This window comes from Lactuca virosa, chromosome 3 (assembly GCF_052849685.1).
Source record: "Lactuca virosa cultivar CGN04683 chromosome 3, Lactuca_virosa_CGN04683_v6, whole genome shotgun sequence".
Classification (NCBI taxonomy): Eukaryota; Viridiplantae; Streptophyta; class Magnoliopsida; order Asterales; family Asteraceae; genus Lactuca; species Lactuca virosa.
This window is the reverse complement of record NC_136428.1, coordinates 381,340,687-381,412,775: the sequence shown is the minus strand read 5'-3', so window position 1 is coordinate 381,412,775 and position 72,089 is coordinate 381,340,687. Positions and strand designations below refer to the sequence as shown.

The 72,089-nt window shown below is 39.1% G+C and overlaps 4 protein-coding genes across 4 annotated transcripts; 3 read left to right on the top strand and 1 right to left on the bottom strand.

Annotated features, from left to right (window-relative positions):
* Positions 1–35,879: 35,879 nt before the first annotated feature.
* On the top strand, positions 35,880–41,788 carry LOC145167687 (protein CHROMATIN REMODELING 24-like). The gene is made up of 24 exons (XM_079086924.1): positions 35,880–36,024; positions 36,179–36,253; positions 36,396–36,530; positions 36,791–36,919; positions 37,014–37,753; positions 37,838–37,968; positions 38,053–38,107; positions 38,210–38,329; positions 38,413–38,520; positions 38,627–38,682; positions 38,760–38,850; positions 38,967–39,104; positions 39,199–39,276; positions 39,417–39,626; positions 39,748–39,819; positions 39,926–40,006; positions 40,084–40,202; positions 40,290–40,401; positions 40,512–40,580; positions 40,673–40,767; positions 40,875–41,000; positions 41,079–41,144; positions 41,242–41,377; positions 41,473–41,788. The coding sequence occupies exons 1-24, from the start codon at positions 35,892–35,894 to the stop codon at positions 41,626–41,628; spliced, it is 3,231 nt and encodes a 1,076-aa protein (XP_078943050.1). The 5' UTR covers positions 35,880–35,891; the 3' UTR covers positions 41,629–41,788.
* Positions 41,789–43,245: 1,457 nt separating this feature from the next.
* Positions 43,246–50,323, top strand: LOC145167690 (beta-1,3-galactosyltransferase 7-like). The gene is made up of 12 exons (XM_079086927.1): positions 43,246–43,342; positions 47,592–47,778; positions 47,966–48,056; positions 48,155–48,201; positions 48,387–48,598; positions 48,738–48,801; positions 49,097–49,169; positions 49,260–49,380; positions 49,463–49,550; positions 49,648–49,773; positions 49,969–50,078; positions 50,169–50,323. The coding sequence occupies exons 2-12, from the start codon at positions 47,681–47,683 to the stop codon at positions 50,321–50,323; spliced, it is 1,185 nt and encodes a 394-aa protein (XP_078943053.1). The 5' UTR covers positions 43,246–43,342; positions 47,592–47,680.
* Positions 43,259–45,488, top strand: LOC145167689 (pentatricopeptide repeat-containing protein At2g13420, mitochondrial-like). The gene has a single exon (XM_079086926.1). It carries the CDS (start codon positions 43,669–43,671, stop codon positions 45,271–45,273), a length of 1,605 nt encoding a protein of 534 aa, XP_078943052.1. The 5' UTR covers positions 43,259–43,668; the 3' UTR covers positions 45,274–45,488.
* Positions 50,324–50,404: 81 nt separating the features above from the next.
* Positions 50,405–58,966, bottom strand: BGAL10 (beta-galactosidase 10). Its single transcript, XM_079086925.1, has 19 exons — positions 58,665–58,966; positions 57,899–57,994; positions 57,328–57,440; positions 57,160–57,226; positions 56,875–56,967; positions 56,466–56,609; positions 55,895–55,983; positions 55,687–55,792; positions 55,497–55,584; positions 54,999–55,117; positions 54,350–54,514; positions 53,992–54,200; positions 53,804–53,913; positions 53,601–53,710; positions 53,015–53,122; positions 52,329–52,439; positions 51,852–52,060; positions 51,084–51,399; positions 50,405–50,673 (listed from the first exon to the last, which is right to left on the bottom strand). Exons 1-19 carry the CDS (start codon positions 58,845–58,847, stop codon positions 50,563–50,565), a joined length of 2,547 nt encoding a protein of 848 aa, XP_078943051.1. The 5' UTR covers positions 58,848–58,966; the 3' UTR covers positions 50,405–50,562.
* Positions 58,967–72,089: the final 13,123 nt, after the last annotated feature.

Below are 72,089 nucleotides of genomic sequence, written 5' to 3'. Positions count from 1 at the left end.
TCGTTAGCCGAACGGGTAGGATAGGACACAACCTTCCATTATAAGTATAATGAAAAACGAAGTAACTAAACACTTTTATAAATTCCCAAATCTTAGTTACTTTAGGAAAAATGTGGAATTGGTGCTAATCCATGAAATTTCACATTGCACCCTTATTGGTCGATTAGTGGAGCGTGTGTGGTTAACCGGCACACTAATATGGAACCAATGAAGGATGGAAATGGGTAGCTTGATGTTTATCATAGATCAATGGAGCGTGTGTGGTTAACCGACACATTGATTAGGTGATTCGTAACATCGAGAGTACCGAGCTAATTTGCATGGTTATCTACACCTTGTTTGTGATCCTCGGCATCCCAGTCACAAATGAAGGGCACAATCGAGATTTAAACATGCCATTGAAAAGTTCAATGAATCTCAAAAGATCTAGGAGTTTCAATTCATTTAAAACTTAAATTTCCTTTTCGTTTTTCATGGTGGAAATTGGTAAATCGTCATTTACATACCTTCAAATGTTCTGCAATTTGGATTACGGCATCCCTCTTCCAAATTGTAGAACATTGTGTTGGATCCTACCCTTAATATCTCATTTGGGTGTTTTATTAAGGACTCAATCAACTAAACTTGAATTTTCTCCCGTTTTGTAGATGTCTGATTCTAACTATGGTCTTCCCAAATCCCGTGGAACAAGCTTTCCGCATGAAGATGATATTCCGAGATTCGATCGAGGAACACGAGATCATTCTTCACTTCCTCCACCTCCTCCTATTGTTCTCCCTGACCCACAAGTTCGAAGGCTTGAAAAGTTCAAGCTCACTCAAGCCCTTTTGGCAAGTAAACACGAAGAAGGAAAGTCAGTGTGTGCACACCTCTTAAAGATGAAGTCGCACATTGATAAGTTAAGAATGTTGGGAGTCGTTGTCTGTGAGAAGTTGGTTGTTGACTGGGTTCTTCAATCGCTTCCTGACTCATATAGTGAGTTCGTAAGAGAGTACTATATGATGGACCACGACGTGACCCTCATCGATCTCACCTATTTGCTTGTTGCTACTGAATTAGAAATGATTTGGCGCACTGGATAAGCAAAGTTGATTGGTAGATCTGCCTTCCAAACCTCCATGGACATAGGCAATGGCAACGAAAGGCATGTCATGGTCAAAAAGTTTGACCATAAGAGAAAGGCAAAGTCTGAGGTAGTTCCGTGTGCTATTCCAAAAGAGTCAATTTGCTTTTATTGCCAAGAGAAGGGGCATAGGAGACGAAGCTGCCATGTCTAGCTGAGAGATCTAAGATATGGGAGAGTCAATACATATGACTCTACTTCAGGTAAAATCCATTAACTAACTCTGTAAGTTCCTATTTTTTGATTCTTAATACATTATGTGATAAGATTACATTTTTTTGATGTTTTGTATAATCGAAGAAAAGAGAGGAAGCTTAAAGGAAGAAGTAAGCTGAGTCTGATCGCAAAGAAATGGATTTCGATCGCAAGATTCGATGATCGGATTTTTGGAGCTGCTACTTTTAGAGTCATGATAGATTGCTTAGGAATATGTAATAGCGTAGTTTTTCATTTGAATTGCATTGTAAGGACAAGTTTTTCCGAACCTTATATAAATAAAATAAATTTTGTTTTTGTCTTATTTATTTATTTCCTTGCAATGGCATGTACGAAAAATTGACGTTTGTGTATTTCTATTTTTAGCAATGTTGAAATGGATGTGATTCTTAGTTATGTTATTTGTGGAAATGTCGAGAATTTACCAAATAAGGAAAGATTTTTGTCGCCCGAGTTTCAATTGGACAGAAACTTGGAATCATAGGAGTTGTATTGTATGATGAATGAGAACCTTCATATTTGGAAAATTAAGACTAATTCCTTGACAAAGAGTCAAGTAAAGGACTAGGAGAACTGGTACACAATGTTGTGCACTAGTCAAGTCCACCACAAAGAACAATAAGATTATTCGTCGTGATTTACTAAAAGCCTAGTAAATGTGGTTATGCTTACAAGATTAAGTGTAATTCTGAATCATTGAAAAGTTTCAATGTATGGCATAACGAATAAGAAGAATCAATTAGGCAGAAAGATAAAAGTTTCTCCAATCTAAGAAGAAGGGAGAGTACTTTTGTATCGTGTTTTATGATCGTCTTGTTGATTATGAAACCATATCACAATTAATCTTCTAAGGACATCTTAGTGCACTAGTATGACTAAGAAGAGGAATCAGAAATTGTTGAAATGGTTAAATCAAAAGGATGAGTCATACTTCGTTCCAAAATCAAGTCTTAGAGTCATACTCCAAGATTGTGAATTGAGTGACACATCTTAAGAAGTTCTAACACACTCTTGAAATGTGAAGTAGAAAATTGTTTTTCTTACTCTTGCACGTTTCAAATTGGTAAATTGTGATGTCTTGGATAAGACAAAGACCAACTAATACCAATTGTGTGTAGTGTTTGTCTTGATAAGAATCCACACTAACTATTGAATATTTGTTTGTCAAGAAATGTTTCTTGACAGGAGAATCTTATATGTCAAGAGGTCAGTGGGAGTCTAAATGATCTTGAAAAGTTTCAAGAACTAATCAAGAGTAGACCTATTATTAAACACTAGCGCACGACTTGAGGTTTGTAACCTATCGTGTTGACATATCCTTGTTTATGTGCCATTCCAGTTTAGTAAACTATGCATATGAGTTATACGGGTTCTCAATAGACTGCATAAAGGCAAGCACCTTGTTCAATGAAAGAACATTGACAAGTATAGTTGAACTGCTAAATAACATGGAAGCAATGGTGGGACCCTTGATGGCAATAAATCAAGTATGAACAAGTTCTGTCCATATGAGTTTGGATTTGTCACGAACATTATCTTACGATGATGGTTATGACAAATTCACATGGATAGGAACACATACACCAAAAAATCTAAGTGTCATAAGGTTTCTCTCCTTCATGAAAATGATTGTGAGGAAACGCTTTCACTAAGATAGATTTTAAGGAGATATTGATTATGTAAATTGCATTCTCAAATTCGATTATGATTACGGCATCCCTCTTCATAGTTCGAATTGTGAGATTTGGCGATTAGTCTGAACGTTTGGGACTTAGTAATATAAGTTCTGAATTAGTTTAGACACACATGTGAGGTATCTAAGGAAAGGTGTATGAGTTTGAGAAGCTTAGATAAAGGCTTATCGAAGCATATCGTATTAGAAAAGATGAACTTTGGAAGTCAATAAGTATTGTTTTCTAGAAGTTTAACTGATTTCTGAATACGTGTCAAAGCTAGTGGGAGCATAAATGCTATGCTGGAATGGATATAAACATCATGATAGTGGGAGCATGATTATTGTTTTAAGTGTTGCAGGTTGGCAATATTAATTATAGAAAACAAAAGTTTCACTTTGCAAAGTTGTAGGGGTTGAAAAGTTGTTTTGCTATAATTAAGGGAGAGAATGTTATACTTCGTTTCAAATCTAAAAGCTTAATCAAATTTAGTCAAGGATATATTGACTGCATTCTCAAAATTCGATTATGAATACGGCATCCCTCTTCATAGTTTGAATTGTGAGAACGTGGAAAATAGAAATATTATGGCAAATGGCTGATAAAGTATCATGCTTTTATGTAAGACATTATGAATCGTGTCCCATACGCTTTTCGTATAGGATTGATTGCATATGCTGTAATATTTGACTGTTCTAAAATTTTCCAAATGCCTAGGGCATTAAGAGTGAAAAAGGGACTAGAACCGGATTTGACTAAAATAATTAAATAACTGTCAAGGACAATCTAAGGTTCGCCAAGGATTGGTCGCGTGTGAGCAGTTGGAAGTATACTAATGGATGGACCATATTGACATTATTATGAATAGACAAGATTCTATTTAGAATGAGTTGGCATATGGAAAATATGGAAATGTTTCCATATTGGGAGTTGAACGTTAAGAATTTATGTCTAGATTAGAAACTTTTATGCAAGAAGGATGTTCAAAGGAATGTACTTTGAATGTGAGACTTCACATCTATGGGTGTAACGTTGTGAAAATTCAAATCAATTTTTCATTTTTAATTCATAAAAACATATATCAATAGTGTTCAACACCAATTATTCATTTAACAAAGTTTTCAAAATCATCACATAAAATCCAGGATCCACAGTAGCTCTTCCCAAAACATAGTGTGTGTGTGTACAATCATGCCGGTGCCTTCCCGCGGTCCTTTGAAGTACCTGAAACACATCACATAAACGGTAAGCACGCATGCTTAGTGATTTCCCCAAAATACTACATACAGCACATAAGCCACTCGAGGCTATAGCTCTACTAGACCTTCCGGTCAATGTGTCTCAGGGGCCTTCCGGTCCCATAATCTGAGTAGACCTTCTGGTCCTACTCTGTCGACCTTCCGGTCCGTACCATATTGACCTTCCGGTCCATACACTGCTGACCTTCCGGTCCATACCCTGTTGACCTTCTGGTCCATATCATGTTGACCTTCCGGTCCATACCTTGTTGACCTTCCAGTCCATATCATACTGACCTTCCGGTCCATACCATGCTACTCATAACATACATAACATATACATAGAAACATAGAAACATATATCACATACTCGTCATAGCACATAAGACCTTCCGGTCACACATAATTACCACTCTAGGTAAGGTATAGTGAGAAGACTCACCTCGGGTAACTCGAATGATCTCGAACTCGAAACACTAATCTAGCCTCCGCCTAATCACATACAGAAAATATCTCTACTCAATAAAGGCTCTCAAAGGCTAGACTAATCCCTTCATATGCTCTCTCAGAAGGGTAAAAGACCATTCTACCCCTCCAATGGTCCAAAAGTCCATTTGTTGACTAAACCCTAAAAGTCAACAAAACTCAACCCTAAGGAGTACGCGGCGCGTACCAGATCCCTACGTTGGGCGTACTCGACCGCTACGCTGATATCGGGCTGCTTGAACCCTACGCCCCGCGTACTAGGATTTACGCTCAGCGTACGTCCCAGTTTCACTATCATCTCACTTATGGTCTTAATCAGTTAAGACCTTGGCTCAAAACACAGATCTGGACCCCCTACAGCCTCCTAATCCATAAAGTCGAAGACTTTACACCCTTGCATGGCTGTAAAGGTCATCATCATCCAAAACACACCACTCCTTTCACTAAAGAGCTCATATCTCATGTATGGCTCACTCCTAACGTCCAATGTTGGATTTTTATGGATTTATAGCACCTTATACACTGAATATGGACAGATCAAGGTCTATGGAGCTTCTTTACTCATAAAGTCTCCACCTTTGGGACAAAAACCCTAGAAATGGTCCATAATGCACAAATCAAAAAAGATTGAGAAAGTTCCAAGCTTTTTACCTTCAAATGATGTTCCAACCTCAGAAATTTCAGATCCAAAGCTTGCCCTCCAACTCTAGCTCCTTCAATGGCACCTCCTTCTCTTCATAAACACACAAGAACACTTTCAAGCTCAACCACACTCACACAAGCTCTAGAACTAGGGTTAAGGCACACTTAGGGTTTTGCTCTCTGGAAATGGTGGCTAAAAGTGAGGCTATAATGTTTCTTATATAGGGCTCACCCCCACAATTAGGGTTTCAATCTGAGCCTAGTACGCTCAGCGTACACTATGGTACGCCCAGCGTACTGGGTAGTCTCCGCTTCAAGAATACGCTCATGAGTACGCGCATCGTACTCTCCTTTTCGCCCAGCGTACTCAAAAGCCAAACATTATTTTCAAGAACCAACTTTGATAACTTGAGGAAAGAAAAGGATCAAAGAGATATACCTGAATTCCGGGGTGTTACAATTCTACCCCACTTGAATTAGATTTCGCCCTCGAAATCGCTCCTCAGCCACATAGATAGAAACCAAACACTCGAAAAGCACCACTGAAAGGATCTCATACCAAAACGATATCTTACTCCATGGGTACCTGAACCCAAACAGGAACTCCTAAATTCGGGACAAAACCGACCCCTTTGCCGCTAAGATAACCCTTCTGACTTTCCAGAATCTGGAAACTCTAGTGGCCTGTACCACAGCCAGACCCCCTTCTCAAGATATCACCATGCTATTCGCTCCTCGAATAACAACCCTGACAACTCACTGCCCCTCTGATTCCCTTGTTGCGACTGATAAAACAAGTCAATGCCCAAAAATTGACTACCGATCACTCAAACTAGGCATGATAAACAACTCAGATCATACTTCAAAGAATGAAAGGGTCACATCACACCATGGACCCATCCACTGTACTGCAATCAAACTCCAGCTCCCTTCTCCAATATCCCTTTCAACACTGAGCACCAGGTCATCTCCCGACCTAGCAGTTGAACCTCTAAGGGTTACCCATTGCATACCTCAACATGTCTCACTGACTTCCTTCCTACACTAGCTATCTCGACCCAGTGTGACATACAAGTCACGAAGTTCGCTTTACCTCAAGCGAATACGGAATTCGTTTCACCCTCGACCTCTGTCGTCTACTACTCATTAGTTCCATGCGTTTCGCGGTTTTCTCATTTTAAACCTCTCAAATCACAAGTGTATCAAATGTTATCACGGTAAAACACATCCCAGAATCTCAAATACATAATCCTCTTATCAGTATGCTACGTGCCCCGCCCGTAAACGGCACCCAAATCCGACCGTGAAAGGTCATAAGCCCTCGGCTATCAGTAACAAACTCGGACACCTGTCCAATCACCCGCTCTCTCTTGCGGTTCTCCGGTCTCACAGCCTCTGCATGGGCCTCTCTGATGGTATCTAATACCGGAGTCATCATCGTCATCCTCATGCATATATCTCTAATCGGGGCACTCTCCGCCCTGCGACTCAGGGCATCGGCTACAGCATTAGCCTTGCCCGGATGGTACAAGATCTCACAGTCGTAATCCTTTACCACATCCAACCATCTCCTCTGGCTCATATTCAGGTTGGGCTGATCCATCAGGTACTTCAAACTCTTGTGGTCCGTGTATATGGTACACCGAACCCCATACAAATAATGGCGCCATATCTTGAAGGCGAACACCACTGCCCCCAACTCCAAATCGTGGGTGTGATACCTCGTCTCATGAGGCTTCAGCTGCCTCGATGCGTATGCTATCACGTGCCCCCTCTGAATAAGCACCACACCCAACCCTTATATAGACGCATCACAGTAAACCACAAAATCCTCCATTCCCTCCGGAAGGGCTAACACCGGGGCTTCGCATAATCTCTGGCGAAGCGTCTCGAACGAGGTCTGTTGCTCTGGACCCCAAGTAAAAGCAACGCCCTTCCGGGTCAATCTGGTGAGGGGAACGACAATCTTGGAGAAATCCCTGATAAATCTCCGATAATAGCCGGCCAACCCCAGAAAACTCCTGATCTCGGTGGGGGATCTCGGCACCTCCCAACTCATCACAACCTCAATCTTGGCCGGATCGACCAATATCCCATTCTGATTAACGATATGTCCCAAGAACTAGACCTCTCGTAACCAGAAATCACACTTGGAGAATTTGGCATAAAGCCTCTCCGGTCTCAATACTCCAAGGATCTCCCTCAGGTGCTCCTCATGCTGCTCTCTGGACCTCGAATACACTAGAATGTCGTCGATGAACACGATCACCGATCGATCCAACATCGGCCTGCATACTCGGTTCATGAGATCCATGAACGCTGCTGGTGCATTGGTGAGCCCAAAAGGCATCACCACGAACTCGTAATGCCCATAACGAGTCCTAAACGCCGTCTTCTGGATATCCTCATCACGCACCCTCAAATGATGATATCCAGACCTCAAGTCTATCTTGGAGAACCAAGACGCTCCCTGCAACTGATCGAACAGATCATCGATCCTCGGTAGTGGATAACGGTTCTTGACCGTCAACTTGTTCAACTCCCGGTAATCAATGCACATCCGGTGTGAACCATCCTTTTTCTTGACAAAAAGGATCGGCGCTCCCCATGGCGAGCTACTCGGTCGGATAAATCCCTTCCCCAACAGCTCCTGAAGCTGCGAGGATAACTCCTACATCTCTGGTGGCGCAAGGCGATAGGGTGCCTTGGCGATAGGCGCTGCCCCCGGTACCAAATCAATGCGGAACTCCACCTGCCTCTCAGGAGGCACACCCAACAACTCCTCGGGGAAAACATCCGGGAACTCGCGCACTATCGGAACATCATCGATAGAACTCGGCCTCCCTGCGGCCACTCGTGTATCCATCATATATGCTACAAACCCTTTACAGCCCTGCTGTAAACTCTGTCTCGCTCTGGCAGCCGAGCAAAATGCTGACCCACATCGGGTACCCTCGCCATATACCGTCAGCACTCCCCCACTAGGGTCTCGTATCGTCACCATCTGACGCTCGCAGTCTATAACAGCTCCAACTCGGCTCAACCAATCCATGCCCGCAATGACACAAACATCCCCCATCGCAATCGAGACCAGATCTATCGGGAACTCAACACCGAAGATCTCGAGTACACATCCTCGAATCACCTCAGTAGCATACACCGCTCGCTCGTCGGCTATAGAAACTCGCAGGGGCCGACTCAACGCCTCCCGTCGAATGCTGATATGGTGGCTAAATGCTAATGACACAAACGAACGACTCGCACTCGAGTCAAATAACACCAAAGCAGGTACATAATTCACAAGAAAAGTACCTACGCATATCATACTATAAGCACATATACCTCAAATACAGCATAAGCATAAGAATACATACCACCCACAACATCAGGTGCTGTGCGGACCTCCTCCGATGTCATCTGGAAGGCTCTCCCTCATGCCTTCGGTGCCTCGGCCTTCGCTGGCCGACCCTCGGTAGCTCGTGCAGCAGCAGGGGCAGATCCCTGTAACAGCTGCGGACACTCGGCCCTCCGGTGGCCAGTCTGGTTGCAATGAAAGCAAACCATGAATCCCTTGGGGCAATCCTTGGCTATATGCCCCTCCTTGCCACATTTGTAGCAAGCACCTGCTCGACAAACTCCATCATGTCCCTTACTGTGACATCCCCAAATTTCTCGGCCAGAAAAGACCGATTTAATTTATGCTTTTAAAATAAAATCAGAGTAATCCTTTTAAAAGATGTTGCGGAATTTGTTCCCAAAAACAAAACATGATAAAAATTTATCAAAACCTTTCTTTAAGAAATATATGTTTTCATTTTATATCAAAACTTCGGGATGTCATGTTCCGATACAGATCAAAAGCATAAACAAGACATTATAAGCCTTACAACAGTTATTTACAACTACTGGCCTATAATCCATAAATCACTCATCATCATCCGACTATGCTCGGGGTCCACTACCTGTAATATAAAAAGCTGAGTGGGTTAGGCTTGGGAGCCTGGTGAGCATATAGGGTTTTCAACCCACAATATATAAATTTATTATGCTTAAACATCAAACAATCAACCAAATTACCCCAGCCCCATTATCTTATTTATTTCTTAAGGATTTACCATAAGAATCAACTATCACTCATTCCTAAGGATTCATCCTAAGGAATAGGCACGAAGTCACATCGTCGCCGGGGTTTATACAACAGGCACTAAGTCCATAGCTGCCAGGGTTTATACAACATGTGCTAAGTCCATAGCTCTTATTTATCGACAGTATTATTCACAGGAATCTCCCTGCAATACATGTCAATGGGTTTTTAGAGTACGACTGATGAACATATAGTTCACACACTTACAGGTTGCGAGCCTGCTAGTGTTCCACAGATCATCTAGAATAGTCCATGGTTGTCATCCATAATATGCTGAATGACGGGGGCCAACGTTTGGGTAAGTGCTTTTCTCATATTTTCACCACTCACCCTCATCTCATGATCTATATCACCGATCATTTCATCTATCCAACTCATCTTTCATCACATACCAACTATTTCATCTACCCATGTTTTACCCAACATTTTTGTAGATAAAAAAATTACATATACAGTTTAAATTATTTAAAAACCTGTATAAATCATTCCTTCAACATCCATCTCAATTAAACAAACAATATATATTCACATATCACATATTTTATATAAAATACTTCATATCTATGTGTAAGATGAAAGTGACTATACACTCACATGATTTAATGATAATCGGGCAGCACTTCGTTTCCTAAAACGATCGTTTCTAATAAAACCGGGAGTTTTATTGAGAAATCGGGCTCTGCGAGGGTCGGGCTTCAAAACCGAAAAGATAAATTTCTCGCGCTTCTCGGGCACTTCGGGGCGTATTTCGGGTGTTTGGTATAATACCGGGGCTTTGGGGGAAGTTGGAATGAAAGAAATATGGGTTTAGGGGTGTAAAATGACAGGTTTCCAAAATATACCCGGGAGATCTCGCACCCTTCTATTTATAGGTGCGAGGCTTCTAATCGGACGGCTGAGAGGAATCCACGCGGCAGCAGATGCGAAGAGAGGGCAGGTGCCCCGCACGTGCGAGGGGTGAGCTGTTGGCCTCTGATTGGACCGAGGTCTAGGTCCGAGGGGTGCAAGGTGGCGCGCCATGCAAAGCTCGGACACGCAAAAAAGGGCACACGTCGGACCCCCATTGGACCGCACTTCGGATGCGAGGGAAGGCGACACGCCTCGCCAGCTGGCCTCGGTGACTCAGCAGTTTCGGACACGTGGCGCGCATGGAGCGAAGATGACGTGGCCGAAGTATGACTATGCGAATTTTCTCAGATTTAGCATTTTTTTCTCGATTTTTGTGCAAAAACTTCTAAAATCCATAACTTTCGCATACGAGCTCTGTTTTTGACGTTCTTTATATGCACGCGTAGGTAAAATTACGCTCTACAACTTTCATTTAGACTTCGTCGGCTAACTTTTACTTTAATTTTTATATTATTATTTTTAACAGACCGGGACAGGAAATCCGTTAAAAATTCATAACTTCTTCATCCGACGTCCGTTTTCGTCTGTCTTTTTACCGTTGTACTACTATTGACGAGACCTTCGATTCTCGTTTAGGTCATGTCGGCTAAAAATCACTCGATCTAAAATTCGAGTTTTTAGCTGTCTACTGCTAAGCTGAAACTTAGAAAAATCATAACTTCCTCATACGAAGTCAGATTTGGACGTTCTTTTTATACATACTCTCGGTTTAACGAACACTACGACTTTCGTTTAGATCACTAAGGCTAAAAAGTAGTTTATCAAAAACTCACTTTTTACGTCATTTGGCACCGTGCCGGTTTTGTCGTGAAACTTCGACAGGTCATAACTTCTTCGCTATAACTTGGATTTCGGTATTCTTTATATATCTGTAATCCTTGTCACGACCACTACAACTTTATTAATAGATATCGGCTTTATCTAATATTTATTTTCGATGCTCATTTTTATTCTTAATTAATTAAACCCTAATAATTAAGCATAAAACACATAATTCACATAATATTCACATAATTCCTTTTCATTTCTTCAAAATGAGTTACAAAGGTTAACCTAGACTATTACGTCAACATTAATGCCTAGCCTAGAAACACGGGCGTTACACTTACCGCACGTCCCACAAGTGCGGCCCTTCTAGCCTCCAGATCTCGTATCGGCGGGCTTTGCCCGCTTGGCTGCCGGCTGAGACTACACCGGCCGCCTGTCCCTCCTCTGAGACTCGGCCTCCTCCCTGGCCTGAGTCTCTAGCTCAATCTCCCTCTTCCGAGCATTTGCTTGGAGCTCGGCAAATGTTCGGTACGTCGAGTTCGCTACGAACTCACGAATGTCTCTCCTCAGTGTGCTCAAATATCGACTCATGCGTGCCTGCTCAGTAGACACATGCTCAGGGCAGAACAACGCCCTCTCATGAAACATCCGTGTGATCACCGTCACAGACTCCGTCCCCTGCTTGAGGGACAAGAACTCCTGGGCCAAACGTTCCCTCTCCACCGGGGGAACATACTCGTCTCTGAACATAGTGGTGAACCTCTCCCAAGTCACCGCGGTAAGCTCTACAGGAGTAAAATCTACCGTCACAAACTTCCACCAGTCCTTCGCTCCCAAGCGAAGCTGGTTCAGCGCGAACCACACTCTCAAATGTTCCGGACAGGAACAAGTGTAGAAACATCCCTCAATGTCAGAGATCCACCTCATCGCGGCTATCGGATCCTATGTCCCATCAAACTCTGGTGGCTTCGTGATGCTGAACTCTCGGTACAGCAACGAGTCACCCCCTGTGGCCTAGCAGCTGCGACAGTTGCGATGACTGCAGCAGCAGCAGCCTCCGTAACAGCAGCGTATCGCTCATCGAACGTCTCAATCAACATGGTCTTAATAGACCCAAACATCTCTGTTATGACCTCTCATATAGCTGCGGCCACCTCATCATGAATCATCCTACGAATCTCGTCATCGCTGACTCCGTTGCTCTCTGGTGTGTGACGTGTACCCACCATGATGTCTCACAACATAAAAGGAATCAGAGACTCGTTCGAGTATACTCGCACTCGATCACCCAATCCTACTTGTTCCTTAGTATCCAAAGGATTCTTACTTGGACTGCTCACTGATCTAGTGTTTCCAGTTGTACGGGCCCTATACTACCTTCCACACCACATCAGTATTCACCCCAAGTCCTCCTCTGTAACGCCCAGGTTTCGGGGCTAAGCATTATCAGATGATGTAATAGTCTAGGTCAACTATTGTAACTCTTTTGAGATAATAAAGATGACATATTTGAGTATTATGTGAATTATGTGCCTTTATATGCTTATTATTTATTTATAATGGTATAATAAATAAAGGATAAAAATAAGCGTAAAAAATAAAGTGTTAGATAAACCCAATATCGATGAATAAAGTTGTAGTGGTTGTGACAAGGATTCCGGAAATATAAAGAACGCCGAAATCCGAGTTATAACGAATAAGTTATGACCTGTCGAAGTTTCACGACAAAGCCGGCACGACGATGTGTGATGTAAATAGTGAATTTACGATAGAGGACTTTTTGGCCTTAGTAATCTAAACCAAAGTTGTAGTATACGTTAAACCAAGAGCGTGCATAAAAAGAACGCCCAAATCTGACTTCATATGAGGAAGTTATGAATTTTCTAAGATTTGGCTTAGCAGTGCACAGCCCGAAACTCGAATTTTAGATCGAGCATTTTTTAGCCTACGCGACCTAAATGATAATTGAAGATCTCATTAATAGGAACTCAACGGTAAAAATACAAACGAAAACGGAGTCCGTATGTAGAAGTTATGAATTTTACGCGGACATTTAACAGTATAATCTCCTCGTACTGTTAAATTTAAGATCGGTCAAGAATTAGCCGACGGAGTAAAAATGAAAGTTGTAGATCTTATTTTTACCTACGCGTGAATATAAATAACGTCAAAACCGAAGCTCGTATGTGAAAGTTACGGATTTTAGAAGTCGGAAGTGTGCTGTGCGAAAATGGGTGACGTGGCAGAATCTTGGTCATTGCTTTCTCCCCAAGTCTTGCCACCAGATGGTGACATGTGGCACCAAGTTCAGCCATATTTCACCCTATAAATAGAACCTCTCCCACCCTCATTTTCTTCACACCTTTCCCATTCTTTCTTTCTCTCACTAGTTTCTCTCTCTAAGCCCCCCTAACCCTCCCTAAAGTCTAGGTAAACCCCCTAGCACCCGAAGGAAGCCCCGAGGCTCCTGGAGTCCCAAGAAAAAGGGTCTTTCAGTTTGGAAACGCTGCTCCAAGCGAAGCCCGGTTTTCGAGAAAACCCGCTGTAAGTGAGCTACGCCTACGCTATTTTTAATATAGCTTTTATTTAATTATAGTAACATTATTAGGAACTTAAAATAATTATTTGGGCTATTATTATGAGTTATATAGAGTGTTGTTTAACGCTTATATAACAATAATAATAGCTAGACTATTAATTAGTCGCGGTTAACGTTAGACTAAACCCTAGTGGTATTGATACTAGGTTTTGTCAAGGGAAAATTGTTTTGAGATAACGAAGTGCTGTCCGAGTACCGAGTCACCACCTAATCAGGTGAGTGCATAGTCACTTTCATCATACACATAGATATGAAGTATTTAATATAAATTACGTGTTATGTGTGCATATTGTCTGAATACATGTTGTCTATGCTGATGAAAGATTTTTATACATGTTTTAAATGATTTAAACTGTATATGTATTTTATATCTACAAAATGTTGGGGTAAAACATGGGTAGATGTAATAGACGATGTGTGATAAAATGATGAGAGGCCTCGATGTTGTTGTTGTTGATTATGTCATCTAGCGGAGTATGGATGACAACCACGGACTCTTCTAGACAGTCCAATGGAACGATAGCAGGCTCGCAACCTGTAGGTGTTTGTGAACGATGTGTTCACCCGTGTACTCCATCCCCCTCATGGTTGCCTTTAGGACATTTATTGCTGAGGAACCCCCTTAGCAGTAGTGTTCATCCCGATGATGATCCTTAGGCTAGGTCCCTTATGATAGGAGTTTAGGGACGTAGAGTGAGGATAACGGGAACGGGTAATCGGGTTATTGTTGGTTGATGAAATTAATAAACTTATTTATTGTGGGTTGAAAACCCTATGTGCTCACCAGGCTCCCAAGCCTGACCCACTCAGTTTCTTGTATTACAGGTAGTGGTGCACGAGCATAGATATGATGTTTGGGATGAGAGATTACGGATATAGGCCTGTAGATATGAATAAATATAGTAAGGCTTATATTGTACTGTTTATGCTTTTGATTTGTATCGAACATGACATCCCGAGGTTTTTAATGAAATACATTTCTACGGAAATGATTTGATAAATCTTTATCATATTTTATTTTGGGAACAAATTCCGCAACACTTTTATTTAAAATGTTACTCTGATTTTTAAACAAAGCATAAACAAAATCGATCTTTTATGGCCGTGAAAATGAGGATGTCACATCCTCCTAGGATTCCAGATCACAAGTACTCTACATCTTATCACACACAGGCCACTTTCCAGTAGACCTCTCGTAAGCTCCTCCCTGCTACCTACTCACTCTCGTAGTAACTCATAGTAGCAGTAACTCCTAGGCTAAGGCATCACCAATCAGGCCACTCTAGTCCTAGATATGAATACCTAGCCTACTCTCTAGCATGCATAACATATCACATAATATCTCATAACATATAACGTACGGGTATTTTGGGAAATCACCGTTCGGGCGCTGGCTGATTGTACACACTGCTCTTCTCCGCTTTCTTGAAAATCTTTTACTTATCTTAGAAAATTGTTTCTTTTGAAAACTTTTCTCAAATCCTCAGTTTGAGTTCAGATATTCCCGAAGGTGTATCCGAATCCCTCAAACCAAGGCTCTGATACCAACTTGTAACGTCGTGAAAATTCAAATCAATTTTTCATTTTTAATTCATAAAAACATATATCATATTGTTCAACACCAATTATTCATTTAACAAAGTTTTCAAAATCATCACATAAAATCCAGGATCCACAGTAGCTCTTCCCAAAACATAGCGTGTGTGTACAATCATGCGGTGCCTTCCCGCGGTCCTCTGAAGTACCTGAAACACATATCACATAAACGGTAAGCACGCATGCTTACTGAGTTCCCCAAAATACTACATACAACACATAAGCCACTCGAGGCTATAGCTCTACTAGACCTTCCGGTCAATGTATCTCAGGGGCCTTCTGGTCCCATAATCTGAGTAGACCTTCCGGTCCTACTCTGTCGACCTTCCGGTCCGTACCATATTGACCTTCCGGTCCATACACTGCTGACCTTCCGGTCCATACCCTGTTGACCTTCTGGTCCATATCATGTTGACCTTCCGGTCCATATTGTTGACCTTCCGGTCCATATCATACTGACCTTCCGGTCCATACCATGCTACTCATAACATACATAACATATACATAGAAACATAGAAACATATATCACATACTCGTCATAGCACATAAGACCTTCCGGTCACACATAATCACCACTCTAGGTAAGGTATAGTGAGAAGACTCACATCGGGTAACTCGAATGATCTCGAACTCGAAACACTGATCTAGCCTCCGCCTAATCACATACAGAAAATATCTCTACTCAATAAAGGCTCTCAAAGGCTAGACTAATCCCTTCATATGCTCTCTCAGAAGGGTAAAAGACCATTCTACCCCTCCAATGGTCCAAAAGTCCATTTGTTGACTAAACCCTAAAAGTCAACAAAAGTCAACCCTAAGGAGTACGCGGCGCGTACCAGATCCCTACGTTGAGCGTACTCGACCGCTACACTGATATCGGGCTACTTGAACCCTATGCCCCGCGTACTGGGATTTACACTTAGCGTACGTCCCAGTTTCACTATCATCTCACTTATGGTCTTAATCTTAACTTGGCTCAAAATACAGATCTGGACCCCCTACAGCCTCCTAATCCATAAAGTCGAAGACTTTACGCCATTTGAAGGGTCCAGTTAATGGTTTGGTCTAGGATTTCATTGTAATAGTTCATTATGAGTCTTTAGTGTGTTTTGGGAGTTGTTTAGCAGTTTACGGCCAAGAGTGAGTTTACGGCCGTAAACCTGTTTACGGCCGTAAACCTGTTTACGGCCGTAAACCCAGTTTGCGGCTCAAGTCTAGTATAAATAGAGGAGTTGTAGGTCTTTGTCTAGTTGTTAATGCCATAGAGTTCATGGTCCATTCTGTCGAGTTGTACCAGACGTTTTATGCAATAAACGTGTGCAAGCTTGATTTCTTTTCTTCTTCTCCTTCTATTGTGATTGCTATTGATTGTTTGTTGCTTGATCATTGGTAAAGATCCGTTTTCAGGACCTTACAATTGGTATCAGAGCAAGACCGGTGTCAAAGCTTCATTCAATCGAGTTTTCGGCTGTTTAGACTGACATTCTTTACTGTTCGAGATTGGTTTTGGGTGTTTTCGTGGTTGAAGGGATTGAACCTACTCCAAAAATCGCGTTTTCGAAGAACTTCTGGGAGTTTACTGCCGACCGTAAACTCAGTTTACGGCTGTAAATTCAAGAACATTAATCAACCGTAAACTGTGTTCTTGGACTGTAAACAGGGTATCTTCATTAACCGTAAACTAAGCTTCAATAACTGTAAACACTTAAACTGTAAACATCCAAACCATAAACGCATCAACCGTAAACGCGGTTTACGGTCGTAAACTCATCAACCGTAAACGCAGTTTACGATCGTAATCACATCAACCGTAAACTCCTTTCTGACATTATTTTGCTTTAATTTCTAATCTCAAAGTCAAACCCACTTTCACGAACTTGATACTGTCATGTGCACAACTACGCGTATTCCAAGACTGATGTCTGCAGATGGTTTTCCTGAGTGGAAATACAGGATTGAAAAATACATTAAAATGAAAGACTTTAAAGTCTGGAGAAGCATCATCAAAGGTCCTGTTAGAATCACTATGACGGTTGGAGGACAAGTGATTGACAAAGCTGTTGAAAAGTACACAGATGAAAAGTTTGAAAAGGTGGAAGAACAGGAAAGGGCTTTAGCCACTCTAACCATGGCATTATCTCCTGATATTGCTCAAGGTTTCCGAGAGTATACTTCAGCTAAAGATTTGTGGGAAGCCCTAATTGATGTATATGAAGGCAATGAAGATATGAAGGAGAGTCGCCAGGACATGTTGCGACAAAAGTTCAATATGTTCAACTACATTCCCGGAGAGACTCTTGAGGCGCAGCTGCAGCGGTTCACAACTCTCACCACTGACATGAATATATCTGGGATTTTCTTGACCAAGTCAGAGATTAACAAGAAGCTTCTGAATGCTCTTCCTAGGTCATGGGACATGAATGTTGCTGTGATTAAGAAGACCAAGGATCTGAATCGCCTCACTCTTGCTGAAATCATGGCGATCATCAAAGCTTGTGATATTGATGACAAACAGAGAGAGATTAACCATGTGAACTCGTACTCAACTGCAAATCTTGGAATCTCATCCAACAATGCTCTCTCATCAATCATGTCTTCCTTGGGTCAAGTATTTGCTGCTCAACAACCTCAGATTCAGACCTTTGCTGCTGCATCATCCATTCCTCATTCTCAAAGCCAGCCATTTGTCACTCCACAAGCTGTTCCCCCTCCAAATGTGCCAGTTGTAGCCTCTTCCTCAAACACGAAAGACACTGATGAAAATCTGGCTCTAGCCACTGGGCTTGTTAACTGCTACAATGCTTTTGTAGCTGGAGAGCTTCCACCTCAGCTGTCATTTGCTGATCTGGATCAGATTCATCCAGAAGACGTGGAAGAGATGGACATTACATGGCAGATTGCTATGGTTGTTTTCAGGGCCAAGCAGTTTGCTAAAAAGACAGGGAAGAACAACTGGGGCATGAATGCTGACAAGAAGGTCGGATTCAACAAGGGCATGCTGTGATGTTTCAACTGCCACGAGCCGGGTCACTTTGCTCGTGAGTGTCCAAAACCAGATCGTAGGACGAATAACAACAGGACAATGGTTGCAGTGGGAAACAATCGTGCAGGTGCTGCGGTTAATGGTGAGACTGCTATGGTCGCTCAATCCTTTGACTGGGAGGACCAGATTCAGGCTTTGAATATTTCAGGGCCAGAAAACGCTCACCTAACTCAAATTGATGATGCTCCCCTGAAGAATGATGCAGCTGATCCTGAAGCAGAAATGATGGAGCTGCAGTTTGCTCTGATGGTGTCTTCTACTTCCGAGCCCAGGAAGAGTGAGGTAAATCTACCTTCTTGTTCTCAGGCATGTAATGAATATGTTAAACTTCTTCATGTTGAAATTCAATTATTACGTAGAGAAGTAGAGGACCTTAGATATGAGGGCTATCAACTCAGGAAAGGACAAAAAACCCCTTAAGGCCCAGTTAGAAACAAAAATAAAAGATTTTAAAAGAATTCAGACAGAATACAGTGAAAAATGTGAACTTTATGATTATGTTAAGAGACAAAATGATGAGTTAATTACTGAGCTTGATACATTAAAGAGACAATTTGAAACTGCAAATTTTGATTTTAGAAAATTTGATGGATCAAGCGAGGTACTTGCCAACATGATTGATCACTGCATGCAGTTCAAACGAAACCAACAAAATGGTTTAGGATACGATAGTGTACCTCCTCCTTATAATCATACATATCAGTATCAACCCCTATCCAAAGATGAGATTGCCAACGAACCATTCATGGTTTACGACAAACCATCTGGTTTCGTTTCAGGAGGATTTATTAATATTGAAAGTACTAACGTTTCTACTTCCCCTGCAGATCAATCCTTAGATCAGGCAAAGCGTGAAGTTGGAGAATATGTTTCTGTTTCTATTTCTGATTCTGATATTTTTGTTTCTGATATTAAAACGGAGAATGTTTCGTGTGATGCTTCCACATCTGCTACTGTTGAATTTAATTTCTTTGATATGTTTGATGAACTGTTTGGTAATTCTGATGCTTGTGATTCTCATGAAAACTCATCAATTCCACAAGTCACACCATCTGAGGCACCCTCACTTATCTCACAACCTATTTCTCATGCATGTTCTTCTGAGAAGAGTAAGATTGTCTGTCAAGAAAATAAATCTGAGAAATGCAGTACAAGTTCAAATAATAAACAGATTTGTTTTAATTGTGGTGTTGGTGGTCATATAGCTAGGAATTGTCAAAATAGGATCTTTGTGAACTATATGTTTCCAAGAGGAGAGAACGAATCTAGAGGAAGGTCTTTAATTAGAAAGTCCTCAAGAACTCGTTCTCGAAATGATGATTGGAAAGATGATCGAAGCAGAAAAAGGGCTGTTTTTCAAAAGGATAAAAAGGTTTTTAAGAACAAAGTCCCAAACAGTTTGCCAAAACCGAACAAGGCTCCGCCAAGATCGGTTTCGTCAAAGAGTACTTTTGGATCTTCTATCTCTTCTGATAAAACATCCAGATGCTCAGTGCAAACTGATAAGAAACGCATTTCACCAGTGACTGTTAGAAAACCAAACTACCAATGGATGCCCAAATCAACTTCCAATCAATCATCAGCATCCTCTGAAATGATTAGATATGAGGATCCTAAATTGAAAACTTTAAAAGATAAATCAGAGAAAGCGAAAAGGAAACCCAGGACAGTGATGACCTGGGCTCCTAAATCTAAATAATCCCGCTCATTTTGCAGGGACAGTTGCGGAGGAATGTCGTCAGACCTTGGTACGTCGACAGCGGCTGCTCCCGGCATATGACAGGAGACATCTCCCAATTGAGCGACATTCAATATTTTAATGGGGGGTATGTTTCCTTCGCGGGCGGAGATGGTGGCAAGATCACTCAGAGAGGAACCGTTACAAATGGAGTGCTAAGCTTTGAAAATGTCAACTTTGCTCCCGAGTTAAAGCATAGCTTGTTGAGTGTTTCCCAAATTTGCGACAAAGGCTATTCTACCCATTTTACCGATAAAGAGTGCATGATTCTCAAGCCAGGCATTGTCATCCCGGAAGAGTGGATTCTCGTCAAATCTAAGCGGGATGGGAATGCTTACATTATTGACATGAACAGTAACATACCTGAACAAGTCACTTGCCTATTTTCAAAAGTCTCCGAACAAAACGCAATGTTGTGGCACCGACGACTCGGTCATGCTAACGCGAAAACCTAAATCGCCTTGCTAAGAATGAGATGGTCCGAGGCTTACCTGTCAGAGACTTTATTACATTTGAGAAGTGTGTGTCCTGTGCCCAAGGAAAACATCATAGAAAACCACACCTGCCAAAGCAAGTCAACTCAATCAGTCAGGTGCTCCAATTATTGCATATGGACTTATTTGGTCCGGTCAACGTCCTGAGCATCAACAGAAGTTCGTACTGTCTAGTTGTGATTGATGATTTCTCTCGTTTTATGTGGGTCTTCTTCTTATCCAACAAAGCTGGGGTTGCTGATCTGATAAAGAAGTTCATTGTGATGATTGAGAATCAAACCAACAACCAGGTGAAGGCGCTTCGTACTGACAATGGAACTGAGTTCAAGAATGCGGTTCTTGACCATTTTTGCGCAGAAAAGGGGATCGTACGTCAATACAGCTCTGCTCACACGCCTCAACAAAACGGTGTTGCTGAAAGGAGAAATAGAACTTTAAAAGACGCTGCAAGGACAATGCTTTGTGATTCTAAATTACCTGTTTTCTTTTGGGCCGAGGCGATTAACACGGCTTGCTACGTGCAGAATCGCGTTTTAATCAACAAAGCTCAGATGAAGACACCGTACGAGATTCTATACGGTCACAAGCCTTCAGTCAGTCATTTCCGTGTATTTGGCTGCCCTTGCACCCTTCTTCACCTGGAATCCAACCCTAAATTCAATGCCAAAGCCGATGATTGTTATTTCATAGGATATGCTGCACGCACCGCGTATAGGGTTTACAACAAGAAGACCAAGCAGATTGTCGAATCCTATGATGTGCGCTGGTTGGAGGAGAATGAAACGAACGCTCGAGTGGGTCCCGATTGGTTATTTGACTACACATCGCTTTTCAAATCCCTCAATGTGTCTTCAAATGGTTCATGTGGGTCCTCCTCTGATTCGAAGATTGTTTCTGAAGACGAAGAAGTTGTTTACAGACCTCCAACAGTACCGCTTGAGGGGGAGTCCTCTGCTCCATTTGAGGGGGAGTCCTCTGCTCCATCTGAGGGGGAGTCCTCTGCTCCACCTGATGGGGAGTCATCTGTTCGACTTGATAGTCCAGAGTCTAAAGTTCAAAAGGAAACTCCTAATGCTGACGCTACACCTCTTACCCCTATTGAAAGAGAGTTCATGTCTAGAGATGCTTCCGCTGTCACTCCAACTTTTATGGAACTACTATTTCCTGAGGCAATTGTTAATGAGTTTGTAGCAGATTCATCCGATTCATCAGATTCATCTCATATGGATCAATCAGCAAATGATGGAGGTTTCAACATTCACACTCTTCCCGTTTCATTCAATGATATCGACCAAGAGATACCCTCGAGAATTCAACGCGATCATCCTATCGAAAACGTCATTGGTCAGCTGGGTGATGGAGTTAAAACCAGAAGTCTGAGTGGAGATGTCAATGCATGTCTCTATTCTTGCTTTATATCTCAAATAGAGCCCAAGAACGTTGAAATGGATTTGAATGAGCCCAGCTGGGTAGATGTTATGCATGAAGAGCTAAATCAATTCGAAAAGCTCGGGGTTTGGAAATTGGTTGAGTTACCAAAGGGCAAAAGGTCTCTCGACACGCGTTGGGTCTATCGTAACAAGCAGGACGATTCTGGTGTAATAGTGCGCAATAAAGCAAGGTTGGTGGTTCGCGGGTTTCGACAAGTTGAGGGTCTTGATTATACTGAGGTTTATGCACCGGTTGCTCGATTGGAGGCTATTCGTATCTTTCTCGCATATGCTTCCTACATGAACTTCACGGTCTACCAAATGGATGTCAAGACAGCCTTCTTGTATGGCAAGGTGAAGGAAGAAATCTACGTTGATCAACCCCCTGGGTTCGTCAACTCAAAGTTTCCTAATCATGTCTACAAGTTGGACAAGGCGTTGTATGGGTTGCATCAAGCTCCTTGAGCATGGTATGCGACACTAACAAAACACTTGCTCGAGCATGGATACTCTCGCGGCACCATTGATCAAACTCTGTTTATCAAGCACGTTGATAATGATCAGATTCTAGTACAGATCTACGTTGACGACATTATCTTTGGGTCTACCAGTCCACAGCTATGCAGAGAGTTTGAAGGCGTGATGAAAAAGCGGTTTGAGATGAGTTCACTGGGCGAAATGACCATGTTTCTGGCTTCAGGTCAAACAAAATTCAACCGGAATCCTGCTACATCAAGCTAAGTATGTGGAGGATATTCTTGAGAAATTCGGGTTTCAAGACACAAAATACAGTCTCTACCTCAACAGCAGAAGCGGAATACGTTGCTGCATCTGCTTGCTGTTCTCAAGTTATCTGGATCCAACATCAGCTGTTGGGTTACGGTTTGAACTATCTAGAAACCCCAATCTTCTTTGATAATGAGGCAGCCATTCAAATTGCTAAAAATCATGTCCAACATTCCAAAACCAAGCACATTGACATCAAAATTCACTTTATCAGAGACTGTTATGAGCGCTCGCTCATCCGGCTGGAACAGGTTCCCACTGCTAATAATGTGGCGGATCTGTTCACCAAGCCTTTAACAAAGCTCGATTCGATGTGCTTGTGAGATTTTTAAAAATGATTCGTTTTGAGGATTAAAAATGATTAGTTTTAAATTTGCGCATTTTAGTGATTTCATTCTCACCCATGCACAAATTTAGGGGGAGAAATAAAAAAAATCCAAAAATATTTTATTTCTGTTTTATTTTTTTCAGAAAATATGAAAAACCCAAAAATATTGTGCTTCTGTTTTATTTTTTTCAGAAAACCTTAAAAAATCCAAAAACATTATAAAACAAATAAAAAAAATCAAAAATATGTTTATGTCAGTCTTGCTTGTGGATGTTGTACATGGAAGTGATATTATCAAGTGATAACAGGCAATATGAGTCTGCGTAAAGTACCAAAACTTAATTGTTTATGCTCTGGGTTTGATGCGCTGGTAGACACGAAAGAAACTAGATGGACTTGACTAGGGAGATCTGAACTTAAGGAATTCATAGACTTGACAAATCTTGACCCAGTTAGATCCGTTTAGCCTGAAAATACGACGCTCGGATAGGTTGAGCAGGGCGATAAACACGGGAATCTACTGGTTACACTAAAGAACTCGTATCTGGAACTGTGGATTAACTTTTCCTCGATGTGCGGATTATATCCCTAATCCCGGTATTGATGGGGTGACTGGTGAATTCCGGTAAGTTAGGTCTGTAGAAGGTTATATTCTTTCTTTCTATCTGTTAGTCATATGTTGTCTCCTCTGCGTGATCGAAAGATCCGACCTGGAATGCAGCATATGCAACTCTATCTATTTGCATCTTCTATCTATGCAATTCTTTCTGTCTGTTAGTCATATGCTGTCTCCTTTGCGTGATTGAAATACATCCGACCTGGTACACAACATATGCACCATTCTACTTCTCAATCCCTCTAAATCTGGTTAGTCATATGTTTCACCCTCTGCGAGAGTGGAAGAGATCCGACCTGGGTGTATATCATATGCATTCTAAATCTATCTTCTCTCTTAATAACTGTCTGCTCACCCGATGTAAGGAGTATTCTGGAAGTCCTTGATTACTGGAGCATATCAGGAAGCGGGAAACATGTTCTGGTACAACTAAAACTGAATATTTACAGATTGTATGTAGATCTCGCTGCTCAATTTAGGGGGACAACAATATCCCTGGTCGTCGTTAGCTAAATGGTCCCTAAGAAATTTTATTAAGAATTAAGGATCGAAATGTCTTGTCCTATTTAGACTGTCCAAATTTATTATAAAACTTTCGTGTTTAAGTGGACCACAATACCGGCGATCGACCAGACAAAGACATGAAGATAAAGGTACTGACAAGTGGATTAAGGCTGTCTAACAACTTTGATCCCTGTGTCACAGAGATTATTTTCAGTGATTTTTGAGATAAATTTTAGTCTGTATTTATTTTATCTCATTTTTATTTTTATTTTTAATTTTATTTTAATTTTAAAATCCTCAAAAGGCTTTATTTTAAAAAAAAATAATTGGGATTTGGACTGTGCCTTATAATGTGTGGGAGACAGGTAAAATTCAAAAGGGGCATAAAAGGTGGAGTTTACTGTTGGAAACCCTTTCCACCCTATTTTTCATCCTTCCGGCCGCAAACCCTCTCCACTCTCTCTCATCTCGAAATTTTTTTTGTGTGTTTTTGCAAAATTGTTTAGTCCACATCAAAGGTATGCTAAAACCGACTGAGGAAATGTTGTTTGTTCATCGATTCGACTGATACTGGGGGATTAATCGAGGTTTTTCAGTTCGTCGGCGTTTACGGTTTAGGAAGAGCTTACGACCGTAAACGGTCTGAGCTTACGGCCTAGAAGCTTACGACCGTAAACTCCTTTTGGAGCTTACGACCGTAAACTCTGTTTACGGTCAGGAGATTATTGCAATGGGTTTACGGCCGTAAACCCAATCTGGACCGTAAACCCTATTTTGACTATTTTTGACCGTAAACCCAATCTGGACCGTAAACCCTATTTTGACCATTTTTTACCGTAAACCCAATCTGGACCGTAAACCCTATTTTGACCATGCTTGACCGTAAACTCAAAATTTTTGATCAAAATGTGTCTTTTTAAGGCCAAAATGAAATTGATTAATTAAGAAAACATAAAGCTTTAACTGCTCAATTTTTTTTTGTTTTCTTACTTGGCCTGGTTTAGTGCAGATCAATGGCAAGTTTGAAGTTTGCTGACATGCATAACTTGGCTATTGTACTGGATGATCCTCCTGTTGCTCATGGAGATTTCAGGTCGATGATCTACAGGCTGAGAGAATGCTGCCTAGCCTCTGCCATTACTGTGAACCCAGTCATCTATCAGAGAATTGTCAGGGAGTTCTGGCAGACTGCTAAGATGACAAGAGACAATGGAGCAGTTACCGTTGAAGCTGTTGTGAAAGGATGCAATATTATGATCACTGAGCAGTACATCAGAGAAACATTGTTGATTAATGATCAACCTGATTTTCCTACTGAAATCGGGATTGAAGATGTGCAAAAGATTCTCAAGAAGATGGGGTATGAAGGCATCTATCCTCCCACTGTGAAAAAGCTTCTGCCACCCTACTGGAGATTCTTGGCTCATGTATTTGTGAGCTGTATCTCGGGCAGAAGATCAGGTGCTGATGAAATCTCGCTAAGGAACACAGGGGCAATTGTTTCACTAGCTGCAGGAATCGACTTCAACTTCTCAAAGTTCATATTGGATGAGTTCATAGTAAACATCAATGCTATAAATCGGGAGACCAGAGATTCTTTCTTGCTGTATCCTAGGTTTATTCAGCTGTTCATTGACACCCAATTTCCGGAGATGGTCAAAGAGGGAGACACACTAGATATGAAGTCGTTAGGCCCCCACACTGTTGGTCTCATTAAGCAGAATCGCAAGGGCAAGGTCGTCTTCCAAGGATTACATCCTCTTGTGAAATTCGGAAAATTTGCTGAGATAAATGAATCCTCCGAATCTCATGGAACGTCAGACAAAATGTCATCTGAGCCTACTTCTTATGAGAGAGTCATTTCGGAAGATGATGTTATTACAGTGTCGGATCGTGCTGAAGAAGAAGAAACTCCAGCTCCTAATGCACAAGTAACTGAGGAACATGAACTGACATCTGTTCAGGTCCAAAGTGATTATAATGAGGGGTCTTCAAAAAGCGGAACGGAGACTGATTTGTATGAAGACCTCGATCTCATTGGGTTTGATAAGGATGAAATTCCTTTAAATTTTGGTAGTAATGAAGACTTCATGACCGGTGAAAACCTCAACACGCTACTTGACAATATCGATGAAGTTGCTCATCCAGCAACAGAGATAAGGGAAAATGAAGACGTTCTCGAAGCCACGCCTCCTCTTACCAATCCAATGGCGGAAATAGAAATTCCTATGGTGACAGTGTCAGGGATTCCTCCCCTTGATGTTGTTTCACCTACATCTGAGCCATTGGAGAGTGATCGCACAACTACGCAGGCCTCTCAACCTCCGATAAAGAGAAGAAGACTTGACCCTAGACAGGGAATCCTCGATTCGGGTGTATTTCAAGGATTTTCAACTGCATCAACAACCACTCCCGCTATCGTCTCATCTGAACCTGTCAGTGAAGGTCCTAGTACCTTCTATGAAGCTGGTGGCTCTTCCTTCCCCACAAATTTCTCTCCTCCCAGGCCAGATCATGACGCTGCTTCTGTGAGGCTATCCATGCATTTGGCTGAAGAACAATTCACAATGCCTCCCTCACGTGGTGAAGGAATATCTATTGGGGATGGCAGATCTGGAGAAGAGAATCCTATAATCCTTGGACTTCAGAAGGAGATCGGTGTGCTGAATCAGAAAAATATCGAGCTTGATATCAAGGTTACAGATCTTCAAACTGAGAATACCAAGCTCAGTATTCAAGTTGCTGATCTTCTTGAAGATAAGGCTCTGAAGACAAAGCATATCACTGATCTTCAGACGCATTTTGGTTTGTTGACCGCCAGCTACTACGATCTAAAGAAGAAGCTGGAAGAAGATTTTGGCGACAAATTCAAGTCATCTGTCGATGAGCCAAAGATCTATCTTCCCAATCAAGATGCTCCCATAGTTCCACCACCTACAAGAACAACCACCGTTGTTGATCGTTTTGACAAGGAACCGGCGCAGGCTCCGAATGTAGTGGCATTAAAACGTGCTAAATTGGCCAAGTCAGCTGAAAAGGGTCAATTTTTATTCAAAAGGAGCTCAGATCAGCATGCTCCCTGGGGTCAACCAAAGATCACCTTTACGGATCTGGGAGAAAATCGTTTCAGAGACGTTTATGGTGATAGTTCAGGGATTATTTCGTGGGGATTCCATGACACTATGAACATGTGGATCGTGAGAAGAAAGAGTGGCAATACTGAACTGTACAAAGATGCTCACGATTTTCACTCTTTGACTAGGGTTGATCTTACGGAGTTGTCTAATGCTCCTTTCTCAAATCCATCAAATGAACCCAAGGAGACTCAGTTCAAGGCATTTTTGGAAGATCAAGTGGCTAAAGGATTTCCCTCAATGAAGACTGCAGAGTCTATCATCAAGATTTACCCGAGTGTCATTGATCCCAAAACAAATCAGCCTCTTCGATCAGTGATGTAGCCCGCTACTGCTCAAGTAAAGCAGATTCCCATCCTTCAGAATCATCCAGATGGATCTCTCAAATCCATGCAATACTGGGTGTTTGATGAAACTACAGCTTCTGTTGTCATCAAACTTGAACATGGATGTATTCGGTTATATGACAAGAGGGATCTACTTCGGTTTGGGAGGTGGGATATACATCAGCTCTCTCATCATCAGATAAAGGTGGCTGAAGATCTTTTTGAGTCTGCTGCTAAGGAGTACACTGCAATGGTTGCTGATATCATTCAAAAGGAAATGTGGAATGGAGCTATGGGAATATCTGACGTGCTGGTGGTTGATAAAAACTGAGTCCAAGCTAGCACCAAACCAAGGGGGAGATTGAAGGGTCCAGTTAATGGTTTGGTCTAGGCTTTCATTGTAATAGTTCATTATGAGTCTTTAGTGTGTTTTGGGAGTTGTTTAGCAGTTTACGGCCAAGAGTGAGTTTACGGCCGTAAACCCAGTTTGCGGCCCAAGTCTAGTATAAATAGAGGAGTTGTAGGTCTTTGTCTAGTTGTTGATGCCATAGATTTCACGGTCCATTCTGTCGAGTTGTACCAGACGTTTTATGCAATAAATGTGTGCAAGCTTGATTTCTTTTCTTCTTCTCCTTCTATTGTGATTGCTATTGATTGTTTGTTGCTTGATCATTGGTAAAGATCCGTTTTCAGGACCTTACACCCTTGCATGGCTGTAAAGGTCATCATCATCCAAAACACACCACTCCTTTCACTAAAGAGCTCATATCTCATGTATGGCTCACTCCTAACATCCAATGTTGGATTTTTATGGATTTATAGCACCTTATACACTGAATATGGTCAGATCAAGGTCTATGGAGCTTCTTTACTCATAAAGTCTCCACCTTTGGGACAAAAACCCTAGAAATGGTCCATAATGCACAAATCAAAAAAGATTGAGAAAGCTCCAAGCTTTTTACCTTCAAATGATGTTCCAACCTCAGAAAGTTCAGATCCAAAGCTTGCCCTCCAACTCTAGCTCCTTCAATGACACCTCCTTCTCTTCATAAGCACACAAGAACACTTTCAAGCTCAACCACACTCACACAAGCTCTAGAACTAGGGTTAAGGCACACTTAGGGTTTTGCTCTCTGGAAATGGTGGCTAAAAGTGAGGCTATAATGTTCCTTATATAGGGCTCACCCCCACAATTAGGGTTTCAATTTGAGCCTAGTACGCCCAGAGTACACTATGGTACGCCCAGCGTACACTATGGTACGCCCAGCGTACTGGGTAGTCTCCGCGTCAAGAATACGCTCATGAGTACGCGCAATGTACTCTCCCTTACGCCCAACGTACTCAAAATCCAAACATTCTTTTCAAGGACCAACTTTGACAACTTGAGGAAAGAAAATGATCAAAGAGATATACCTGAATTTCGGGGTGTTACAATGGGATTTTCGTGTAACAATCTCCAATATAGCACTTTGTAATTTCATTGGCCGAGTCTTGGTGACTTTTGTGCCGTGACATTACGAAAGGACTGTTGCATAAAATGTTAGAATCTATCATATTCTAGTAGTGGCGAGAATTTTGTATTCTTACACTAATGATTAGGATTAGGAATTATGAAATGAGCATCATTGGAAATGTGTTCATTTGATCTATTTCACGAAGTAAGGACCATATGTAAACATAGTGTGCATGCTTGGTGCATGGGACAACTGTTATTATAATTCAAGTAAGAAGTTGATTACCCGAAACAACAAATAATGAGTAATCAATATGGTGATTAAATAAAAAATGTTTTATTTATACCCAAATGTTTGGGGCCATATAGGATTAGTATTATTCTTGTGTTTCACTTTGCATGTTTTGACTTCCCGAATAATAAGATTATTCAAAATCCTCCACAGTCGCTCATACTTTGGAAGTAGGTATGAATGAAGACTGTCATGAATCCGTCTGTAGATTGTCTAAAGTGTTTAGACATAGCACAAATTTACTGCAGAGTTCATGAGTGTTGCTATAAGATTAGAGTATTGGATTAAACCCACGCTCACTTGGATCGCTTCATGGATTTTATCACGAGTGATTGGTGAGACGATAATATCTTATATTCTTAAAATCGAGACGTGTGAGTTGTATTCTGCAAGTCGGTTGCATATTGATAATATGTAAACGCACCAGTAACTTGGTGTTATAAAACATATTGTTGTGTGTGATTTGATGAGTAGATACAAGCGAGCATTGGAGTCGAAGTTTATCCGTTCCTTTTACCCAAAGTGGATAAAAGCGATATCTGTGGGCCCCTCGATGATTTAGTGATGACACCCTAAGCGCTTGGCCAAGCCGACACTAAGTTGATGTGTTCAATTGTAGTATGTTGTCAGTCGTCATAAATCGGAAATCGGGAAACAACACATAGACAGAGAGAATGATTAAAATCCATGTCTCAGTCTATACGATATCTAGAATGGAGGAATATATGATCCCTTATCTTAAGGACACGTCACAGATAAGATCAGAGTTCGACAGCGGCTTTTGGTAGCTAAAATTTGCTAGTCAATTTTGAAGTTATACTTACAACTATAGTTATTAGACTTATCCAAGTGGGAGACTGTTGGATTAGGTGTCTAAGCCCATAACTATAATTGGTATGTACTTGAATTGATAGTAGCAAATGTCCTTTTGGGTTGCCTTCAAACCTGGCAATTGAATAAGATTATTGTTGGAGAGAGAAGAATGATTTATTAATTTATTACTTGGTTAATAAAATAATTTATTAATGTATTATGGATATAATATATTAATTAGAAATCATATTGTTTAATTAATATTTAATCAGAAATTAATTTGGAATTAATTTTAGGATTAAAAGAATTAATTGAAACTGCAGGGACTAAAGGTGACAATGTTCAAAAGTTGAGCATTGAGCATTCTAGAACCTCCCTTATAGGTATGGAACGAAATCTAGAGTGTCATAGGGTTTCATTGGGCTCTAAGGGTGCCTTGGAAGCCTTAGGGAGGAAGTTAAGGGATTAGGGTTATCTAAGATACACCAGTCTTATCTTAAACCTTCCTTATCACCTATATAAACCCCTATAGGGTTGGATTTCGTCCAAGGGCACTCTAAGAGAGGCTAGGGCCGAATTTTCCACTTCCCTTCTCTCTCCATAGTAATCCTTGGTTGCTAGGTTTGTTTGTGAGCCATTAGAGGCGCGACACTTGTGGCGCTTGCTTCCAAAGTTCAAGATCTTCAAGGATTTGATTGTTATTACAATATAACAATAAAGGTATGTATCCTAACCCTAATTATATTTTAATTTCGAAAATTACATGTGCCTCCTAGGGTTTCTAGTTTTTGTGTTCAATGCTTGTATGTCTAATAGTGAAAACATAGATCCTCAAATTAGGGTTGCATGCACACATAGGATTGTTTGTTTTGTATAAAACCCATTAGGTAGTATTGGTCCCGTACCACTGAAAGCACAGGACATGTACCCGAAACAAGGACAAACTTGAGAACTCTGAAGAATCTGGCGAGAAAGAATCCCTTTCGAATTTCTTACTAAATATTTTGTTGTATTTTCAGTTGAGGATGGTGATGACTACATGAGGGGGATCAGGTTCAGGATCAAGGTTTGGTTCGGGTTCGGGTTCCGGTGCGGACCCAAATGATGAGAGGTTACGCTAGCTCATCATAGCCGAGGTTATGCACGACATCCTTGACGCTACCCCGATGATTTTTGGTACCGTCAAGGAAGGGATCATGGAAATTATGGAGGAGTGGCTCAGGTCTTTCCGAGTCGAAATTGTTGTGGGTCAGATTGGGACTCGAACTCCCTCATTCTGGGAGTTCAAGGCGTGTGGAGTGCCCAAGTTCTTTGGGGTTAAGGACCCCATAGCTAGCCGCCGCTGGATCGCTGACATGGAGAATGCTCAGCGCACGAGCTTTTGTCCCGATGTGGAAAAAGTAGGATTCACATCCTGCATGCTGAGGGACCGAGCTTGGGATTGGTGGGAGGAGGTGACCCGTGAGGTGAGGATAGATGGAGTGATGGTGATGACTTGGGAGGAGTTCGTTCATAGGTTTGATCGGGAGTTTGCACCTTCTGTTGAGGTGCAACAGTTGGTAAGGGAGTTCCAGGACCTTCACCAGACCACGGAGACGGTAGCGGAGATCAGCGCCGAGTTCAAAGAGAGGGCACTATTGGTACCGCAGTATGCTGCGGACGAGGAGATGAAGAAGACGAGATATCATGCCATGCCGAGGGATGATATTCGGGAGTTTGTGAGCTTTTCAGGGTGCAAAAACCTGAATGACATGGTTGAGAAGGCCCGAGAATGGGAAATTGAGTTGGAGCTCCAGACTAAGCGGAAGCCCGAGCAGGTTCAGTCAACAGTAGGCCAGGCCAAGAAGCCTAAGACCTCCGACACTGCCAGCAGAGGCCAGTAGGGTCGACGCCGTTGTGCCAAGTGCGGCAAGCCACACAGTGGGGCTTGTCGGATAGCAAGCTCGGTATGTTATGCTTGTGGCTGACCCGACCACATGAGCAGGGAGTGCCCAAAGAAGGGCTTGATTTTCTTTCACTGCAACTAGACCGACCATAAAAAGGCCGACTGTCCGAGATTGTTTGGTGGGGCAGTGGTTAGGGACGGCAAAAGAAACCGAGCCCGATGGTGAAAACCGAAAATCGACATATTAGGGTCGGGTTTGGGGTAGGTTAATCGGGGACGGGATCGGGTTTGGTATACTCTTAGAAAATTTTCGCAGGTTCGGTTTCGGGGATGGTAAACATAATACCCGTCCTGATTACCAGAAACGGAAACGGAAACAGAAACTGAAACCAGTTACTTGAAACCGTTCATATGATTATATATATATATATATATATATATATATATATATATATATATATTAACTTCATTGAGTTATCTTCTTTGTTGTGAACGATTTGAAGATAATTTCTTGAGATAACTTCCTGTTTTATTTGTGATGCTAGTGTTTTGTCATTTTTTATTCATAGTAGTTAGAGTAATACTGATATTATGATTTATGAATGCTAGTGTTTTTATTGTTTTTTGCCACTAGTAACCACTTATGTATCATAACAAGTACGTCTACTCTTAATGGTTTTGTACATTATCAAAATTATTACGGATATGAATTTATTCTTGCATCACTAAGTTTAAGGTTTTGTATTCTCATTGCATCAAAGTTATTCTTAAATTGAACGTTGAATGGGGTTCTTTGTTACCCCGTTGGGATACCCGCAAACCCGATAGTGCTTTGTAAACGGGTACCCGTTGGGGATCGGGCCAAGGATGGGATCAGTTTTCACATTCGAGGACGAGGTCAGGATTACTAAAATCTGTCCCAAACCCGACCCGTTGCCATCCCTAGCAGTGGTGGCACCTGCGCCAACCACCTTGAGGATTGCTGGCGGCCGCCAGGACAAGGCGGAGGCTCTTGCAGTGAAGAGCAGAGCATTTCAGTTCCCTTTGGTAATGCAAGAATCGGGGCCTCACACAATTTCAATCTTAAAGTCTCGAAGGCCAACTTCTGATCCGGACCCCACCGAAAGGTCACATTCTTCTTGGTTAGACGAGTCAACGACACCACAATCTTGGAGAAGTATTGAATAAACCTTTGATAATACCCCGTAAGGCCCAAGAAACTCTAGATCTCATATGCATTCTTTGGGATCTCCCAACGCATCACGACCTATGACGCGACCTTGACTCCGACCACTTGCTCTTAGATTACTTGCAGTCGTCGGGAGGCTCTGCAAAGTCACAGCAAATAAGGCCGTCAGCCGTTTCCCGAGAGAAGGTCCCGGTAAGACACTCCGACGGTCAAGTCAGTAAGAGGTATATGGCTAAGAGTGATGAGAATTGAGGGATATTGCTTTCCTTCGAGGGTAGGGCGAAAGCCCCTTTTATACTGGGGATCCTTGTCATTCCGTACGGGGAATAGAAGACTGCAGTTCCGACAGGATCCGTTCCTCTGATTGGTTAATCGTGTCCCCTGCTGTGTTGGGGCCAACGATTGGTTCAGGTGTTAGTGCTCTGGGCATACTCTTTGTCGCTTGGAGCCATTGTGTTTGTCCTGTAGCAGGGACGCCTTTAGCAAGGCCGAACTTCTTGCGCGGGCGCTCCACCCTGAGGGAGCGCCCGAGCGCCAGAGCCCTCACCGAGACATCCACGCCGGGCCTGCCTGAGCTGGTTGGGGGATCCTTTGGCCTGGGGATCCACTTCTGGCTCGCGCTAGGGCCGCACCATCAAGTCCTCTAGTCCAGTAGTCATAACATTTGCTAGCTAGCTATGATGTTCTAGACTTAATGGCTATGTACACGTGTTGAGGGGTCGTTCGCTCGTCGCTTCAATTTCGGCGATATGACCACCCATCCCTTCTGGCAGTTACATCATTTGTCAGGCTTTTGAAAAGTACCGCCTTCTACCCTCCTACTTATGTATGGGAAGAGCTTTTTCATCTTCCCCTTTTTCTTTCTGCATCTTTCATCATTCTCCTTCTTTTCCAGTGGTTTCTCGTTATGGCGACTCCGACTGGTCTTGTTCCTAGCGCTTCTGAGTTTGACAAACTGCAGGAGACATATGGCTTGTCTTCGGCCGACGGAGTGGAGTTTCCTATTTTCCGGCGCCGTGATCACTTCCCCTCCGACCGGGAAAGCCGACGTTTACTTGAAAACACTCGATGTCGGCCTTCGTCTGCCTTTTACCGATTTCTAGGAGGAGATCCTCCGTCGTAACGGTTGCGGTGTCCAAATGTTGACTCCTAATGCAGTTCATAAAATGGTGGCCTTTGAAATGATATGTCGAACCATCGACATCATTCCATATTTCTTTGTATTCAAATACTTTTTCCAGTTCGGGGCTACTGGCGACAAGTACACCTTTTATGCTCGTCGCGGGGGGCACAATCTTGTTTTGGACAGTAAAATACCCAAGAACTGGCAGGAGAAATGGTTATGGGTAAACCGGGAGTTGCTTGGCCAAGAATCTTGTCGAGCGAACAACTTTTTCGACGTCATTCCGAAATTGTTCCCCCACAACCAAACCACTGTTGATTTCTTGAAAACCCTTCAAGTGGATGCCGACGGGTTATCGGACGTTCTGCTTGTTGGGGTCGGGATGAGCCCTAGCTGGCGTGCCCGTGGCGAGATACTAGTCTTCTTCACTGTATCTAACGGTAATGTTGTCATTCTCCTGCTCCTGACCCGGTGTATAAGTCTTACATTGCAGACGTATTGGCTCATTCAATTCATTTCTTGCACACATACATTCTTTGATAGAACCTCTCTCTCTCTCTCTCTCTCTCTCGCTAGAATTAAGGTTTCCTATATCTGTCAGGGTTTAGTCTTCCATTAAGACTAATATCTTGTTATGTCTTGTTCTTGTACATAAGAGTGTGAATGATTTTTTATAATGATGTTTCCTATTGTATTTGTTTGATGTAAGCCATCTGTTTCATAATGAATGAAATGATAATGTTCGGAAGATCTTGAATTTTTTTTTTACACAATATTGCTTTCATGTTTGGATCAATCCACAAAAGGATTGGAAAGTATAAACATGTCATAAAAAATACGTATGCTGAGTAGAAAACCTACCAAATGTAACGACTTCCATGTCACTTTATAAATAAATGAAATATCTACATTAAGTTCATTTCGTAAACAATAGAATGCAGATCCAACCCCCGCAAAGCGAGGACACTTTCCTAATTTTTATACTAATTTCTTCATTTTCATTCGTTAAAATATAAAAACTTGTAGAACATTGAGAACATTGTGTAAAAGTTAAACGAAAAGCTTTCTAATATATAGAAAACAATACCGCAAAAAATCACTTTGAATTAAAAGTTAGAAACACAAAAAAGGACTATATATCATACACAACAAAATCACTTTACCAAAAAATTATACTATCGACATTTAATTTTCATAATTTTTCTCTGTCCCTTAATCGTTCATCAATTTTATAAAATGTTTTTTAATTCGTGATAAATTTTAGTATTTTAGAATGGTAAAATTCAAAAACCTAAGCGGGAAAAAGAGTATTTAAACAATCAAAGGATCTCCTTCCTAAACTCATGAAGCAACACACAGAGAAGAGAGAGATGGCTGATGCATCCTCCAAGAAGAAACCCATGGGTTTGAATCAGCTTCACAATCGCTTCCTCACCCCTTCTCATTCCAAAGCTTCTCCTTACGATTTCCTATCTGGTATGTATATGTAATATGTATATCTTCTTTTCTTTCATAACCATCATCTTAAACCCTTGATTTTGACGTCTTCATGGCACTTTCTATGTGGGTTTATATTGCGAATAAGATTACTAGTTCTATTATTTACTCTTTGAGTTCGATGTTGCTACAGAAATGAAGAATCGTGAGCGGCAGGAGGAATTCGATGCCCCTTCTTTTAATATCACCGACTTCGATTCTCCTTCTGGTAAGACTATTTATGCCTCTTGAATCCATCTGATAAGCTGTATATCTAGATGATTTTTCAGTAGGAATTTGAAAATCCCTAAACCCTAATTTTACATCTAATTGCTTATCTGGGCTTCTTACTTTCTGAAATGCATCAACAGACACCCCACCAAAGGTCATGAACGATGATGAAAATTCGTATGTGGAACAAGCGGATGATGGTAAAAATAGCGCCTTCCATGATGAATCCCTTAACCCTAAACTTGACATCACAGGGTCTGGTTCGTCTTCTTCTGGTACTTCTCTATCTCTTGAATTCCACCCATCTATTTCATTATCTTTTATGTATTTAGTTATTGTAGTGTTTCTCCGAACAGTTTACAGTGCTTGAAACATCTTAGAATACTTATTGGCTTATTGAGTTATTTCACTTTGCTTGCTGGATGTGTTCTAGCAAAAGATATGAATTACATGATTTGAGAAGAACAACTGTATAATTCTACATGAGTTCTTTAGAAATACATTCAATCTTTTAATGTCTTATACTATCTTGTAGCTGTTTCAAGTGGGGCAGAGAAAATATCTATAAATGAAGATGAATTCCCAACTTCCAAACAATGTGAAAATAATGTCTCTCTTGATGAACCTGATAGTTCCCTTGTGGATGACCTTACTTCTGAACATGGTAATCCGTTGTCTTTCTAGTTTCTATACCTTGTAATTCATGAAACATGAACATTTTGTTTTTAGGTCTTTTAGTGTGTTTTTTGTAATAACAGATTCAGGAAAACATCAAAAAGTTAAAATCCAAGGACGTAGGAGGCTCTGCAAAGTTGTGGTGAAAGATGATGAAGAAGAAGATGAGAAATATCATGATGTTGAATCAGACTTTTCAGCTGCACTTTCTGAATTTGATTCACCTGTTCCTGTAAAGAACACTGAAAACAAACATGATAGTGGTGATGAAATTAGAGATATTTTAAGCAATCTAAGCTCAAGGTTTGAGATTCTATCAATTGAAAAAGGAAGACGCCCCACTAAACACCTTCAAAGCTCCTCTAGTTTTGTAAAAAATGAAAAAATTAATCAACAGAAGCCTGCTGAAATCTCTAGTGCCACTTCAAATGATATTAGTAAAAAAACTAACTTTCCACCATCTATCAGAAAAGATTATCACATTGGCATACATGTAAAAAATGAGAAATATGAGGACATTGATGATGATGATGATGATGATGATGATGATTGTGTGGTTACAAGTGGGCAGAAGTTTGTTCAAAAGGTGGAAAGTAAGCATGAGAAGGTGTATACATTGAATGATGACACAAATGATACTATTTCAGGAGTTGAAGGGGCGTTTTCTCTTAGTAACCCTAAATTCAATTTTTCATTACCTAGTAAGATTGCAACCATGCTATACCCTCATCAACGTGAAGGTTTGAAGTGGCTTTGGTCCCTACATTGTAAGGGCAAAGGTGGTATTTTGGGAGATGACATGGGCCTTGGGAAAACCATGCAGGTTTTGACATGTGTAATTGTGTTATCTTTTTTATAAATATGTAGAATGACATTAACTTTAACTTCAATCTTTCATGTCATTCAGATTTGTGGCTTTTTGGCTGGACTTTTTCATTCAAATTTGATAAAAAGGGTATTGGTTGTTGCTCCTAAAACACTATTACCTCATTGGATGAAAGAATTAGGGGTGGTTGGTCTTTCGCGAAAAACAAGAGAGTAAGTTTATATAAATAACTTTGTTTTTTTATAATCATTTGCTTAGTTTTATAAAGATGATTAATTTCTTCCTTTATGTTTCAGATTCTTTGGTGCTTGTTCAAAAGCTCGACAATATGAGCTCCAGTATATACTCCAGGTATTCTTTGTCTCTTTGACTTGATCTTTTTAACTCAAAGATTGATATATAAATCTTTTACTAATATTTAGTTGATGCATATTGATGCTCTTTGTTTTGTAGGATAAGGGTGTTCTTCTTACAACTTATGATATTGTTCGCAATAATGTTAAATCTTTATCTGGTGATTATGATGAAATGGAGGAGGATGCTGTTACTTGGGACTACATGGTTCTTGATGAGGTATGTTTTTTTTTTTTACAGATTTTGTTTCATTTCATAAGAATTCTGAAAACATTTTTGTTATATTGAACATTAATATGTAGGGGCATCTCATAAAGAATCCTAGCACACAAAGGGCAAAAAGTTTACTTGCAATACCATGTGGTCATCGTATAATAATAAGTGGCACTCCACTTCAAAATAACCTAAAAGTATGCATCTTTATATTATTTCATTTTGAATTTGAATTACACAATAATTTTATACTTTTATTGTTTTAAAAGCCACTTTATTGATCCTCTTTGTTATATAATTCAGGAACTTTGGGCTTTGTTTAACTTCTGTTGTCCAGAGCTTTTGGGAGATAAGAAATGGTAAGATTTCATTTTCTTCTTCTTCTTCTTCTTCTTCTTATTGTTATGTTTTTTTTACTTATATTTCCTTTTTTCAGTTTTAAGGAAAAATATGAGTCAGCAATCCTACGTGGAAATGACAAAAATGCATCTGATCGAGATAAGCGCATTGGTTCAGCTGTTGCACAGGTTATTAGTTATATTTCCCTAAATGACAAAATAGTTCATAAATATTAAGGCAATAACCTTTTGTGATGATTAAAACTATAAAAAAAAAACTAACATTTATTCAATCTTACATACAGGATTTAAGAAATTGCATTCAGCCCTATTTTCTCAGGCGTTTAAAAAGTGAAGTTTTTCGTGATGATGATGCTACAAATACAGCCAAGCTTTCTAAAAAGAATGAGATTATTGTTTGGTTAAGATTATCCAAATGTCAGGTACTTACATTAATTGTTTTTATATTCTTTATTTTATATGAACACTAAGTTCAAAAAATCCACTTACATTCTTTTTATCTTTTTTTATTTACAGAGGCAACTATACGAAGCCTTTTTGAACAGTGAGATTGTTCTTTCAGCCTTTGATGGTTCACCTTTGGCTGCTCTCACGGTATGAGAAGGGCATTCTTGTCTTTTGCACAGATAAAAGATAAAAGAATTCAATTTTTTTTTGTCCCATTAACATCAGTCTTAGTTGTTGGTGGATTTTTCTTTTAGTGAAAGTTAATGCTTATGATTTACATTTAATAGATATTGAAAAAGATATGTGATCATCCATTGTTATTAACAAAAAGAGCTGCTGAAGATCTTCTAGAAGGAATGGAAACAGGGCTAAATGAGGAAGATCAAGGAATTGCTGAAAAATTGGCAATGCATATAGCAGATGCTGCAGAGGAATATGACATTGGGGAAACTCATGACAAACTTTCTTGCAAGATCTTCTTTATTATGTCTTTACTGGTTAGAATGTTACATATTACATACATACCCTTAATCCTTATACCTTTTTTCTTAAATTTTAATACTCTTTGGATACATAGTGTTTAAAACTAAACTTATTTTTTTTAATCATCCATTACAGGAAAAACTGATTCCAGAAGGACATAATGTTCTTATCTTTTCACAGACTCGCAAAATGCTTAATCTAATTCAGGTTTAGTTTTTTTTTTTTTTTTTTTTTTTTTTTTTCTCAAAGTGTTATCATTTTTATTTTTTTACATATCACACTTTTTTAATTTATAGTTTTACCTTTTTTTTAGGATACTCTTGATGTGAGAGGCTACAAGTTTTTGAGGATCGATGGTACTACCAAAGCCAGTGACAGATTAAAGATTGTTGATGTTAGTGACTTTTTTATTTTATTTTATTCAGTTTAAAAAAAATATGACATTTAATAATAATTTATTAATAATAACAGGATTTTCAAGAAGGTATTGGAGCTCCAATATTTCTTTTGACTTCTCAAGTTGGTGGTTTGGGACTCACCTTAACAAAAGCAGATCGGGTCATAGTAGTTGATCCAGCTTGGAATCCAAGGTTGCCTTTTTTTTTTTTACTTAATTTTTAACAAATCTTTTTTTTTATTAAAATATAAATATTCTGAAACTAAATATTTTTTTGTAGTACTGATAATCAAAGTGTTGATAGAGCATATCGAATTGGACAAAAGAAAGATGTAATTGTATATCGGTTGATGACTTGTGGAACAGTTGAAGAAAAGATTTACAGAAAGCAGGTTAAAAACATGATTTTATCTTTAAGGGCATTTACGTCTTTTTGCACCCAATAGTTATTTTTCTCTTTTCATATTTGATTTTTTTTTTTTAATAAAAATTTATGATGCAGATATACAAAGGGGGTTTATTCAGAAGTGCTACTGAACACAAAGAGCAAATTCGATATTTCAGTCAACAAGTGAGTATTTTCTTATTATTATTCTTTTTTTTCGATTAATAAATTATGGAAAATGATATATATATTTTTTTATTTGTGTTTTGTTATTTCAGGATCTTAGGGAGCTTTTCAGTATACCAAAACAGGGTTTTGATGTTTCTTTAACTCAACAACAGTTGCATGAAGAGCATGATTGTGAACACAAAATGTTTGTACTTTGTAATTCATTTAAAATATGTTTTTTTAAAAAAAAAAATGTGATTTGAATTATTAAATTTCTCTAAAACAATTTTTTTTTTTTTTTTTTGTTTATAGGGATGCATCTCTTAAAGATCACACAAAGTTTTTGGAGTCTCTTGGTATAGCTGGAATTAGTAACCACAGTTTGCTTTTCTCAAAAACTGCTCCAGTCCCTGTTGTGCAAGATGAAGAACTAACAAGGTGATATATCTATCCTTTTTGCCCTTCAAGGGCATTTTAGTAATTTCATATCTAATGAGTTCTCTGAATCGTTTTTAGGATTAGGCAATCAACTTATGTGGGAAACTCATCTTCTTACAACTCACGTGAACCAAACATGGATGCGTATGTCTTCTTAAATTCTCAATCTTTTTTTTAACTTAAAAACATATATTTTATTTATTTATTAATTTATTATTATTATTCTTTGTTTCATTTATAGGGGAGCTCAATTTGCTATCAATCCAAAGGATGTTGTTGTGAAAAGGAAGAATGTCTCCCCTTCTATTTCCAACAAACTAACAGAATCAGAAATCAAAGACCAAATCAAACGATTATCAAATGTTTTTGCAAACAGGGTAAGGACTATTTTACCCCTATATTTAAAAAAATAAATAAATATTGGAGGAAGTATGTAAAGCTGTTGTGATATTTGTTTGTGTGATTGATTCAGGCAATGGTGGAAAGGTTATCAGATAAAGGGGAGAAGATAAGGAAACAAATTTCTGAGTTGAATTCAGAGCTTGCAAAGCTTCGTGGTGAAACAGAAACCATTGATTTGGATTTGGATGATGTTGTTGATGATTTCAATAGGGTCATGAATGTTTAAAAAATGATTTTAATGAAATTGTTGCGATATTTTTGAAGTGTTGTCATGAATCATTTTGTGTTTGATTCATGTTCCAGTGTACAAAATGAGGTTATGGTGTTGTAAAGATCATGGTTTAATTGATCTTTTATATATGCTAATTTTGAATGCTTTTGTTTTATGTAGTTATGCAATTATGCTTGTTTACAAATGGATTTGTATCTCCTGTTAGTTGTTTATATTTTCTTTTTAAATTGTTTTTTAGCATGGTGGATCCGGCTATCTTTTTAACTAGTTATCCACTTATATTTCAAAACTCATTCATCTTTCAAACATGTTACATTAGCTTTTATAATTACTTTTACATCAATACAATACCACCAACATGTGACCTATATAATTAAATTATTTTATCTATTCTAACATATATATTAAATATTAATATTTACTTAATAATAAATACACATAAATTTAATTATTTGTAATTAAAATAACATTTTTAAATATAAAATAACAAAATAATAATAAATTTTAAATTTATTTTACATTATTAAATATTTAAATAAAGACGTTACAAAAACATGAATCACAAACCGAATGTTACAATATTAATCCTCATTTTGTTTGTCTCCAAATCCTCACGGCATACAGTCCTATTTTACAGAGAAATAGTATACAAATAATTGTTTAATATAATTTGACTGTGAAATAGTATATTGATAACTTATCTATAGTGCACACACCTAAATTTTTAAGCATTTAGTTTAGAATACATATACATGTATAGACATATGTCTGCAATCCACAGTCATTTAATTTTCATAATATAGATCCAAAAAGCCTCATTTTAATCCATTTTTTTAAAACTTCTCTTAAAATGCATCTTATATCCCTGTTGATAATACTCAAGACACAAATCCTCGTACGTCAGTATACAATAATTCAATGATGAATCCTAGTTTTCAAAAGCCTTCTAGTTTCAGTTTTGGTCCACCAAATTTTCAAATGCCATTTTACCCATATAAACCAAATTTTCAACCACATCCGCTGCAAGAGAAACCAAACAATCGTAAAAAAAACTACGCAAACAAGAAGGAATAGTCAGTAGACGACGCAAGATGACATATTGTTGTATAGCTCATGGCTTAACATAGGCAAAAACTCAACAATCGATATTGATCAATATAGATCAGACGTCGTGTAGCCGAATATTACAATATGTATCGTCATAATATACCTAAGCGGAGAGAAATAATCAGACACTTCAGAATCATTGGGAGCAGCTAAATCATGCTAATTCTATATTTGTTGGGTGTTATGAACAAATTCAACGCACGAAAGTGGATTAAATGAAGAAAACAAAAGAAAAATAATAATAATAAGGCTCCAACATTATATATTTCATCAAGGGGGTTCCGACTTCATTTTTTCATATTAGGAAACTTTTTTTTTTTGCTCTGAAAATAAGTTTTGAAGATCACCACAATAAAAAGAAAAGCTTCGATTTTTTTTTTCTCTATAAAATTTTTTATTTCCGCAATAATATGAACTTTACAAAAGCAAAACCGGACATCACAAAACTGACAGTTATTTATGAAAAAAAATATTTTATTATTTTTTAGCGATTTCAGTAACAAATTAAAACATAACTTGCTGCGCGCATAAACCTCACCCTCGCTCCGCCGACCGCCGCCGTTGTTCTCATTTCCCGTCGGTATCTCTTCGTTCGATTAAGGTTAGACACTGCCATTGTTTTCCCATAATTTACATAAATTTGTTTCATCACTTCGTGAATTACATAGATTTTACATCCCTAAATTAACGAATTAAGTAGGCTTATCAAATGATTCGAAGCACACAACTCTCGATCAAACTTGAACTTCTTTTCTAGGGTTTACCATTGTCTGTAGCTGTTTGGTATTCCAATTTCGGTCATATACGGAGACACACTCAGCTTATGATGCGAAAAGAGTAGAATCGCCATGAAAATTGTAGCTCATTGATGTTTTCTTCATTCTTCTAGTTGAATAGCTTCGCTTGTTTGTTATATTCCAAATTCCAATGGCACTGCGTTTCAGCCACTCTCGAATTATGTCCAGTTTGTTCCAATTCCGCTCACTTTCTTCATTCATTTCCCCCACTTCTGAACCCAAAGAAGTTATACCAGAAAGTGTGTTAAAACCTACACTTGTTTCACTCGAACCATCAAATGATGCTGATTTAATTTCTCAAATGCTCATCCAACACCATAACCCATTCCACACCATGGAATCCTCTCTACAACTCAACGGAATCAAGATTTCCCCAATTCTTGTCCACCAAACGCTAATTCGTCTCAAAAACATCTCCAAGATCGCCTTAGCTTTCTTCTCATGGGCTAAAGAACAATCCCACTACTCTCACGACTCCCATTCTTACAACCTCATGATCGACATATTAGGTAAAGTTAGACAATTCGATGTTGCTTGGCAATTGATCATAGAAATGGATCAAAATGGTGTAAACCCAACTTCCACCACTTTCTATGTCCTGGTCCGGAGGCTTATATCCGCGGGTCTAACCCGCCAAGCTATCCGTGCATTTGATGATATGGGTTGTTTTGTGGTAAACGATACTGAAGAACAACAACAACAACAACAACAACCCGTTCATGACTTCTATTTTCTTTTTGATACCCTTTGTAAATATGGCTACCCAAAAGTTGCTACAGAGATGTTCAACAAATGGAAAAACTGGAGATTTGAACCTGATGCAAAGATTTACACGATTCTGATATACGGGTGGTGTAAAATGAACAAACCCAAGATGGCTGATAAGTTTTTTAAAGAGATGGTGAGTAATGGAATCGAACCTAATGTTGTTACTTACAATGTTTTGTTAAATGGAATATGTCGGAAGTCAAGTTTACACCCTGAAGATCGATTCACAAGAACAATTCAAGCTGCAGAGAAACTGCTCGATGAAATGCCACAAAGAGGGGTTGACCCTGATGTTACTACTTATTCAATTATCCTACATGTTTATAGCCGTGCACATAAGCCAAATCTCACACTTCAAAAGTTAAAGATCATGAAAGATAAAGGGATTCATCCAACTTTAGCAACCTACACATCTGTTGTAAAGTGTCTTTGTTCATGTGGGCATCTTGAAGATGCTGAGATTTTGCTTGATGAAATGGTGTCCAATGGGGTTACGCCATCTGGCACAACGTATAACTGTTTCTTTAAGGAATATAGAGGTAGGAAAGATATCGATGGTGCTTTGAGATTGTATAAGAAAATTAAAAAAGATTGTGTTTTTTTACACGATACGCATACGTATAACATACTTATGGGGATGTTTATGGATTTGAATCGTTTTGATCTTGTGAAAGAGATTTGGGATGATATGAAGGGTAGTGTTTGTGGGCCCGATTTGGATTCATACACTTTGTTGGTTCATGGATTGTGTGAAAAGGAAAAGTGGAGAGATGCGTGTGAATATTTTGTTGAAATGATTGAAAAAGGGATTTTGCCACAAAAGGTTACGTTTGAGACGTTGTATAAAGGGTTGATACAATCGGATATGTTGAGGACATGGAGGAGATTGAAGAAAAAACTTGATGATGAGTCGATTTCATTTTCTTCAGAATTTGAAAAGTATCATGTTAAACCTTATAAAAGATGAAAGTATGTTGCTATGATGTATAAGTGAGATTAGGGTTATCGATTTCATGTAAAGTTTTCACTTTTTAGGTATTAAATAGTGAAGTTTCTATACTTAGAGATCTTGAAAGGGTTGTAAATGTGCATTTATGCAACAACGTTTCATCTTTTTCATGATTTATGTAATAACTAGACAAATGCATGTGTTTTTTGATCAAATAAAATTATGTGGTTAAACTTTTGGCAAATATATGTAATTGAAAATAAAGGCTAATTTGGCGTTGATTGGACTTCTTCCAACATGGTGGCTAATTCATCCTTTACTTGAACACGTAACGGATTAAAGAAGAAACGGAGCTAGCGAGATTCGGACTCGAGTCGACAAACAATCAATCCAAACGCCTTACCATTAGGCGTAAACTCATTATATGAATACAAGTCAGACTTTATATATATAATGTGTAACACTGATAATTACTAATATTAATACTTTTTTTACTTTGGGTATTTTGATTTTGCTTATTTCTATTATATATTTTTATGAATGTGTGTGGTGTGTGTATAAATATAATTATAAAGATAAAAAAAAAAAAATACTTTTTAAAGGTATAAATATATTTTAAAGGTATGTATAGGTTTAAAAACATATTTATATATTTAAATACGTATTTGTATATTTGAAAGCATATTTATATTTTAAAAAGATATTTATACATTTAAAAGCGGGAAAATTTGTGGAATAACAAAAAAGTAGGGGTGTTTGAAAAAAATAACCACAAAATGACATTTTCATTAAATGACCAAGGTTTCCGCAGAGAGGGGCACTGCGGAACACCTTTACCCTCTGCACTGCGGAACACCTTTACCCTCTGCGGAAGGGTTTTCTCTCCGAGGAAGTGACGTAGCAGGGGTAAAATAGTAAAACCACATAAAAAAACCAAAAAAAAAACAAACTGCATTGTGGATTCGAAAAGTTTTGCTGTGGAGGAAGAAGAAACGATCGGGAAGAAACAGACTCTCAATCGATCGAAAAGCTTTGCCGACGAACTCGAAATCGTTTGATTTTAACCATTGTGATTTTTTTTGGCGAAAAACTAAAAAATTAAGGGTTTATTTAGAAGCATTAGAAAGTTGAGGGTTTTTTTTGGAAAAAAAAAATACAAAGTTGAGGGTTTTTTCGGAAAAAATAAAAAAATATTTTCAGGCAAAAAAAAGTATTTTATGTAGAAATGAGCAAATGATGCAATATTGAAATACTTCATAAAGACTCTACAATAATCTAATTAAATATTCAAACTCTGTCTTCTTTTAAAACTTTTATCGGAAGCAAAAAATTTCTTAACACAAAAAGTACTTGAGGTAACTTTGAGAAGGTTTAGCTTTTATGTTTTATGTCATTTTACATCTTTCAAAATATTACAACTACATTTGTCAAACTTGTACACAGATAAAAGTTACAGTTTCAGCTATTAACTATTAGTTATAAAGGCAACTATTAGGTAATTTTGTGTAACATACCTAGATTTAAGGCTATTGGGTATAGGCTCGGGCGTTGAGATCCTATACGGCATGTCATAATGGCGTTATAACACCATGAACACCGCCCCACCTTCATGTTATGATAAGGGGCGTTGGCGCCATAACATATTGAAATAGGAGTACTCTCTCTCTCTCTCAACACCATGTTATAACACGGGAACACCACCCTCACTCCAGATTATAACATGTTGGAATGTGAGATGACAAGGTTTGGATGCTATAACATCCATCCTCAACGGCCCATACCTTACCTTGTAGGCTAAAGCTTAGTTGTGTATCCATAGTGTAGCCAAGCTCTCAAAAACCAAGAAAACTAATTTGCAATGTACCATGGGCAAAACACGGAAGAAAATAATTTCTTAAACAACTAATACACGTCTGCATTGCATAATACATATACGATGAAATGTAAACAATGTAATAAATTTTGAAACACACATAAATAACGTTAAGTTCATGTTGATCTAATATGAATTTTCAAGTTGTTAATATGTATTTGATCTTATACAATATGAATATCACATATATTCCAATATTCCATGTTATTTAATATGAATTTCATGTTATAAAACGAAAATTTAACATAATTAATCATTCTATAACGTTAAAACCGCATCAATATTTTGTAATTATTTACAATAAAAAATATTAAAAAAATAAAAATCCACAAGTTATTTGCATGACTATATCTATTTGTTATTTTCTAAAAATCGATTTTATAGAACATGAACAAATATTGTGTGCAAAGCCATGATTTTGCGAGAATCAGTTACCACAAAAATGGATTCATTCACGATGCAGATCGAAACATTTATGCGTAATCATCTCACACACACGAAACTTTTCATAGTTGGATCTGTTTCTTCCACTTCGCGCGCGAACAGAAGAAGATGAAGAACACGCGTTACACTGGACGCAAAGTGTCACCCAAATGGATACTCATTTTCAGCACCTTCAGCTTCGCATTCGGCATGATCTTCACCAACAGGTCTGTTTACAGATCATCAATCAATAACTGAAATCGAGGTTTCTTAATGACTTTGCACATCCCACTTGATCATATGCGATCAATTGTTTGATTGATTTTCTCAAATCAGAAGCCTGGAGTGTCGAGTTAATCGCATTTGATCACGAATCAGAACTGAAATTGGGGGTTATTGTAATGATGATTGTAGGGTGTGGGCTCCGCTTGATTCCGATGGGAAGGTTATGCGGCGACGTGAACAGGAAATCAAAATTATTTCCGATGATTGCATAACAAATAAGGTTAAACTGTTCTTCAAAAACACCTACATTATGAAATTGAATTTTATCGTTCTCTTCATCAACATTTTTTTGATGGGATTTCAATGGGTTTGATTCAGGATTCTGATATACTCGGAGCAATTCACAAATCTGATGAAGCAATCCGGTGAATATTTCCAATCTTCCATATCAATACACTCTTTGCATACATGATTTTCTATCAATCTATATTTCATTCTATATAGTGATTAGTGAACGCTTTACAGAAAAATTAAACATAATTGCATGTTCTTTACAAATATATCGATCTAATGGTAAAGACTAATGTATCATTAATTGGAGGGCTGTCAGATCACTTGGAAACTCGCTTTCAAAGCTGCGAATGGAGCTTCCTATTGCTGAAAGTTCACCTGAGAAACTTAACCATGGAAGTTTACAAGCAAACAAAACTGTTTCTGAAAAAGACTCAAGAAGGAAAAAAGCATTTGTGGTTATTGGGATTAATACTGCTTTTAGTAGCAGAAGAAGGCGTGATTCAGTTAGAGAAACATGGATGCCTAGGGGTACGTTTGTCATTTACATGATTGTTGATCAAATTCCATGCATTTTAAAGTGCATGTCTTAAAAAACCATGTATGTAATTGCTTACCATATATTGTGTTGTGAGATTGTAATAACATGTGAATCTTTGTTCTTGACTAGGTGAAAAGTTAATTCAGCTTGAGAAGGAAAAGGGTATTGTTGTCCGTTTCATAATTGGTCATAGGTGATGCGATCTTTCATTTCTTTTTCAGTGTATGTTTGTGTTTGATAATTGGTCAAATAATATTTCTCCAATATATATGCAAAAATGTCTCTTTCTTTAGCACTATATATTCTGTAAAATACCTCAAACAACTTGGTATTATATTTTCAAGAAAGTGATCAACTTTTGGATAATTCTTTAAAAATGCTTTAAAAAGAGAGTAGTTTACAAAAATAAACGAATTTGAATCTGTTTAAGAACGATGGTTTGTTTGCAAAAAGACAAAATGACCAAACTAACCTTCCATTTTTTGTAGTGCAACATCCAAAAGCATTTTGGATCGAGCCATAGATTCTGAGGAATCACAACATAAAGACTTTCTGAGGCTTGTAAGATCAAACACACATTTACTCAATATTTTTTTTACCCTTGAGATCAGTCAATATCTGATTTTATTTTATTATTATCAATCACCTCAGAAACATGTTGAAGGGTATCACGAATTAACAGCCAAAACAAGAACATTCTTTGCCACTGCATACGCCAATTGGGATGCAAAATTTTATGTCAAAGTGGACGATGATGTTCATGTCAATTTGGGTATATATATTCAAAAAAAAAAAAAAAAATCATTTTGGGGTTTTTCAAAAGCTAAAATTACTTATTTGCCCTTTATGATCAGGCATGTTAGCTTCAAGCCTCCATAGGCATCAAACTAAGCCTAGAGTCTATATGGGCTGCATGAAATCTGGTCCTGTTCTTTCTCAAAAGTAACATCTCCATTCTTTTACTAAGAATTGCAATTTTTTTAACAGTGAAATACATAAATTGTTACAGAGGGTATATTTGACTTTTTGTGTTATTTAGGAATGTTAAATACCATGAACCAGAATATTGGAAATTTGGTGAGGAAGGAAATAGATATTTTCGGCATGCTACTGGACAAATTTATGCTATTTCAAGCGATCTTGCTGCATATATCTCCACCAATCAGTAATTATTCTTAAGCTATTTACTTTCTTGTTTAAAAAAAAAACGACTACATACTTTGGAAAACAAAATTAAAAAAAAAAAAAAAAAGTTAGAACTGGATGGGGGAAAAATCTCATTTTCCTAATTTCTTATTATAAATCGTTCTTTTTGTATTAAGTAAAAAAACACTGATATACAGCTTATCTGACTGATCAGGGAAATATTGCATAAGTATGCAAACGAAGATGTCTCACTCGGTGCTTGGTTTATTGGTCTTGATGTAGAGCACATTGATGATCGGAACATGTGTTGTGGGACCCCTCCCGGTGCATATCATCCTAAATTTTTTTTTATATAAAAAAGTCAACATTTTGACTTTTCAAGTGTGGAAATTAATTTTGACTTTATTATTACAGAGTGCGAATGGAAAGCAGAAACGGGCAATGTGTGCATTGCTTCATTCGATTGGAGTTGCAGTGGTATTTGCAAATCGGTAGAAAGAATGAAACAAGTTCACAAAAAATGTGGCGAAAATTGCGCCACTTTTGGAACAACTGATTTTGAAGCTTGATTGGTTATATAAGTTAAAAAGACGTTTTCGCCCAAATATAGAAAACCCTTAAAAAACCATCACAAGAAAAAGAAAAACATATAGTTAAGTTTTATTCTCATAGAATATGAAAATGAATGATAGGCCTCCCAAGATTTTGAAAAAAGAAAAACAAAACATGTTTAAATTCAAATCCTATGTAGAAAACAACTCATAGTGATATAAAACATTTAATCGAACGTATGTAAAAATGGTTGGATTCAACTGCATGTTGCTTGTACTGCAAGTTTCTTCGTTGTTCCGGGGCAAAGTTCGGTCTTGAAATTCTCTTTGGTTAATTCTATGATGCATGCGGTCTTGTTTAAGCATCGCTGTATAAAACAATGGAATGGAATCACGTAAGGAAGGGAATCTGTCAAATGAATTGGAATATGAAGGAACATTATAGTTTTATCTATCTAAATATTTTTTGGTTATTGTAAATGAATATGATTGAAAATGAAAGTTTTGTTTTCTTTTAGTTCAATTTATATATAACGAGGGTATTTTGGTCTTTTCATAAAAAAGGAGAATGGAAATGAATTATTTCCACCTTCCCCTAGGAACGTTGAAATCAAAACATATAATTTTGAAGAATTCCGATGGAAGTGAATTCCATCCATTTTCCAACTAAACACACACCATGGAATGGAATCACAAATTCCGATTCCGTAAAAATTTGCAAACCACACACGACCAAACATTGAAATATTAGTCTAGAACGGATTGGAAAAGCAATTACCTTTTCAACAATGAAAGTGGAATCGGGATCATGGCAATCGCCAACGGAATAGGAATCACAAGTCCCCGTAGGAGTTCCATAGCTAGCAAACTTGAAAGCCGAAATGTGCATGTTCATTGGGCATTTTATTTCCAAACTTGCAATGTTTTTTTGCAAGTTGTTGGTGGAAAAAGAAGGGTGATCTTCGGATACATGAGCACAAAGACTTGTTAATTTTCGTCTTGAAAACCTAATTTGAGTAGGGTCTCCACCTTTCTCCTCAAATATCACCAAAACATTGCCCGATGGCTTGAACCAAGATCTTGGAACATGATACCTAGTTTGTATAATGCATAATGACAATGTCATTAGAGATTATCTTTTTATCATATCTAAGCACTCAGGGTTAAATTCAAGAAATAGCAATGTACTTTCACTTTGTCCTATTACAACATTGTACTTTGAAAAGTTTTATAGGACAAAATATAGCCTTGTACTTTCACTTTTTTTTTTCTTACTAGGATATTATAGCATTGTACTATTATTTTGTGTATTATAGCATCGTTTATTTAATCTATCACAACATTGTACTATGATAAGTTTTCCAAATTATAGTATTTTTATTTTACTTTCATTTTTTTTTCTTACTAGTATATTATACTTTGAAAAATCTACTTGATTATGGCATTACTTGGTATTCAGATGCTATAAAAAACAAGTCAATGAAAGTGCATTGCTATTTCTTATACTTTAACTCTTATTATGTGATGGGTAGAAGGGGGATTTTACCATCTTTGGCTCGGTTGTCCACACCCCATATTGCATTTATCAGGGTTAAACTTGCCTCTATAGTCACAAGTTTTAACACATTTATCGGTTGGAGCTTTACGAGGCCAATATCTTCCAATTTGCTCCCCATTTAGCCATGCCAACCCCTTTCCCATGTGAACCATATCAAGCCCAATGGGCTCGTTTCCTCGTGGGGGGTCCACAATAGCCTACAAGATTTAATAATTACTCATTCATTCTTAAAAAAACAATATTTCGTAACAAAATGAGACTTAAAAATGCTCAAAAGTCAAAACCATGGTGGAAGTTATTGGTAGCCCAAGCCCACAAGCTTAAGGCTTAGAAGGGGATCATGATTCTCACATGGCTAAAACAAATGAAGTAAATATAAATAGAATATAAAATATCATATGAAAATGTATTTTACAAGTAATAATAACAATATATAGTATAAAAGTCCCCCTTTGAGTTACATACCTTATACCATGTCAATGGTTGTTTTTTTGGTGGTGTTGAAACTGAGGTCCAATTTGTGTGTTTTGAACCATCAACATCGTATAGACCAAGATGCTCTCCTTCTACCCCAACCTGTAAAAGCCAAAATATTGAGGTAGTGTTTTGGTACGATGGAATTGGGGAAGGAATGGAATGGTTCATTCCATTCGAAGGAACAAAAGGTTGTTTTTTTGTTGGATGGAACGGAATGGGCAACTCTTGTAGGAATGTGATTCCTTCCATTTTGTTAATTTTCATTATTTAGTTAGTGAGTGTTTCTTTTCCATTGCATTATGGATGGAAAATTGCGATATAACCTCATTTGGATTCTAATGAGCTTTTAATATGTTTAACTTTTTGGTTTATTGAAATAAAAAGTTCACGCTAACCAAACCCAATCATGAAATGTAATGACTTATTCCATTACCTTGTCAATTCCATTCTTTTGTTAATTCTATTCCATCCAAACCAAATAGACACTTAAAGAGTCAAACATAGTACTTTCCATATCCAAATTCAACATAGGGTTTCAAATTCTTCCATTTTCCAAAAGTTCTTATTCAAATTAAATACCATTGAGGATTATTTTACTAATTTCTATACATCCTATAAAATCGAAAATTTTGACCAATAAAAGTCAAACATTAACAAAATAAAGGAGAGAGCACCTTGTAGGTCCATGTGGTGTTAGACAAGTCAACGATTCCACTCTTCAAACCTTTAATTTTCACACTCGTTAAACCCGCTCCAACCCATTCATAAAATGACCCTGCATTCTATTAGATGGGACCCACAATTCAATCACATAAATATTTTATTTATTGAATATAAACAAGACACATAAAAAAAAAGAGTAAATTACATGAATGGTCCCTATGGTTTAGGGTAATTTGCGCGTTTGGTCCCTAACTTATTTTTTTAACTTGGAAGGTCCCTACTGTTTGTTTTTGTTACGCGCTTGGTCCTGTCTTACCTAAAAAGATTATTTTGCCCTTGAATTTTTAATTTATTTAAATAAACACACCCCCAATCCCACCCCCTCACCTTACTTTACATGCCCCACCATTTTTCCCTATTTAAATAACAGTATTTTTAGGTAAAACAGGGACCAAGCGCGTAATAAAAACAAACAGTAGACCTTCCGAGTTAAAAAAATAAGTTAGTGACCAAACACGCAAATTATCCCAAACCATAGGGACCATTCGTGTAATTTACTCTAAAAAGAAAAAATATTGAACAAAAAAAGTAACTCACTTGAAGGCCTACAGTCATGCTTAAAATAGCAATTTCATTATTCCCGGCCTTCAATGAAACCGAACTCTTAAACTTAAAGGGCGAAACCGTACCATTTCCCGATCCACTAGCTGCAAAACACATGTACAAAAAACAATATAATGAGCAAAAAAAAAGTCAAATCATGATTTGACTTTTTCAATAATGTATCTTGACCATAGAACCTTGAAGTATGCCATTGACAAAGGCATGAAGAGCATGCCCCTTTGACTCGATCAACAACGTTGGTTTGTTTCCCTTCTTTAGAAATTCTTCATTCTCATCAACATTTAATCTACAACGGTCATTGAGGGTATTTTAGTCATTTGACATATAGTTAATTTTATTAAGTGCTTTTAAATTAGAGACGAACCTAGTTGTATACCAAAGGTAATCGGTTGTATCTTTTGTTGTATTGATATGATCCACAAAACCATTTTTAGTAAAATCGGCTTCTCCCCAAATCCCTGGTTTTTCCACATATATTTCCCAACTAAGTGGTTTCAAATCTTTATGTGGTGAAGCTGATGAAGGTTGCAATTGCTCTGGGATCATTTCAATGGTGGAAGTTTGAGATCCAACCTATTTGCAAGAAATAGCAATGTACTTTCAATGATTTGTTTTTTATAGCATCCTACTTTTATATAATTGGGTAGATTTTTCAAAGTAGAATGCTTTAATAGGAAAAAGATGAAAGTAGGATGCTTTTATAAACAAATAAATGAAGTTACCTTTGCAGTGTTGTAGACTACATTTTTACAATCTGGAAGAATGCTGACTGACCATGCTGGAAGTGTATATGAAGCATTCCGAAATTGTATTGTTTTTTCATTTTTGTCATCTAAGTTTGCAATAAAGGCAGAACAAGTCCCTGATTCATCTTCATAGACATCAGCCTAATAAAAAGAAAAAATAAATCACATCAAATATGATAAGATACGAAGAAATTGGGGATTCTTGTGAATTAAATCTGAAAGTTTAAGGTTCAAAACATGAGTTATTAGATTTACAAACGAAAATTTATAAAATTATGTATAGGAGCTTTCTTTTTTACTAGATACAGAAAGAACGACTTTATGGAGAAAGAAGGCTTTCCCCATAGAAGTCCTAACTTTTTACAAATTTACCCTTACGTTGTTTAGTTTTTTCATTCCATTTCCCCAAGTGTGTCGCTATTTTCTCTAGTATTATATAAAGTATAAACATCATTAATCTAGACAACACTTATTGAGAAAAACGGAATACGGAAAGATTAGCAGCACCAATATGTTGTAATAGTGACAAAGGGCAAATAGGTAAGTTTGGCTTCGGAAAATAAAAATGTTGTGATTTTCATGGGATGAGTGAGCATGAATGAAAAAAGGGATGATAAAAATCCACCTCTTGTTGAGAACCAAGATGAACCAAAGTCGGTTTATTGTTCAATAATGCTTGTTCACACAACTTTATAGCTCTATGAAGCTCCTTAAGATGCCCATATTTTGGATACCTTGGTAACCCTAAATCCATCCAAAAAAAATATTTAGAACTTATTCAGAAACTTTATAAAGTGAAAATCGCATAAAATAGGAATGTAATCTATATCTTACTCATAATAGTAAGATAACTACGTTTCTTTATTGATAATAGCAATGTCAAGTATTATACTTGCATTCTTTACCAATAATAGCAATCTAAACTTTTCAAATGTAATTTGTTTTTTTACCCATAATAACAACTACTTAAATTTCTTTACCTATAATCACAACATACTTATAAAAGTACATTTTGCATATTACTATATTAATAATGAAATGTAAGTAGGTTGCTATTATCAAGAAAAAAGCATAACAACATTCCAATTATAGATTGAAAAAAAAAAGATTGAAAAAAGCTAACCATATTCATCAATTGGTGCATCATAATCATAACTTGTGGTGATAAATGGCCCACCAGAAGTACGTCCAAAATTCGTCCCACCATGATACTAAAAAAAAAAAAAAAAAAAAAAATTTAAAACAATAAACTTAACACATGGAGAAATTACAAATGCTATATATTTATAACATTTATAAAGAAAAAAGAATACCATATAATAATTATGGACACTTCCTCCTTTTTGAAAAAATCGAGCAACAGAATAAGCAACATCTTCAGCTGGCCTATGAGGATCTCTTCCTCCAAATGTCTTAAACCTATCACACAAATATATAAGTAATTTTGTTATTATTAGTAAAATAATATATAAATATGTTGTTATTATTTAAAAATAATAATAATAAGTGTAGAAAACATACCATCCAGGCCAATTCTCAGTCCAGATTTTGGGCATTGTTGAGTAGCTTGGTTTGAAATCATCACAATAAAATGAATTGCATGTATTAATCTGTAATAAAAATATTACAAACAAGTCTTTTTATTTTTAATGATTATTAGCTAAATTGATCAAATATAATAATCCAGTGGTTAAATCGATAAAATGGTAAAAGTGTGATGTATTATTTTGCCCTTTCTGAAAACCAGATAACCAACAACAACAAAAAAAAAAAAATAATGGTATAAAGTTTGGTTTAAATTTAATCATTACAGAAAATATATAACTGATTGTGAAAGTACAAATGTTTTTCTGTATTTTGCATAATTATTTATTCTAATAATCATTTCCACAAGCTTTACTACAAAATAGAATCATTTTTATTACACGTTGAATCATATGACTACTTTCGGGTCATATGCACAAGTCCAATTGTTATAATAAAAAAGTAAACTGTCGATTTTGGTCCCTAAGGTAATGATTTTCTTTAATTTTGGTCCAAAAAAGAATCTTTTTTCGTTTTTGGTCCCTATTTTCATGTTTCAAATCCTCACCACAGGATCTGGAGCATCCCATTGTTGACACATTATCCAAGGTACACCTGTATTTTGTGAAAGAGCCATTTTAGCTGCCCATTGAGTATATGATTTGCCTCCTTCACCATATGCAGCTTCATAGTATCCATACTCATTTTCCACCTATAAAATATTAAATCACAATTATTGTATCATTTGATGACATATTCAGAAATGATGTTAAAAGTTTTGAAAATTGCTATATCTTTCTGATATGTGTGTGTTTGAAGATTGTATAAATGTTAAATATGTCTTTTTTAAGCAAATGAAACCAGAGTTGCTTGAAACTTTGTGGTATGCTAAAACCAATTTCAAGATGATCGATTTTTAAGAAAAAGTAAAAAAGATTATTAAACAATTAAAAAAAATGAAAAAAACATTTACTTACCTGAGCTAAGATGATGGGACCTCCTTGTGAAGCAAAAAACTTTTCTTTTTTCATCATATTCACAATCAGTGTTGTGAAGTTCTGCATGTAATGCTGCATTTTACACAAGTCATATGTGTTTATATTTATGAAACTGATTAAAAGATAGGACAAATCAATGGAATTACATTGTTGTTTCTTGCATTCAACCAAAAGATGAATGTAAAATGACCAATCTACCCCTAATTTCAAAATCACTTTGAAAATGCAAAAACTTAGAAGATAATATTTAACCATTTTTCTCACCTTAAAAGGTTCATTGTCTGTTCTGAAAACTGTCCCTGGCACATAATGCAACCAAACAGGTATACCACTGTATAGGAATTAAAAAAAAAACAAATTAAATCCTCAAAATAAACATATAAATAATCATGAAAATAAATTAAAGTTAGAAATAATGAGTCATTGACTTGCCCAAAGTTCCATTCTGCAGCAACAAATGGCCCAATTCTGAGAATCAAAAGCATGCCAGCATCTTGAACTATCTTCACAAATTTTGGTAAATCATACCTTCCACCAAAATAGTACTAAAAAAAACCTCATCAAGAAAAACATAAAAATAAATAAATAAATAATCAATTAGTCACCATTTTGGAACAAAACAAGACTATGCTTCTTTTTGATTTGATACAGAAAGAACGACTTAACACAAAAAGTAAGGAAATCCCATTAAGTCCTAACTATGTTTCTTTTTCCTACGTGCCATTGATATTTAAGTATTTGATTCATTCACTTAAAAAAAAGGTGATTTGACTTTTATACCCCTCGTTTTAATTGAATACAAAGAATCATGACGAGGTGTATAAAAGCCAACACCTTTTTTTTTCTTAAGTGAATGAATCAAAAACATAAGTGGAATTACAATTACCACCTCCCATTGTTTTCTCAAATATATATAAACATCATTTATTCAAATAACACTTTATTCAGATATCTATGGTTTGAAAAGTCAAATGAAGCTCTATTTACAAAATAAGACACTCACATTGCCTGGTGAAGGTTCATGTCCATTCCAAAATACATACGTCTCAATCACATCTATGCCTCCTTCTTTTGCTGTTTTCACCAATCCAGGCCACATCTATCACAACAAAAGTTCATATACTTATGTCAAATTAATCAAAAATAAAGTAAATTTGTCATTTTTGGTGAGAATTGTATTGTTTTGGAAGAATTTGATCCAAGAAAGTGCACACCATAAAGCTATAGTTTCCATTCTCATATAAACTTTCATATCACACAATGCAAACTAGATTATTGAAAAGTTTTACTAGCAAAAGGGTAACATGTTACCCATTATTAACATTGGTTAGAAGTAGAATTTTCAAAACTTTCATATAAGTAGCCTAATAACCTCAGGATAACTTGAAAAGTGATAAAAAAAGTTATAGACTTATATCATTTCTCCACTAAAACGAAGAAATAAAGATTAATAAATAAGCTTTAAACCCTTATTAATAGCATTATGGTTCACTTTCCTATAGCAGTAATATTTCAAACAAATCAACCAATTTCATTACTTTCCATTTTTAGATTTTTAGCCTAATTAACCCTAACAACATACATTTCCTTAATAGACTGTTTCGGTAATAAACATTAGTAGTATTTCAAATGATAATAATTCAAGAATATCAAAACTCAATAAGCAAAATAAAAAAAATCAAGAAACCCAAATACATTTAGCTAAAATCCAAGATCTTTCTTGAAAATTAAACTAAAATCATAACTTCGAAATTAGTGGGTAGTCTTACAGCAGGAACACTACGAGGGTAGTGAATAGCAGCTGAGATAAGAAGCTTTCTTTCACCATCGACGAAAAGCGACCGACTATCGTAACTCACATTGCTAGCTGCTTCTGCAAATGGCGAAATGTAAAAGCACAGAAAACAGCTGAAGAAGATGAATACAACCAGAGTACAAGAAGTGGAAGCCATTGATGAAAGCTTCCCTCTTCTACTTCTTCTATTTCGCTTAAAGCTCAAAGCTTTTTACATGGGTTTATGTAATCGAAAGATCTGATACACCCGCACATGTTATTGTCCTTTTTTTATATAATAATAATTCTCCTGTTTTCCTCATTTGAGGATAAAATTAGAATAAAGAAAAGAAAATTATAGGGACACGTATCTTGATCTGAGAAGCTACGATAAAGTGGGGTCTGAAGAACAGACCAAAGGGCAACTGCATTTATCGCCATTTACTGTGTGTTTTTGTGTGAGAGAGAGGGAAATGGGGAGGATTTGGGTATTCTCAGATTCGCAAGCGGATTCGTGGGATACAGAAAGATTATTTAAAGAAACAGCTCATTTTGTTTTCAGAGATTGAATCCATGACGGTGGTCGTCAGAGTTCTTTGCTGATTTTGTGGGAAAGATTTAGGAAAAAAAATACTTGTATATTGTTTGGTTATTGATAATTGTACTACAAATTTTATTGTTTGATGATCCATTCTTGTGATTGTATCTACTTAAATAAGTTGCCAAAAAAAAAAATCTATTTAAGTTTTTGGAGTTTTTATTGTTTTATTATTTCTGTTTTTTTTTATCCTATAATTCTTTTGGTTTAGTAAAAATATAGATGATTTCTAAAATCTTTTCAATGTAAATTTTTGATTTGCATGAATATTCACAACTTAAATCTTTTCTTTTGGTGGATTTGGTCCATAGGTTTAACTACCATATGCACTCTATGTGAGGGCATTCTTATTTTTTCACATCTTCCTTTTTTTTTCTATTATATATATATATATATATATCTTTCTAACGTTACTGGCATTTGAGACAATTAGAAGGCTTTTGCGTATATTATCCCCAAATATCAATTGGTTATTTGTATTCCATCTCCCACCTTTAATAACGTGACATAAGCAAATCCTAATAAAAAACTCATTTTTTACGGCAAGATCCTATGTATTTGATCAAGTTGAAAACTTTTCAAAATCTAACATTCATTTTTTTCTTTTGCAGCGGGAAATCCTACTATGTTTACTATTGAACTTCATCATGGTGGGAAGTTTACAAAGTTTCCAAGCATCATGTTTATTGATGGGGTTATGGCATAAATTGACTTGGTCGATGATGCGACATTCGCTCCGACCACCTGCTCTAAAGATGTGTTCCTACGTCGGAGGGAAACTGCGAGGTCACAATAGACAAAACCGTCAGCCGTTCTCCGGGAGGAGGTCCCGAGAAAACGTTCTGACGGTCAAGTTAGTGTGAGATATTTGGGAGAGAGTAGTGAGAGTCGGGAAAGATAGCTTACCCTCTAAAGCAAAAGTAGATGTCCTTTTATACTGAGGACCCTCGCTGGTCCGTACGAGGGACAAGGACTGCAGCTCCGAAAAGATCCGTCGTCCTGATTGGTTAATCGTGTTCCTCATTGTGTCAGGGCCAACAATTGATTTAGGCGGTAATGCTCTGAGCATACTCCTTGTCGCTTGGAGCCGTTACGTTTTTCGTATAGCGGAAGGTGTCCTTGGCGAAGCCGAACCTTCCGTGCGGATGTCCCAACCTAAGGGAACGCCTGGGGGGCTGGAGGCCTGCTGGGGCGGCTATGCTGGGCCTAGCCAAACCAGCTGAGGGGTCCTCTAGCTCGGGGGATCTCTGCTTCTGGCCCGCGCTAAGGGGCGCGTCATCAAGTCCCCTAGTCCAGTAGTCATAGTGTTTGCTAGCTAGCAATGATGTTTTGGACTTAATTGTCATTACATGCGTCGAGGCCTCGTTCACCTGGCGCTTCGATTTCCGCGACGTGACCGCTCATCCTTTCTGGCGGTTACGTCACTTGTGTCAGAGTTTTGAAAAGTTCTGCCCCTTATCTCATTCCCTATAGTCCGGAAAACCCCTCCGCCTTTCCTACTTTCTTTCTACATTTCATTTGCTTTCTCTTTTTCTGATAATTTTCTGCTATGGCGACTTTGATGGGTCTTGTTCCGAAACCTTCCGAGTTCGAGACCTTGCAAGAAACGTATGGTCTTTCTCCAGTTGACGGAGTGGATTTTCCGGCTTCTGGTGTCGTGATCACTTCGCCTCCATCTGTAACATCCATAAAGTTCATGAATAATTTTAAACTTTTCAAACATTCCAAAACCATCCATTGTTTACAAATTGTTTTCAAAATAGTTTAACATCAGAGAAATCCCAGAAATCATAACATAAAATATGAGGAGGTGCACGATCAAGCCTTCGCCTTCCCGCGATCATCCGATGTACCTGAAACAAAATGCACAACTGTAAGCCAGAAGCTTAATGAGTTCCCACAAAATACCGATACATAACAAATAGTACACATAATAAAAGCATGTAACGGGACCACAACTTTACAGACTGGATTACCCCTCACCTCGTATCTGGAATGCTCATGAGTCATGTTAGGCGTGTCAGAACCAACAAATAAAGGGGTACGATATACTCCAAAATAACACGACTATATTGCACTAAAAGGTAGTACAAGGCAAGTAGGGTCGATCCACAAAGACACGGGACAATTGGTCTATACCTCTTTGCAGAAGGTACTATGGTCACCAATAGTAAAGAGAGGGGGGTTTAGAATGCAATGATTAAACAAAAAATAAAAAACATAAGTAATCAACTAAACGAGTGAATTAAATTCGGACTTTGTAAGCGCTCCAACTCTATGTATGACAACTTAGCAATGCGATTCCAAGATAACATGATATTTGCTCAATTCTATCTAAGTTGGTACTTGAAAGTGTTAACAAGCTCTAACACTTCCCATTCACCACATTAATTAACCAAAACAAGCTCTTTGATTAACCCTAACCTTACTAACCTAATCTAAACACACTCTTAGAATTAGATTGAAAGATCGCATTAAATTTTATGTGAATGTTCCCAACAACACCCAATACTCCTCACAAGCTCGGGAGCATAAGAGTGTGTGAAATAAGATTTACACTAAATTCATTCAATGGAAATCAGTTTAGTGCTTGTTACTTGTTCAATTTCACAAAACAATTACGGATCTTGTAAAAGAGATAACTTGAATGACCTAACCCTAATTCAAATGGCCAATAAGAATCACAATTAGAATCAAACATTCGATTAAAGCAAAATCAAATTCACTAGATAGAAATTAAAAGCAAACATCAAGTCATATGATTGAAATCATAACTAAGAAGTCAAGACATGAAGTTGGAGAAACTAGGGTTCTAGCCACACATGGCTAGAACAAGATCACAAGTTTAAAGGATGGAAATAATGTGCAATTACAACTTACAAATACTAGAAATAATGTTTCCAAATGATTACTGATCAAACCTTTGCAAAAACCTTCGAAATCCTCTCACAAAATGTGCTATGATATGATGTGTCTGTGTAAAAATGACCCTCATCCCGTAATATGAAAGATAGGAAAAACTGTCAAAATACAGTTTTTAGGTCGAACACGGCCCGTGGCATAATGGCAAGACTATGCTTGGCACATAACATCTTTATTGATTATGATTTATGTATGGCTCATGGTTATGTATGACAGTATGCCAGTTATGTGCTTATATGCTAGACAATATCCGGTTGAAAGAGACCGAAGGGGTAGGCCAGTACCCAGATATGCTAGGCAGTATGTTGATATGTATGGTATGTGGTATTTGGGGAGCTCACTAAGCTTTGTGCTTACGGTTTTCGTTTTTGATTTCAGGTACTTTGTTTTCAAAGTAAAGGAGCCGACTTGATCGCAACGCATCACACTATGTTTTCCGCACATGATATCTTTGGGATTACACTCTGATATGGTTTTATGATACTATGTTTTGATTATTGACACTTTGGTTTTGATATGAGATATTATTATAAATGTTTTTATACTTTTGGTTTTATGTAATAACTTAATTAAAATGAAATTTTTGGTCTTGAATTTTGGGATGTTACAACAAGGTTGTTCAGTTAGTGAAGGTGCAGTGGCATCACCGCAAGGGATCAGAGTGGACGTGAGAGACCGAGGAGGAAATAAGGGAGCACTACCCAGAGTTGTTCGAGATAGTAGACTTCGAGGACGAAGTCTAAGACAAGTTGTAACAACCCAAAAATATGACCCAAAAATTTTTGTTTCAACATTACTAAAAATCACAACATTAAATGTCATATCATAAAATCATGGAACGTGTATCTCAAAAATTTATAATCAATGTATCAAATAAGAAAATGTGTCAAATCATATCAAACTATCAGAGTGAACTCCCAGGCTAAACTGAAGTTGTGGTGTGTGCCATGCCATCATCCCGAGCTCTTCCCCTTGCTAGCGGAAGTACCTGAAACCAAAACTGAAACTGTAAGCACAAAGCTTAGTGAGTTCCCCCAAACTACCACATAACATACAATAACATATAAAACAACTACTGGGCCTTGCCCACTGCATCGGACCGAAGTCCGGAAACTGCATCAGACCGAAGTCCGGAACTAACCAGGGCCTTGCCCTCTGCATCAGACCGTAGTCTGGAAACTGCATCGGACCGAAGTCCGAAACTAACCAGGGCCTTGCCCTCTGCATCGGACCGAAGTCTGGAAACTGCATCGGACCGAAGTCCGGAACTGACTGAACATAACATGGCATATTCACAACTACTGGCTTAAACACATATACTGCATACTGCATCGGACCGAAGTCCGGAACACATAACACAAAGACATGCTTGAATCACAAAGACCTCAAGCACACTGAACTACTGCATTGGACCGACGTCCGGAACTACTGCTAACTAAACGGGCCGGCATTGTGGCCGTAGACCCGTTCCTACTAAAAGGAAACTCACCTCGTAGGCTGGTTGCTGAAGAAGCTACTCGGGAACTGTCTGCTGCTGCTCCGGTATCCCTCCCGGCTACGATTCCCATATATACACTCAATCAAATACTGATAACTAAACTGAGGGTGAAATGACTATTTTACCCCTGATCAAAGTCAACTTCCTGGTCAAAGTCAACTGCTAGCTGACTTGACTCTTCGACTTGGTTCGCCAACTCGCCGACTCCCTATCTTTTCCTCAAATCTCTATACGCTTCTACTCGCCGAGTTTTAGCACAGACTCGACGAGTTCTTACTCGATACAAACACTAAGTCCGTCTTCATCTGACTCGCCGAGTTGTATGAACAACTCGTCGAGTCCTCCTTTATCCTATGAATATGTCCAGTTTACGACTCGCCGAGTCGTATGAATAACTCGTCGAGTCCGTTCTTGAGGCAAGAAGATTGCCTTGGACTCGCCGAGTCAGGGCGTTGACTCGCCGAGTCCCTCCATTACTGAGTCCGTGACCCAACTCACTGAGTCCACCTCCTACTCACTGATTCCACTCGTAATAACTCAAAAGGGGAAAATCGGGGACTCGCGACTCGACTCGTCGAGTCTGATGAACAACCCGTCGAGTCCCTTGCATGTCATCACTATTCAGTCCGTTCTGGTCGATTCCAGTGCATTCAATTCATAGATCTGGGTTCTTAGGGTTGGTTTTACACGTAAAGTTGGAAACTTTACATGCATGCATGAAGAAATGAGGCTAGAACATCAAAATAAGCTAATAATGGGGTCCTAGGGTTTGGAACTCGACTTTGGGTGCATAAAGGCAGCTACATTGAGCTCCTACAGCTCGAATATACTCAGATCTATGATCCATTTCCTTATGGGAGTCGCAATCTCGAGTTTGGATCCAAAAGTCCCAAAAAGAAGCACTTCTAAGCATACAAGACTATCAAATGGAAATAACAAGCAAGGTTCAAGCTTTAATACCAGAATGTGAGGCTGATGGTCAAGAGACTCTGGATCTTCTTCTTCTCCTTTGGATCTTCCTTCTTTCCTTATCTTCTAATCCTCAAAATGGCACAAAACACTCAACTTAGAAATGGAGGGTTTAGGGTTTTCAGATAAGATGATCTAAGGGTGCTGGAGGCTGGGGTAGGAGGCTATAATGATGCTTAAATAGGGTGCAAACCCTTAAAATTAGGGTTTCATCCAGACTGGCAGACTCGCCGAGTCCGAGAGTATGGACTCGTCGAGTCGCCAACTTAAACTGCGTGCAAATCTCGTCTCTACTCGACGAGTCGGGCTACTGACTCGTCGAGTACCCCTCAAGAAATGAAACTTACTTTATTTAAATTACATACCAGAAATGGGGCGTTACAACTCTCCCCCACTTATCTTAGACTTCGTCCTCGAAGTCTGCTGCTGCTGAATCTGTAAACAACTCTGGATAATGCTCCCTCATTTCCTCCTCGGTCTCCCACGTCCACTCCGAACCCTTTCGGTGCTGCCACTGCACCTTCACTAACTGAACCACCTTGTTCCTCAAGGTCTTCGTCTTCCGATCCAAGATCGCAACTGGTCTCTCGATATAATTCAGGCTGCTATCAACCTGAATATCCTCCAAGGGTACCTCTGCTGACTCATCCACCAAACAATTTCGCAACTGAGAAACGTGGAAGGTGTTGTGGATCTGGTTAAGTTCTGCTGGAAGATCCAACCGATAAGCAACCCGACCTACCCGGGCCAAAACCCTAAAAGGACCAATAAACCTGGGGCCCAGTTTTCCCCTCTTCCGGAACCTGATAACACCCTTCCAGGGTGATACCTTCAGGAGGACCATATCGTCCACCTAGAACTCCAAATCCGAACGCCTCCTGTCGGCGTAACTCTTCTGCCGACTCTGCGCAGTCTGCAGTCTACTACGGACCTGCTGGATCAACTCTGTGGTCTTGAGCACCACTTCAGTGCTTCCGATGACCCTCTGACCGACCTCGCCCCAACAAATCGGGGTCCTACACTTCCTCCCGTAAAGCATCTCAAAAGGAGGACGGTCAATACTGGCGTGGTAACTGTTGTTATACGAAAATTCCGCTAATGGAAGATACGTATCCCAACTGCCACTAAAATCTAGAACACATGCCCGCAGCATGTCCTCAAGAGTCTGAATCGTCCTCTCGCTCTGCCCGTCCGTCTGAGGGTGGAAAGCGGTGCTGAAGTGAAGACGAGTCCCCATCTCGTCATGAAACCGCTTCCAAAACCTGGAAGTAAAACGGACGTCTCGGTCTGATACTACTGATACAGGCACTCCATGCCGTGCCACCACCTCACGCACATAAATATCGGCTAGCTTCTCGGCCGATATGCTCTCCTGAATAGGTATGAAATGCGCGCTCTTAGTCAGCTGGTCCACTATGACCCAAATCGAATCCACTCCACGCGCTGTCCTGGGAAGCTTAGTGATGAAATCCATGGTGATATCCTCCCATTTCCACACGGGAATGTCTAACGGCTGCATCTTGCCGTGGGGTTTCTGATGCTCCGCCTTGACCTTCCTGCAGGTCAAGCATCTCTCCACATACCAAGCTACATCCCACTTCATGCAGGGCCACCAATAATCGAGTCGAAGATCTCTATACATCTTCGTCGCCCCTGGATGGATGGAGAACCGGGACTTGTAGGCCTCATCCATCAATACCTGCCGTACTCCGCCCCAGTACGGTACCCATACTCTCCCATGAAGGGTCAACAATCCTCGACTGTCATAGTCAAAGGAAGCTACTCGGCCCACAATCCTCTCACACTTCTGCCTCTCCTCCTTCAGGCCCTCAACCTGTGCCTCTCTAATCTGCTCTAATAATGGAGTAATCACTGTCATCCTCAGACATAAATCCCTGATCGGGGCTGCTACCGCCTTGCAGCTCAGGGCGTCGGCAACTACGTTGGTCTTTCCCGGATGATAAAGGATCTCACAGTCGTAATCCTTTACCACGTCCAACCATCAACGCTGCCTCATGTTCAGATTCGGCTGATCCATGAGGTACCTCAAACTCTTGTGATCCGTGTAAATGGTACAACGGACCCCATAGAGGTAATGTCTCCAAATCTTGAGGGCAAACACCACTGCCCCCAGCTCTAAATCGTGCGTTGGATAGTTAGCCTCGTGAGGCTTCAACTGTCTAGAGGCATATGCTATTACATGCCCTCGCTGCATCAGCACTGCTCCCATTCCTGTGATTGAAGCATCACAATAGACCACAAAGTCATCCACTCCTTCTGGCAGGGTAAGAATCGGTGCCTCGCACAATCCCTGTCTGAGGGTCTCAAATGCCACCTGCTGCTCAGGCCCCCAGCGGAACACCACCGACTTCTTGGTCAGTCGGGTGAGCGGAACTGCTATCTTGGAGAAATCCTGGATGAATCTCCTGTAGTACCCTGCCAGTCCTAGGAAGCTCCGAATCTCTGTTGGAGACCTTGGGACCTCCCACTGCATCACGACCTCTATCTTGGCCGGATCTACCAGAATACCCTTCTGGTTGACGAGGTGACCAAGGAACTGCACCTCGTGCAACCAGAACTCGCACTTAGAGAACTTCGCAAAAAGTCTCTCCCTCCTCAAAGTCTCTAACACCTCCCTCAGGTGCTCCTCATGCTGCTCCTGAGTCTTGGAATAAACCAAGATATCATCAATGAACACTATCACAGACCGATCCAGCATCGGCCTGCATACACGATTCATGAGGTCCATGAATGCGGCTGGAGCGTTGGTGAGCACGAATGGCATCACCACAAACTCATAATGACCATAACGGGTCCTAAAAGCTGTCTTCTGAACATCCTCACCTTTGACCCGTATCTGGTGGTAACTGTTGAGAGAAAAACTTGGAGACACACTTGAACAAAAGTTAGAACAAGTATAATGCGGAATAGTTAATCTCAAAGGATCTAAAAGCTCAACAATAATATAGTTAGATAGTTAGAAAGTTAGTTGCGGAAATGTAAAGGAATGGAAATGACAGCAATTGTTATATCAAGAAGACACTTAAGCTGATTCATAACAAGGAATGCATTCACTCCAAGTTAATAAGGAAGATCAAGCTTAGTGATTAAGTCTTAAAGACTTGCTCCGAAGGGGGATTATGATCAGCAGGATTATGATAAGATTTAAGTAAGAAGATATGAGTGAAGAAAGATAAGAGATAAGTTCAGAATGTGTATTCAGATAGAATTCATAAGTTATCGGTTCCTTTTCTTATCTCTCTCTGAATACAAAGAGTGTAAGTCTCTATTTATAGAGACTTAGAAACTACACTAGATTACAACTCTATAAGCAGCCGTGCAAGGCATACTGGATAATAGAGTGTATTACATAAAAGACAAATAATGTAATCTAGCTAAGTTGACTGCGGTAGCTGACTCAGGTTGCTGATGCGGTGATTGACTCCGGGTGCTGAAGCGGTTGTGGTAGAAAGATGGTTGCGGTAGCTGAGATGGTTGCGGTAGCTGAGTTCAAGAGGGTCACTTTTATGATTCAACAATTCCCCCCTAAGTGACCTCTTTAACTCCGGTTCAGCTATCAAGTTTGAGGAACTTGATCAAAATCCACCAGAACTTCCTGACGTTTTCCAACCATGTGATTCTTCTTGTGATCTCGAACTTGACTTCTGCGGTAGTATGCTTAGATCTTTCAATTGCAGTCCGACAGATGTCAAGTTGTTTCTTGGTCAGGCGGTGCATGGCAGTCATAGGAATGAAATATTTGACGTTGTCAGTCTTCCTTTTGAATATGACTCCAAGTTCAGGGTAGTTTGTTGCGCCTAAAGATCTTTCTTGGAAGCCTTCGGTAGGCATTGGCACAGGTTCAAAAGGTGGGAGATCAAACTTCTTGAGGATGGTGGGGTAGATATCCGCATCTATCTTGGCAAAGTCACAGACCGTATCCCTGAGAAAAGAGTTGGCTTTTTCAAGCGCTATCTGCATTTTAGGGTGCTTTTCTGACTTGTTTTGGAACACCCTGGCAATAAGGAAGATTTCTTCCGGGTTCATACAAGGAAAGTCTGCCTGGGTGCGGATGTAGTCATGCTCCCTTCTGGTGAGGGTATATTGGATGTAGTCAGCCTTCATAAATTTCCTGACTTTGTAGTTCTTGACTGCGGATGGTCTGTCGTTAGACCATATGTTTTCAATGGAGGAGGCATGTTTAGCATGAAACAGACTAAGTCTCTCAAACTCCATTGGCAGTCTCTTGTGATCTGGAAGGCTTTGGTCAAACTGCTCAAATACAGTGAAGTACTTGGCATTTGGAGAAATTGGTATATCCCAGTATCCATCAGCAGGGGGTTCAACATAAGTGAGGTGCGGTCTGTAATCTTCGTCTAGGAGCCTGCGGTGCGGATTGATCCAAGAATTGATCAAGGACTCATCCATCATGGTGTCAAACCCGCATTCTCTCCAAATTAACTCTGCCAGCTTGGCTGCTTTCCAATCATGCTTCCTTTGAGCGGTGGCAGGGGAGTCTGTGGTGCTTGGAGAAGACATGTTTTCAGCCAAGTTCTTGAAGTGCGGAGGAGTCTCTGGCTTTTTGGGAGTATCTTTTGGAGGTGAAGTGTGAGGAGATGGAGTATGTTGAGATGGTTGCGGTGGTGTGGGAATTTTTTCAGTGATGATGGGGGGACTCTGATGAATAGAAGTATCAGAGTGATGAACTTCTTGTTCTTCATCACTTCCCCCTCTTGAGGGATGCAACCCCGGTGCTTCCTCAAGCCATTGCTTAAGTCCATCCACCTTGTTGAAGACTTCTTGGAACTGAGCTTTGAGAGCTTCTGCCAAATGTTGGTTGTTTGGAGTGGAGGAGCTGAAGAGCAACTTGTGGATTTCTTTGGTGAGCTGGAGGATCTCAGGGCCATGGAAGTTGGAGGAAAGGGATTTCTGCAGTCTGTTGATGGTTGCTTGAAGAACAAAGATAGTGGACTCATAAGCAGTATGAGTCTCATCTATCAATTTCTGAGACTGAGAAGCTTGATCCGCGATGGCCGCTTGAAGATCCGTTTTGATTGCGGTCACCTCAGTAATGAGGTTCCGCTGCAGCCATGAAGTCCTTGTGGTCAGCCTTGCGGTTATTGTCAAGGGACCAGATTCCCATCTCTACTTTGAGAGAGATTCGTTCAGCAGCCATGCGTTCCCTTGTTTCCAGACGCTCTATTCTTTCAATCAGTGACTGTGGTCCTGGAGTTTCTTCAGGTTGCGGTTGAGTAGGCTGGACCGCAGCCAGGATTTGATCGATTTTGGCTTGAAGGCTCATGAATTCCTTCCGGGTGACAACATTCTTCTTCTTTTTCTTCTTCTCTTTAGGCTTGGAAGTCGAATGTTGAGAACCGTTGGACTCCTCTTCTTCAAACATCATGAGGTCATCATCAGAAGGGCTTGGCTTGTTTACTTCTTGAATGTCTTCATCATCAAGACCGAAGGTGGGAGCTGAACTGAGTTCGATTGCAGGTTCTTCGTCTTGTGATGGATTGACTGTAGGAGTGGGAGATGGAATGGGAGTTGGAGTAGGAGGAACTTTGGAGGTACCTGCGGCTGCACCTAAAGCTTGAGCTTTGGAAATTGTTTCAGCCATCTGATCCATCCAGTTCTGAATTTTTTGAATGGTGGCTACGATACTGGCATTGCTGATGGCATTTGCCCAATATCTAGCCACAGACTGGATCTCCTGTTCTTTCTGTTGTTGCTGCTTGATTTGTTGTTCCTTGCGGGCTTGGAAAGCCCTTTGGAACGCAGCATACTTCTTCTTGTCTGACTCAGTTACCGGATTGTACTGTAACCAAGAGTCATTGGATGCATCATGGTCAAATCCTTCAAAGCGCACCGAAGTGTCCTTCGGGTCCACGGATCCTTGCATATTTGTGCTCACCGTGCCTAAACCACCTGTAAAAGATGAAAGCAGAGTAGGATTTCCTGAGCTTCCTCGGTCTCCTTGACCCGTGGTCAAGTGTGGCCTCTGCTCAGTTCTGGCATGGGCGAAAGAAGTGCCCTGCGGGTGGGAAGGTGTTTGTAGTGTTTGGGTGACAGAAAGAAGGATGGAGCGCAACTCCTCTGGTGAAAAGAAATGCAGTCGGGAAGCCCTGGAGACCTTAGGGCGTGAACCAGTGTCGTCCTCTTGGGAGTGCACTGGGGGGGAGTCTCCACGTAGTTGAGAATCAGATTCACTTACTGAGTCTGACTGGAAAATGATGGTGGTGTCGAATGGGTGTGCGGGCACCCCAAGGACTACTGGAGCCTGTTGAGAGGCTTCAGCATCGGTCCGGTCACGCATATGGATAGTGGTATCGGTTGTTTTCCTTTTCTTGAAGATAGAGATTGGATGCCTATCCTCATCTGAATCACTGCTAGATATGATTGGGGCAGGTTTTGTTTTGCGTTTCTTGGTGGGTGCGGTTCGTTTAGGAGCATCCTTCTTGGGTGTTCTTTGTTTCTTGGTTGCCAGCTGCTTTCTTCTTTGAGAAACATTGGATAGTGTAGTGGAAGAGGGGACTGCGGTACCCTCAGGGATAATGGCTGCGGATGGAAGAGGCGGGGTAGGAGGGTATGGGGCAATACCTTCCGTAGCCTCAATGTGGTATGAGACATCAGCAGTCTCAAGACCAAGAGAAGAAAGGATATGAGTAAGGAGTGTGCGGATCGGTCCAAATATCGTTTGATCAGAAGAAGGGTTGTACCTTTTAAGATCCTTAGTGACGAAAAAGTTGATGTCACTACCCATGTCTATTCCAGCATCCGCATGTAAGTCTGAGATGCAAAGTGACCAAAACCGTGCAAATGTGAGCTCGGTTGGGTTCTCCCTTGGGTGCTCTTTGGGAATGTATTGGAGGAAGTCGTCCCAAAGGATTTGTCCATAGTTTACGTCGTGGCCTGTGTAGATGCTCCATACCAATTCCAGTAGCTTCAGTCCCATGTTGTCGATGCCTCCGGTTCTGCCGGATAGGCAGCGGATGACAAAATGACACACAAACTGCCATACCGCAGGCAGCTGATTCTTTTTGAACTCACCACTCCCTCGAGTTGGTTTCTGATACCCCATCTGGTAGAGTGCGGATGTAATATCTGCCATTGAAGGTGAGAAAATCTTGATGGAGGGGTGAACCAGAAGATTAATGGCATTTAAGAACTTTTCTTTGGACAAGATGACCAAAGAATCGTTCATGAGATTGAGGTGAACTTCTTGGGGGTTTTCCATTGGGCGATATGCAGAGAATGCACATTTGAATAGAGTAGAAACTGGAACAACGTCTGTAAATGCATCGAATGGACCGAACAGAGGGTGGTTCCTGAGAAACTTGATCATAAGCTTGATGGGAGCATTATATGAAGGATGATCTTCAAATATTGCTCTGAAATTACTTGAAGCGATTGTTGGAGAGTCGGAACCTGTT

What these genes read in the sequence shown, in the direction of transcription:
- LOC145167687 (XM_079086924.1), top strand. Translation starts at nt 35,892, where the DNA reads ATGAAGCAACACACAGAGAAGAGAGAGATGGCTGATGCATCCTCCAAG. An exon ending in TCCTTACGATTTCCTATCTG is followed by an intron (nt 36,025 to 36,178) that starts GTATGTATATGT and finishes ATGTTGCTACAG; the next exon opens with AAATGAAGAATCGTGAGCGG. An exon ending in GTCTGGTTCGTCTTCTTCTG is followed by an intron (nt 36,531 to 36,790) that starts GTACTTCTCTAT and finishes ACTATCTTGTAG; the next exon opens with CTGTTTCAAGTGGGGCAGAG.
- LOC145167689 (XM_079086926.1), top strand. Translation starts at nt 43,669, where the DNA reads ATGGCACTGCGTTTCAGCCACTCTCGAATTATGTCCAGTTTGTTCCAA.
- LOC145167690 (XM_079086927.1), top strand. Translation starts at nt 47,681, where the DNA reads ATGAAGAACACGCGTTACACTGGACGCAAAGTGTCACCCAAATGGATA. An exon ending in CGTTTCATAATTGGTCATAG is followed by an intron (nt 48,802 to 49,096) that starts GTGATGCGATCT and finishes CATTTTTTGTAG; the next exon opens with TGCAACATCCAAAAGCATTT. An exon ending in GCATATATCTCCACCAATCA is followed by an intron (nt 49,774 to 49,968) that starts GTAATTATTCTT and finishes CTGACTGATCAG; the next exon opens with GGAAATATTGCATAAGTATG.
- BGAL10 (XM_079086925.1), bottom strand. Translation starts at nt 58,847, where the DNA reads ATGGCTTCCACTTCTTGTACTCTGGTTGTATTCATCTTCTTCAGCTGT. An exon ending in ACCCTCGTAGTGTTCCTGCT is followed by an intron (nt 57,995 to 58,664) that starts GTAAGACTACCC and finishes TTGTTGTGATAG; the next exon opens with ATGTGGCCTGGATTGGTGAA. An exon ending in TAGTCTACAACACTGCAAAG is followed by an intron (nt 54,201 to 54,349) that starts GTAACTTCATTT and finishes TCTTGCAAATAG; the next exon opens with GTTGGATCTCAAACTTCCAC.